The 70,044-nt window shown below is 48.5% G+C and overlaps 3 protein-coding genes across 4 annotated transcripts; all 3 read right to left on the bottom strand.

Annotated features, from left to right (window-relative positions):
- Window positions 1-17,965: 17,965 nt before the first annotated feature.
- On the bottom strand, window positions 17,966-27,927 carry Pigt (phosphatidylinositol glycan anchor biosynthesis class T). Its single transcript, XM_051143769.1, has 12 exons — window positions 27,703-27,927; window positions 27,414-27,591; window positions 25,496-25,623; window positions 25,098-25,198; window positions 24,851-24,937; window positions 24,278-24,365; window positions 24,071-24,168; window positions 23,822-23,984; window positions 22,998-23,201; window positions 19,221-19,386; window positions 19,043-19,126; window positions 17,966-18,426 (listed from the first exon to the last, which is right to left on the bottom strand). The coding sequence occupies exons 1-12, from the start codon at window positions 27,887-27,889 to the stop codon at window positions 18,174-18,176; spliced, it is 1,737 nt and encodes a 578-aa protein (XP_050999726.1). The 5' UTR covers window positions 27,890-27,927; the 3' UTR covers window positions 17,966-18,173.
- Window positions 27,928-35,335: 7,408 nt separating this feature from the next.
- Dbndd2 (dysbindin domain containing 2) lies at window positions 35,336-37,612 on the bottom strand. Its single transcript, XM_051143766.1, has 3 exons — window positions 37,472-37,612; window positions 37,156-37,293; window positions 35,336-36,092 (listed from the first exon to the last, which is right to left on the bottom strand). The coding sequence occupies exons 1-3, from the start codon at window positions 37,608-37,610 to the stop codon at window positions 35,893-35,895; spliced, it is 477 nt and encodes a 158-aa protein (XP_050999723.1). The 5' UTR covers window positions 37,611-37,612; the 3' UTR covers window positions 35,336-35,892.
- Sys1 (SYS1 golgi trafficking protein) lies at window positions 37,472-62,925 on the bottom strand. Of its 2 annotated transcripts, none has more exons than XM_051143768.1 (3): window positions 62,680-62,925; window positions 60,886-60,953; window positions 37,472-37,618 (listed from the first exon to the last, which is right to left on the bottom strand). In XM_051143768.1, exons 1-3 carry the CDS (start codon window positions 62,839-62,841, stop codon window positions 37,612-37,614), a joined length of 237 nt encoding a protein of 78 aa, XP_050999725.1. In that variant the 5' UTR covers window positions 62,842-62,925; the 3' UTR covers window positions 37,472-37,611. The 2 variants fall into 2 exon arrangements, with proteins under 2 accessions (XP_050999725.1, XP_050999724.1); XM_051143767.1 differs by lacking the exon at window positions 37,472-37,618 and adding an exon at window positions 59,382-59,755 and having other exon boundaries at window positions 62,680-62,923.
- Window positions 62,926-70,044: the final 7,119 nt, after the last annotated feature.

The following is a 70,044-nucleotide window of genomic DNA, read 5'->3' as shown; positions in this document are numbered from 1 at the left end:
CTCAGTCTGTCGAGTACATGTCTTGCATCAGACTGCCTCACCTCCCTACATAAACCCACCACTCTTGCTCAAACCATCTTTAGGTTGCTCTGTTTGGCTTTTCATCTTCTTAGATGGCTTAGGTACATCGCAGCTGAAACTTCTCTGTCTCAGGTAAGTCTCCCCAACCACCACTATTGCCACCTCCACAGAAGCCAGGTCCCCTGTGGAGTCTACGTTACACCTGCATGCCCGTTCACCAGCAGCCAGCATGTTCACTGTTAACTACATGTTCAATGTCTGCAAGAAACTCCACTGTGTGAGAGAGGAAGCTGTGTCTGGCTCGTTCACTATAGGTACTGATGACATAACATTTATGCTAATTATTCATATTAGCTTGCATTTTAGAAACTTGCTTTCTCAGCAAAAGAAAGGTAAAAAAGAACTAGGAAGCTGCCTCTGTGCTAGAAGCCTTTCCTGTTATGTGTAAACCATTGGAACCTATTCCTAGAACAGAAAAATAATAAGAAAGGAAAGAAGAAAGAAGAGAGAGACAGAAGCCGGGAGGGACAGAAGGAGGAAGAGAGGCCCAAAAATTAGCAGGTATCAGAGGAGTTCAATTTTCCGTTTGATGGGGAAGATGACAGTAACGTTCCAGTTCCTTCTGTTGCCACCAGAGGGCAGACAAGGGCTTTCTTTAGTGTTTAAAACACTCCGCCTTGAGGGTCAAATAAGGGCAGGACTAGGTGAGGCTATCCTGTAAGCAAAAGAATCTTAGGGTTCTCTCCCAAGGAAGTCTGGGATCCATATTTAGAAGAGAAAGTGTAGCATGCCTGGCGTGTGTGCAGGCATGTGTGGGCAGGGTGCCTTGGCCTACTTCCAGGAGGTGGCATAGAAAATGCGACCTTTTCATTTGTTTTGTAATAGACAACACACTGAGAAAATGCCAGGAGCCGAAACAAGCATGTAGCATGCATGCACTGATGTCTCTACATTATTGAGGGTGGCTATGACTAGCTGCTTCAAGAGCCTGTCACTCTGACTGGCCCCCCTCACCCCCCAGTGGTGGGCTGTAACCTGGAGTTATATGTTAAAATAAGCCCTCTCTCTAAGTTGCGGTTTTTGTCAGGGTATTTTATCACAGCGACAGAAAATGAAACCAGAACACAGTACGAAGGGGCAGGGCTGTCTCGGTGCCTTGGTTTCCGACTTCCGTGCTCCAGAACCACAAGAGAACAAATCCCCGTTGTTTAAGTCACTCAGTTAATAGTTACGTCGTCGTGGCAGTCCTGAGAAACAGGTACACCAGCTGTGTGACATCCCCGTGCCTCCACAGACGCATCTGTAAAATGGGACCGGCCAGGTCCCTTTGTAAAGCCTGCTGTGTGGTCAGCAGGGCTGAGGGCAAAATGAGCTTCGCATTCCTTCTTTTTCCTTTAGAATAAAGGAGAAGCCGAGTGTAGTGCCATGGACCTGTGGCCCCAGCTACAGGTGAAGTGGAAACAGAAACATCTCTTCAGCCCAGGGACTTAAGCCCAGTCTGCGTTGTTGAGACTCAGTCTCTTAAAAAAAAAAAAAAAAAAAAAAAAAAAAAAAAACAAAGAAACAAAACAAAACAAAAACAAAATGAACAAAAAACCTGGATGAAACAAGAGTCCAAGCCAGGAACAGGGAGGGGAGACAGGAAGATCTAGGGTGCTCAGTCAGTCTCTGCTTCGTGGTGAGCTCCAGGCCAGCCTGCACTAAGCACACAGCCTCAGAGAAACACCTGGACCAACCCTGCTGGGCATGGCCGGTGCTCAGGAACTCCATCTATGCCAACTCTGAGTGGGCACAGATGGAGGGCAGAGGTGAGCACTGGGGCTAACGTCCTGGATGCAAAGCCCTAACCACAGTTAGTCCTGTGCACAGGGGGTGTGTGTATGCATGCATTCACACACACACACACACACACACACACACACACACACACACACACACACACACACGTTTGGACTGTTCTTTGTGCTTAAATCTATGCTGGGGGAAATGATGTTTGTTGTTGCTGTTGTTGTTTTGAGACAGGGTCTCTCTGTGTAGCCTTGGCTGCTCTGGACTCACTTTTGTAGACCAGGCTGGCCTCGAACTCACAGTGATCCCACCTGCCTCTGCCTCCCAAGTGCTGGGATTAAAGGCATGTGCCACCACAGCCAGCTCATGATTTTTTTTTTTTTTTCTTTTTTAAAACCACCCAGGAGCTAGGAAGATGAGTCCTGGTAAAGTGCAGTCTGCACAAGCGTTAGGACTCAGGTTTGGATTTCCAGCACCCATGTAAAATCATTGTGTGGGGTGTGTGAGAGTCTGCACCAGGCAGATCCCTGGGGGTTGGCTGGCCTGCCAGTAGCTCTCTGACAACCAAAAAACACCTTTGGCGGTGGGGGAGGAGGGGCGGGGGCGGGAGGACTTATCTGGCTTTCACATCCAATCATTGAGGGACATTAGGGCAGGAACTTGAAACAGAAATCACGGAGGAACAAGCTTGCTAGCTCGCTGAAAGGCCCGTGTTCAGCTAGCTTTATTGTATAGCGCAGTGGCATCTTCCTAAGGGTAGTGCTGCCCACAGTGGACAGGGCACTCCCCCATCAACTAATAAGACAATCCCACATAGGCACACCCACAGACCATGTGATCTGGGCTGACTTCCCAAATGACTCTCGGCTAGTGACCAGGACAGTGGGGGACCATCTAAAATAATAACTGGAGGAGTGATTAATAAAGACATCCTGATTTCGGTCTCTGGTCTCCACCTGCACCTGCGTGGAGGAGGACATACATATGCAAGACACACACGGCATGTGGAATATACTGGATTAAGGTGATGTGAACCAAATGAACCCTGGAGTAATCACCTGGAAAAAGCAAAACGGAAAAAGGGGGTCTGGTCTGAAGGGCAGCTTGAGAAGGAGGCAGAGATGGGCTGGGCCTTGCAGAAGACAGCCACAGGCCAGGCCTGGCGCCCTTGGACCTCTGCATCTATGTCAGCACAGGTGTCAAGGTCTCAGTAAGAGAAAGAAGTGCGTGACTCTCACGCCCTTTGCCTGGAGCCTAGATGTCTAGGATGCCTAGGACCTAGACCATCCCAGAAATGAGCAATTGCGGCCCTCAGGGCTGATGTGTGAGAATCCAGTTCTGGATGGTAAAGATTTGGGAACACAGCAGACCCCCTGTCTGTCCCGATCAGTAAAGGAGTGTGAGATGGCTCTGACCACATCTAGAAATGGCCTCCTGCCTGGCTATCACAGTTTATAACTTCCTGGGTCACATGACCACTACCTCTTCCCAAGGCTAGAGAGGGCTTCGCTTGGATTCTGAGTGACACCATGCAGGTGTGAACTGTGTAGCCAGTGAGACCCCATCTCTCTCCCTAGACCTTTCCCTCTAGCCACTCCCAGCCTAACTCTGGATCCTGCTCCCCTTAACACCCATCTCCCCACAAAATGGACCTCCTTCTCTCTGCAACCTCCATGTGTGAATGTCTCACAGAGCCCAGGGGTGGCCTCGGTGAAAAATCCCATCATGGGATCCTGCATGGACCGTGGAGGGAGGGTTTAGGCAGAAGGCAGCTGGTGGGCCGTAGGGTCCGCTGTCCACTTTCTTCCGTGGACGATCACACTGGAAAGATGAGATTCTAAAGAACGGCGCTTTCGTGCAGGAGAGGAAACACTGCCTTCTTCACGCTGGCTGTCTCACAGACACAGGATGGAGGAACACTGAGAGAAAGCCTTGGAACTTCTCCATGGTCTTTAGTTGTACGAAGCACATATTCCTCTTGCAACTCAAAAAAACTAAATAAAGATGGCAGAAGAGATGGCTCAGGGAGTAAAGAGGCTTGCCACAAAGGCCTGACCACTTGGGTTCGACCCCTAGGACCCACAGTGACAGGAGAAAGTTGAGTCGCAGTGTTCTGCTGCACACATGCACATGTACTCACATTGTGGGTGCATATGCATGAGTGGTAAGTCTTTTTAAAGTGAATAAATATTTATTATAGAACACAACACAGCCTTAGAGAATAATACTTTTTTCTTTTTCTTTCTTTCTTTTTTGTTTTTGTTTTTCCAGACAGGATTTCTCTGTGTAGTCTTGGCTGTCCTGAACTCACTTTGTAGACCAGGCTAGCCTCCAACTCACAGAGGTCCGCCTGCCTCTGTGTCCTCGAGTGCTGGGATTACAGGCACATACTACCATGCCTGGCTTCATATTAATAATTTTATATATGTATATGTACGTATATATATATTTGGATTTTTCAAACAGAGTTTCCCTGGATTTGCTTTTTAGACCAGGCTGGCCTGGAACTCATAGCGATCCACCTGCCTCTGCCTCCCGAGTGCTAGGATTAAAGGTGTGATAATTTTTAAAGAAACATTTATTGCCATTGGGAGATAGCTGCAGTGTACTGTGAAGACATCCTATTTTTGTAATGACTAAAATCCATGTTATTTATGAGAATGTGGCTTTGGCCCTTTTATTGTAATTACCAGGCTTCGTTTTTTAAATAAGGTTGCACCAAAGAAAACTGTTCTGGGTAACCCCCTGGATATGGAATACTGAGCCCCATGCTCAGCATGCTCACTAGCTCCTCCTCACTACTTCCATCCCACACCCCAAGGGCTCAAAAAGCATCTAGAATCCACTAGACTATTTTGTCTCTGACATAGTGGCCGCCACACAGTTCTGCCATCTTGGGTGATGAAAACTGAGCCACTGGGAAGTCACTCATGAGGTACCACTATGAGTTTAGGGGAGCTACTCTTGGTTTTTGGCCTATTGGGCATTTAAAAGTTGGGGTTCCGCAAGCTACTTCAGGTTGATAGTCCCTTCACTGAATTTAGAAAGGCACCTTTGCTTAGCGTCTCGGTGACAATTAGAAGAAACAGCTCCAGATGAGCCCAAGTGAAGAAATGCACGTTCCCAAGGCGGGCAGGACTCCCACGCCATCTCTCCAACCACAGGGATGTCTGCCAAACTGGAGGCTCTGCAAACCCACTGGCTAGGGGCTCTATTGAGAGTTTGTTGTTACATGGGTAATGACCGAGACCCTCGCTGGCTCTTGGTAATTGAACTCGGTGGGGGTGGGGTGTCACTGGCCTCCCTGGAGATCATAGAAAGTGGGACTGAAATTGCTAAAGCTTTAATCACCTGGCTGGGGCTTTCAGCAGACAGCCCACATCTGAAGCTCTGTGGGGCTTGCGCTTTGAGTCATCTCATTAGCATATACAAACTAGTAAATGTGGCCAGCACCTCTGGGGAACCTTTCTGGGAACTGGTGACAGAGACAGAATATTTGTTTTGTTTTTTCTTCTCTTTTATTTTCTCTTATTGTACCACAGTGAGGCTGAAGGCAGGGGCTGCAGCCAGGAATCGGCTGCCACAGAGAATACAGACAGTCTCTGATGGAAATGGGGTCCCCAGGGGCTTTCTGGGGAGTGTTTGGTTAGATAAACTTTTTTAGAGTCCTGAAGTGTGCATCTAAGCTAAAACGTCCTAATTCTCTAGGAAAACTCCAGAGAGAAGCTGGAGTATATATACAAATACTTCTAGAATCGCAGCACAGCACCTGGGTGACGAAGGCCAGCAGGGTGGCAGGTCTAGGGTCAGCCTGGCTGCAGAGAAAGGATGTACTTAAGTTAACTGATGGATGGGTTAACTAGCAAAATGTTTAACTATGCAGACAGGGCCTGGCTCTCCCATCTCTCCCCTGGCCTCTTGAGTCCCTCCAAGAAGCACCCTCATCTTCCTGACCACGGAGGTGAGCCAAAAGTTACCTCCAGAGAGTTGCTGATGTCACCCTGCCTGGCCACTAGGGTGGACAAAAGGACAAGAACTGATGGAGAGACAGAGCAGAAGTGTGACCTCCAGATGACTCATGAGACTCTGCAGCCCTAAGCTGAGAGGAACTCATGTGAGGAGAGTGAAGAAAGAGGGGTCCTGGGGCACACCTGTTGCCTGGTCTCCTCATCGCATCCAGCTGCTGGCTGCTGGCTGCTGGCTGCTGGCTGCTGGCTGCTGGCTGCTGGCTGCTGGGGTCCAAAGGCTTGGCAGAAGCACTCCATAGGCGGGTAAATATTCTGAGATCTCTCTCCACCAAGACCTTGCAGATGTGGGTAGGGCCTAAGCTGTCTCTCCAGCAGGTGCCTCAACAGCCCCAGTTTCTTCTCCTCTAGTGTTGCCCTGAACAGCGCTTCGAGTAGCTTCGAGTAGCAGATCAGAAGAAGCAGAGGGAAGGGAGAAGGTGCCCTCCCCACACTTTGAAGAGCGGCTGCACTCTGGGGCCTGGTAAAGGAGCAGAGGAGACAAGACAAGGGCAAGGGAAGCCTCAGACACAAAGTCGTCTCTGAACCTTTACTTTTACACCTCTCCGCATCTCAGCGCAGGTCATTAGACTTCTGCAAGAATGACACAAAGGCACACATAGATGCACAGCACACACACACACCCACATACCACACACACACACACACACACACACACACACACACACACACACAAAGGACTCATTGCATAGACTCCAATGCATCTACCGTACCTACCCTTTGTGCACAGGTTAGTGACATCATTAGTGTCATCCTACCCAGCAACTCCCATCAACACTGTCCAGGTGTCTGTCCTGTATGTGTTTGTGTGGTGTGTGTGTGTGTGTGTGTGTGTGTGTGTGTGTGGGTGGGTGTGTGTGTGTGTGTCCTCTGCTTCTCTCCCAGGCTTGGGGTCCTACAGTTCTTCAAGTTATGAAGGAGGCACCTTCTCTGTAAGGTCTTCTTGTCAGCACTGATGAAGTTCCCTTCAGACCTGCTACTCAAAGAATGTCCTGTGCTGTCACTGAAAGAGAAGAAACTGGGGCTGCAGAGGCAGCTGCTGGAAAGGCGGCTGCTCAGGCCTCCGTTCCAATGTTAACCCCACATCGGCCAGATCTGAGAGATGCCAGCTCATTCTATTGGGAAGCTTCTCCTGAGGTGTTTTTACCCACACCACTGAGCCTCACAAGAATATCCAGGATGGCCTAGAACTCATAATCCTCCTGCCTCAGCATCTAAGCAGCTGGAATTACAGGTTTGTGCCTCCACAGCTAGTGCTTTCAAGCCTATTGTTTGGTTGGTTGGTTGGTTGGTTGGTTTTGTTTTAGGAGACAGGATTTCTCTGCATAGCCCTGGCTGGCCTGGAACTTACTCTGTGGAGCAGGCTGACCTTGAACTCAGATCTACCTGCCTTTGCCACTTCTGCCTGGCTTGGAGACTTCAAGTCTTGATGTGACTTAAGTGACTTGAAAGAGAAACACTTTTCCTATCCTAACTAGAATAAACTCTCACCAGGGTGCGGAGGTTAGTATTGTGAACACCATAACACAAACCTCATCACAGAGGGGTAAGAGGTAGCTTATTGCTGGGCATGGTGGCACACAACTTTAATTCCAGCACTGTAAAAGGAACTTTTATTCTCCAGGATCAATTGTTGTCTGGGAGGCTTACTGGCTCCTTCTACTAACCTAAGCCTAATCCTGGAAACTTCTAGCATACATACAATCTAACCTAAGCCTAGATTGTTTTAGACTCTGAGACTTACTGCTGAATAAGCTCACCCTTGCTAGTTCTTTCTGAGCTCTGTGCTGGTTGGTTCAACTCAGCTGTTCTGGCTCAAACTCTTTTCCCAGCTGATTTATTTAATCTGGCTTCTCTCTCTCTCTTGGCCCAGAACTGCTCTGCTTGGCCTCAAACTAACTCAGCAATCTGCTCTAATCTTCTGGCTTCTTCTCATTTTCTGGCTCATTCTGTCTTCACCTGAGTTCCCTCTCTGCAACCCATCTCTCTATTACTGTCCTGGTAAAACTGCCTCCTCTCTCTGTAAAACTGCCTCTTAAGTAGCTTCCCTTTCCTCTCTCTTCTAATGAGAGTTGGGGCTTATATCCTATTCTGTCAGATCTTCTCTGATCTGTCACCTTTTCTGTCACGCAATTATTTTCAAACATGGGTGCTTCCTTCTACAAACTAACTTTACCTTTCTTTGATGGATTAGGTCTTTTGTTCCCACTTTGGCAGGTTTTGAGGCCTCCATTCTGAGTTTTAAGGTCAGAATGGTACCTCTTACTTGGTGCCAGCTGTGCTAAGTTGGGGGGTGGGGCACGGAGTTAGTTACAATGTGGTAACAGTCTGATGGCATTTCTATAGTAACAGAAAAACAAAAAAAAAAAAAAAAAAAAAAACCAAGTCATAACTCAAAGCACTTCTCAAAGATGTTGGTAGGAACATCAGGTAAGCAGATTACACAAAACAGGGAGAGCTTTGCTATAGGCCTCAGATGCCACCTGCTGGCATTCTCTGCCTTATGATTGGTTGGCAACTAGGTAGAGATCTGTTCATACATTCCAAAGGACTTATCTAATGGCCGCAAAGTTAATGATGTCATGTGCAGAGGAATATAATAAATGGCCATTAAGGGAGCAAAAAGAAGCCCCAAGATAGTTGGATTCTGGACTTGCAACATTCCAACCCCTCCACAACACAGCAGCTCTAATTGGTTCACCGGCCATGCAGAAGGTTCCTTGGAAGGTGCAATTTTTTCCAGGAACGTTGGTTCACAGTACTAAAATGGCCACCATGTCACATGGTAGATAAGATGGCACATTCCATCTGTCACTGGGCTGCCACTGTGTAGCTCAGCTATGCAGTTCTGGGTTACACAGTAAACTGTATTTCTTCTTCTTCTTCTTCTTCTTCTTCTTCTTCTTCTTCTTCTTCTTCTTCTTCTTCTTCTTCTTCTTCTTCCTCTTCTCCCAAGGCATGGCCCTGGTTCCTTGGTTTTTTTTTTTTTCCTCACTGTTTCTCTGAAGCTACTCCTTCCTACCTCCATCCAGGGAGGGTGCTTCCAAGCCATGTGAACTCTCTCCTTCATCTCCCTCCTCTGGGCAGGTGCCAAGGCTTACAGTTTGTCTGCCTGTTGTTAGTCTCAAATGCCAATAAAAATTGTCATGGAGCTTAAAGAGAGAAAGGGAAAAGACAGCACTTTTTTTCACAGTCAAGTAGACTTGAGGTTTTGGCAAGTTGGTGTCTTTGGAGAGTTTACAAAATGTAGTTTATAAAAGCAACACACGAGCCTGGCGTGGTGGCACACACCTGTAATCCCAGCACTCTGGGAAGCAGAGGTAGGAGGGGCTCTGTGAGCTGGAAGCTAGCCTGGTTTACAAAGTGAGTCCAGGACAGCCATGGCTACACAGAGAAACCCTGTCTGGAAAAACAAAAACAAGGAAAAAACAAACAAACAAAAAGGGCAACACACTTTTCAGAACATTAAAGCAGGTATTTGAAACTACAGAACAGAAGGGGCTGGAATTGGAAACCATAAATAATTCACAGCTCCCAAGAGAAAAGCTGGATCTTATCACAGGCCAACAGAAAATCCCTCTTTTTTCTAAGGGTTAGATGGGTTAGTCAGAGGCACAGAGAGCCTGCACTTGTTTTCTGAGCGGAGCTGCCTCCTGCTCTTACCTTACTCCTCTGAGCCACTGACAACCATATACGGATGGAAAGGGTGAGAAGTCTGCCAAAGATGGGAAACCGAGGCTGCCGAGATGGCGGAGGATGTCATCTTGGTGATAGCTGACAGCTTCTAGTCGCCTTGCAAAACCTGAGACACCGCCATTCCCCAGTTAGACCAGGAGGGGGCGCCAAACCCTGTCCTGCGTTAGAAAGTGCCTAGACAGAACTGGCACCTGCAGAGCAAAGAGACTCCATCCGGCCTCCTAAGTGCTGACTGTTATTTAGTCCAACAAGTCAGCACTTCCATAAATGCTTCTTAAAGTTTTCTGGATCTTATAAAAGACTTCATTCCACTAAACAAAAGCCACAGCAAAAAATATCTTAAAGACAGACTAACCTCTATTTTCATGCCCCTCAGAGTGTGCAAAGCCTGTCATTATTTATTCATTTATTTGTTTTTCGAGACAGGGTTACTCTGTGTAGCCTTGACTGTCCTGGACTCACTTTTTTTTTTTTTTAATTCAAATCAGGGTTTCTATGTGTAGTCCTGGTTGTACTGGAACTCGCTCTGTAGACCAGGTTAGACTTGAACTCGCAAAGATCCACCTGCCTCTACCTCCTGGGTGCTGGGATTAAAGGTGTGTGCCACTATGTCCAGGTGAGGCAGGAATGGGATGGAGTGGGGCTATGGGAGGGAAGGGGAGAGAGGGTTCAGACTCTGATTGAGATCCCAACACTTATTACAACCGTCCCCTAACTCCAGCTCCAAAGATCTGGCTCCCTCTTCTGGCCTCTGTAAGCACTGCACCTGTGTGCATACTCTTAAAAAAAAAAAAAAAAAAATCTTTAACAAATTTAAAAGACTTGCTTATAGCCAGGCATCGTGGCGCACACCTTTAGTACCAGCACTGGGAGGCAGAGGCAGGTGGATCTCTGTAAGTTCAAGGCCAGCCTGGTCTACAAAGAGAGTCTAGGACAACCAGGGCTTTGTGTAACAGAGAAACCTGATCCTGAAAAACCTAAAAAAAAAAAAAAAAAAAAGACTTAATTAGCACAGAGGACTGTAAAATATGCATTCATGACTTTTATAGAAAAGAGAGGGGTATATAAGTGGTAGAGTATATCTTAGTATGTTTGGGACCCTGGATTTGATCCCTAGAATTAAAAATAGCAGTAATCTTTTGAAGGATTCTTGGCAGGAACACCTATACATAGCCTTGTCTAGTTGTGTAGCTTCCTCAGAGCACACTGGCCCCAAGAGAATCAGAATTGGTCCCATGTCAGATCAGAGCTCCGAACAGGAAGTGAGCACAGTATAGTTGTCATGGGAAAGCCCCTAAGCCAGAGGAAAGTGTCAGTTTATTGAGTGCATAAAGATAAATCCTTAGAAAAATCATAGCTCTTGTTGCCATCCAAGCTTTTGATGTCTTGGCTGAGATAAAAAGATACAAGGCTTGTGGTTTCCCAGGGCTAGAAGTTTAGACTGAATGACTCAGTGTGCCAGGGAACTCCTGTTTGGGGCGTGGGGGGAACATAGCACAGCCAAAAGCAGCCAACTGAAGAAGTGAACACTGACGAAACGCTCCAGAGAACAGTCCAGACAGCACACCACAGTAAAAAGTCACGCCCATGGGATGCCCTTCATATTGTTCAAGTTTCCTTATTTCTGTGACAAAGCACTTGGCAATAGCAACTCAGGGAAGGGTTTTTTTTTTTTTTTTTTTTTTTTTTTTTTTTTCTCACAGTTTGAAAGGTCGCAGTCTGTGAGGATGGGGAAGGCGTGGTGGGAGTGAGAAGTGGCTGATCACATCGCGGTAACAGGAAGCAGAGACATGATGCTGATGCTCAGCTCACTTTCTCCTGTTCCTTCCATCCAGGACCCCAGCTCAGTGGTGGGATAGCACCACCACCATTACAGTAGGTCAGCCTGCTTCAATTAAGCCTCTTTGAAAATGTCCTCACTGAGACGGGCATGGTGGTGCACGCCTGCCGTCCCAGCACTCTGGGAGGCAGAGGCAGGCACGTCTCTGTGAGTTCCTGTCTAGCTTGGTCAAGTCCAGGACAGCCAAGGCTACACAGAGAAACCCTGTCTTGGGAAAAAAAGAAAAAAGAAAAGAAAAGAAAGCAAGCAAGCAAGCAGATGCTCTCACTGATACTACCCCTAAGCCTAGAGGTGTGTCTCCTAGGTGACTCTTAAATCCACCAAGCTGAGACTCACGTTCTCAGAGTGCCTTCCCAGCAAACTTCAAACTGCGCCGTGTGGCTGGGAGAAGAACAACAGATCTCTGTCTCCAAAGAGGAAAATCAAAGAGAACACACTGACACCATCTGGAATAAGGAAAAGGACAAGGCAGAGCTGCCGTACCACACGTGATCTTGGTGAGTGGAAACCACAGAGCAGATCCGTGCCATCGCATGGCTGGTGCTTCGGCTCTCACACCAGTCAGTCAGGGTGGCTGGAGTCTTTAAACTAAGTGTGGCCGTTCATTCGAGACAATAAACACATTGTGTCAAAATTAGATAAATAAACCCAAGACAAAGAGCTGCTTTTTCTCCTGGGATGTTGAGACAGCTAGCTGGGAGGCTCTGGATGGGGACCAACAATACCAGAAGGAGAGGAGGTGTTCTTTCTCCCTCGCAGACCATGCTCTGTCCATCCCACCCTCTTTGCAATAGGAAAACTGGGGCCCCAAGGAGTCACTTACCACTTCAAGTCTCAGGACCGGGACTCTGGAGAAGGCAGTGCTGGCCTGTGAAACCTGTTAGTAGCCATCACAAGCCCCTCCACAGACCCCACCTCCAAGACAATAAGGGGTCCTCTCTGTTCCTTTGACAAAGCTCAAAGCCCCTAGCTCATCTAGAAAACGCAAAGCAAGATTCCTTCCAGAGGCCCGGGGTAAAATCACAGCTGCAGATGTGTGTCTTGGCCCCCTAGTCCCAGCCCAGAACTATGAGCCACCGATGTCCCAGAATTCAGCCTCAATTTGCCCTATGCCTGATGGGTGTGGCAGGATTAGGAAACTCAAATAGCCTGGTGGTGGTGGCACACTCCTTAATCTCAGCACTCAGGAAACAGAGGCGGCGGGGGGGGGGGGGGGGGGGGGGGTCAGGGAGGCTCTAAGTTTGAGGCCAGCCTGGTCTACTGAGTGAATTTCAGGACAGCCAAGGCTACATAGAGAAACCCCATCTCTAAAAACAAAACAAAACAAAAAAGATACCAAAGATTTATAAACACGCACATGCACACACACACACACACACACACATACACACACACACACACACACACAAACACACACACACATACACACACACACACACACACACACACACATACACACACACACACACACACACACACACACACACACACACACACACACACACACACACACACACACAAACAAAAACAAAAAAGATACCAAAGATTTGTAAACACACACACACACACACACACACACACACACACACCCCACTCCTGGTCCTTCCTTATTCTGCAGCTCATATCAAGCCCCCACTGTTGGGGACAGGGGCCCACGATGACAGCTTCCTGCAAAGCCTGTCCCCATTTAGTAATTTAACAATTCAATGTCCACTAAGCATGCACTTTGTCCGAGGTGGTCGTCGGCGCAGTGCCAATAATCTGAGGCCAGAGTAATGTGCCAGAGCCCCGCAGCTGTGGGGTGGGTGGATTCTCTGCCCCCTGCAGTTCCATTCCAAGTTCCTGAAGGCTCTTCCTGCCTAGCAGGAACCACGTGCTAGAAAAGTGAACAGAGGGAGTGGATGAAGGCCAGGGAGTCTCCATGAGCCTGGGTGGGACTCCATGCCCTACCCACAGCTGACACAGTGCCCTCGAGGCTCATCCATGCGTCAGCTTCCTTCCTTTTAAACGCTGGACAAGTGCCAGGGTTACATTCTTTGTCAATGAGCAGAGGGGGGCTGCCCTGGCCTGGCTGGGGATCCCTCTTATTCGCAACCACTGCTTCTGGCTCTGTACCCAGCGTGACCATTTGCTCTTACTGCAAGGGAAACAGCTACGTAAGATCAAACAGAAGCCACAAATGGGAACTCTGTGCTGCCATTTCCTCGACACTCTTGTCCTTGGGGATACTACTGGTGTCTGGGGACACCCTTCAGTGTTACACATTGCAGACACCTTGGTATCTCCTTTGGTTTGCCAAAGACCAACTGGATCCTATGAAGTCACACCAGCAGCCGGCACTGGCCTAGGCTTACAGTGGGAATGCAGGGTGAATGGAACCTTGACTGTGGCTTTAGCCCAAGCTGAAATGTTTTAAGTCACATGGACAGGGGCATCCCTGCTCACTGGTCACCCCCTCAGAGGCATTTCCTACTTGCCCTCTCACACGCATCCTGCTTTTACTCTTTTTTATTTTTTCTTTCTAACATGTATACCTGCCTCCTTTGCTGAACTTGAATGTGGAGGGTCCTTCCCTTTGTGGGTCATGGCCAGGTCCCCAGTGCCTTCAACAATGCTAGGCGCGGTATTGGCTGTGGAGAGAATGGATTAAAAAAAAAAGAAAGAAAGAAAGAAAAGAAAGCAAAGACCAGGGAGTGAGTGAACTAATTACTGCGTGACTGTAGAAGCCCAGTTGAAGATGTGACCACTGAAGGAATGAAGCGTCAGTGAAGGTTTCATGAAAGTAGAACAAAATGAGTGACATAGCAGGCAAGAGCACAGGCCTGAGCCAAGATTCTGGAAAACATGAAATCATCTAAGCAAGGTAATTCTGCCCTTCCTCCTCTCCCAGCTCATCCTGCCCCAGGCTGGGGCTCTGCTTCAAACTAGACACCTTGTGCTCTGTCCTGCTGTGGGTGGAAGGTCTTTCCAGAGCCATGGTGACGCCCTTCCAGACCTGGTTACACAGGACACTGCACTGCTCCCTGTGTACCTCTGTCCCCGAGAGCACCTAGCAGGGGCAACTGTTCTCAGTGACTTCCTCTCAAGTCAGTTCTGTCTCCATGCTTTCTTCTGACCAGGACCTCCTACCTCAGAACATCCATCCATGGGGTGAGCATTATTCTCATCTTCCTTCCTACCAAAGACAGTGGGTCACTCTCCCCTTGAAAGGGTTACAGTATGATTACATGTTACAAATCAGGTCATGTGAGCACTAATCCCTTCCCCATCCCTCAGGGACTATGACGAGTCCTTCAGCCCTTAGGTGCATCTGTAAACAAACATAATACTTCATAGGATTGTTATGAGAACAAAGTTAATGTAAAGAGCTTAGCCCAGTACCTGTTCACTCTATGCTCAACATTAAGCTAATATTGACTACTCTGGCCTGCCATCTTACCTGCTCCAAGACATACACAGTTTATTTTAATTTAATTTAATTTTATTTATTTATTTATTTATTTTGGTTTTTCGAGACAGGGTTTCTCTGTGTAGCCTTGGCCATCCTGGACTCACTTTGTCGACCAGGCTGGCCTCGAACTCACAGCGATCCGCCTGCCTCTGCCTCCCGAGTGCTAACATACACAGTTTATAACACACATTTTTCCGTATTATTTTTGTGTGTTTTGTTTTGATTTGTTTCTTTTACACTAATACTCCTTGTATTCTTAACACTCCTGGGGTCTAGCAGAGGCAGAGTTCCCTGTATTCCTATAATCCATCAAGTTTGGGCAACAAGGGAATGAAGAAAAGGCAGAAACACAGAAAAGCATGGGTCAGGTGGGCAATGTATACAGCAGCAACTCAGAACACCATCAGCCTGATTATTAGGTACATAACCAGCTGGTGGAGGGGGGGGGGGAGGGGGGGGAGTGAGCCTGGCTCAGTAGGAGGTCTCTGTAGGGCAGCAGTCTCAGGTTGCAGTCCTTTGGGAGGAGGAAGCTACAGTTGCTAGTTTTTGCATGGACTGGTCAACACTCATACTTGAACCAGAGGAAGGCCAATTGCTAACCTTCTGAGATATTGGTTCTTGACAATCAAACACATTCACTCAGGATTTTGTTCCCTCCTTACATGTTCAATCAAGGTTTCCTCCACATGCCAGGACCCAGAAGCTGAAAACTGTCTGGCCTAACTTGCTTTGCAGGGAGCTTTCGGGGTGACCTTAGGCCTCTCACATTCCTCCAACCTTCCAAATGCAAGTTCCAACAAGGTGCTGCAGCCCAGGAGGAGCTAGCTACCTGTCACAGCAAGCTAAGTGGCCAGAGACAAATTGGAGAGCAACCAGAAAAGGAACAAGCTTGGGCTTACCAGGAACACCCCTTAGAAAACTTGAAAGTGGAAGGAAAATTCAGAAAGCCTGGGAGATAGCTCAACTGGTAAAGGGCTTGCTGAGTTAGTGTGAGGACCAGAGTTCAGCCCCTAGAACACATGTAAGACACGATTGGTGGCATGCATATGCCATCCCAGTGCTGGGGAGGGGGAAACAGGCTGCCTAGCCAGACCTAGCCTATTTGGCCAACTCTAAGCCACTGAGAGACCGTCTCTAAATATAGGGTTGTGGACTGAAGAGATGGCTCAGTGATTAGGGGCACTAGCTGCTCTTCAAAAAAAAAGGCTGTCTTTCATTTCCAGAACCCACATGTTGGCTCACAACCATCTGTAACTCATCACAGGGTATATGACACCCTCCTCTGGCCTCCGTGGTTACCATATGTATGCGAAGCAGACATACATGCAAGGAAAACAACACAAACATAACTAAAATTAAGACACACAAGGCAGACAGCATGCTTGCCACTGCTGTCTAGCTTCTGTGTGCTCCCACACACACACAGTTGCCAGAGCCTGCATCTGTTTTGAAGGAGCATACTGGATGTGGAAGAGAGGCTCAAAGGTGATGCAAAGGGCTGGACAGATGGAAAGAGGGTGGATGCCACTGACAGATAGAGGGGTGCTATGGGTGGAACAGAAAATACGAGATGTTCAGCTGTGGGGATTCTAGCAGTCCAAATGGGAAGGCAGCTGGGTGGGTGAGTCCTGGAAAAGATGAACAAGGCATGCAGGTGCAGCCGGCATGTGGGGGTCATCTCCAGCTGGGACATGCAGGTGCAGCCGGCATGTGGGGGTCATCTCCAGCTGGGACATGCAGGTGCAGTCGGCATGTGGGGGTCATCTCCAGCTGGGACATGCAGGTGCAGTCGGCATGTGGGGGTCATCTCCAGCTGGGACATGCAGGTGCAGTCGGCATGTGGGGGTCATCTCCAGCTGGGACATGCAGGTGCTGTCGGCATGTGGGGGTCATCTCCAGCTAGAAAAGAATCAGGCCGACTCGATGCTCTCTGAACTTGGCCATCTCATACCACTTGGCTGTCAAGACCATTTAGCTTTCGGACACCCACTTACCTTTTTGTTTTGTTTTTTCGAGACAGGGTCTCACTATGCAGCTCTGATTGTCCTGAAACTCATTTTGTAGACCAGGCTAGCCTCAAACTCAAGAGATATACCTGCCTCTGCCTCCCTAGTGCTTGGATGCGCTGGCCAGTATGCCTGCCTTTGTTTCCTTGTGTTAAAGACAGGGTCTGTGTAGCCCAATTGAGCCTACTCACAATGTTACCTCCAGCCTGGAGTACTAAGATCACAGGTTGCGTGTGCTTCTCCTGGCCCAGCTTCACTCATGCCCTTCCCAGCCTGCTTACGTGCTAACTGGAGAGAAAGCACAAGGAAAACTGTGTAGACCAAGCTGCTTCCATGCCTGGGCTGCTGAAAGACCTCAGGCAGCAAGCACTGGCTAAGGGAAGTCAACAGGCATCACTGACATGACACAAGATAACTGCAAGGGCCTGTGGGAGGACGGGCAGAGGCACTGATGACACCCTGGCATGTCAGGGGCTTCCCACAGGGAGCAATGTCTCATTCGGTTTTGGAAGCAAGAGTGAACCGCGCAGTTAAGGGGTGTGTGGTTGGCGAACAATGCACTTTATGTCAGACTGCCGTGTCTGGAGAAAAATGTGGAGAACAAATTAACACAAGTATGCTGGAGGAAAACCGGGGTGGGGGTGGCGTCTCACTGCTTATGGACCTGTTCTACAGGAACCCATCTACAAAGCAACGTGGGAGGGGCCTGGCCTCGCAGCGGGTGGGTGGTCTAAGGAGCGGTCCTTCGTACCAAATGTTTCCATGCACCACAGAGACGCAGCCATTCTGACACTGTTCCCGCTCTGCCCTTGCTGATAGGAGTCATTTTCATGATCATAAGTTATATTTACAGAAAGACTCCACGCCAGACTCAGAGGTGAGGAATTACTGAGCAGAGGGTCAGGGATACATGAGATGAGAAGGAATCTATTTCTCGCTGGAGTGGGCAGAGCACTCACCATACAGGCTTTAGCTGGGAACTCTTCCCAGGCCTCAAAGGAGGAAGCAATGTCCTGGGAGGGCAGACACTTTATTATAACAGTACATTCGACCCACACACAGTACTACAAGGTCTTCTGCGCCCTGTCACCTAGGCCATCAGAACGTCCAGTGTACAGCAGCATTAGCCATTTCTGGGGAGAGCTGTGGCCCACACTGGGGAAGAAGGGAAATGCAATTTGGCTGGAGGCCACCACACTGGAAGCCACCTCTCTAGGCCCTGGCCAGACCCAGGGGGACTTTGCTTCAAAAACTAACTCTGGGGACAGAGAGCGTGGCAGAAAAAGCCCTGCCCTTGCTCCCTTGGAGGTGAGGAGCTGTAGATGTATTGCTGAAGAAAAGGCGGGTTAGAGAGGGGGGACACCACGGGCACGGCGGATGAGGTTAGCCAGTCGCTTGGCCAGGCCACCCGATTTGGGCTCTTCAATGTGGAAGGTTCGGGTGAGGAGATTGTAGAAGGAGCCGTAGCACACGGCCACCACCGTGCATGTAAGGCAGATCACATTGTAGGGCATGCTGAAGTCGGGCGTAGGCAGGTTTACCAGCAAGGGCTCCGTGTAGAGTCGGACAAAGTAGCTGGATCCGTCAGACACTGGGAACCTAGGGATGGGAAGGAGTGTGAGACGGGACTGGTTCTCCCTCTCCCCATCTTCCTCATCTCACACCACAGCCCGTGCTGCAAAGTCCTAGGCTCGACACATGTAAGGAAGCAACACACACACACACACACACACACACACACACACACACAGTGCACACACTCTCATGCACACACGCACGCATGATCAAAAGAAAGCCACCAGCACTGAAGGAAAGGGCCTGCCTTGTCCACTGCCTTAGCCTAGCTTCAGCCTAAATGGCCCTCCTCAGAAAAGCAAGTAGCTTACTGCATACCACCACCCCAGCTGCCACCACTGCCATCACCACCACCTCCACCGCCCCCTTCCTATTTAGCACCATCTGCCCTGTGGGCTATGAGCACAGGGGGACAGGCCAGGGTGTGTATCAGGTTCCACTGCTGTTAAGCTTGGTAGGGACATGTTCCTACTCTCACCTATTTGCCTTAGCAGAAGCACCTTAAAGCCTTCTGTACCATCTGTACAAATTTCACAGACCGCTAGCATTTTCCTGAGGGCCAGCTAAATCTCACATGACTTTGGAAGAGGCCCAGTAAGCAGCGGAGGGCATAACAGCGGAAGGATGTGGTCACACTTACAAGGTGTTGAAGAGAGGGCTCTCTTCCCAGGCCACCGGCTTGGCTGCCACCACACTGGGCACCAGGGCACTGAGGACAGATGGGCTGTGGAGAAGTAGACAGAGAGGCTGTGCTCTTTACTGGCTCCTCCCACCAAAGGGTAAGAGACAGACACGGGGCAGTCTATCGGGGTACCCACCTGACATAGAAGCCGTGGTTGGGGTCTGGGGTGTACTCTGTCCACTTGAGCAGGGCCCGCTCAAACTGGATGGAGACCTTGGTGACGGAGCTGGCTGGCAGCTGAATGAGCATCTCCAGGAGGTGGGGCTGCAGCCGGTCCTGGGCAGGTTGGTAGTGGATGTAACCTGGTTGGAGGCGGGAGGCACATGGACTCTGCTTCTTAAAACCAGACTACCTATGCCTTCTCCCCCTCTGCCTCGGGGTCAACAGGAAGTCAAGCTAAGAATGCAAGTGGGTTCTCAGAAAAGGGAAAACATGCTTCCTGTATCCTAGGACACAGAAAAGAGAGGTTGCCATGGATGCTGCAGACCATCAGTCTTTACATTGCTAAACTGGGGCATCTCGGCTGGCAAGATGGCTCGCGGGTAAAGATACATACCTGCTGCCCAGCCTGACAACCTTGCTTGTTTCACATGTGTTCCAGAACAAATACCCCTCAGATAGATAGATAGATAGAAAGAATTTAAACTGGGGCACTATCTGATGTAATACAAGAGTAAAGTCCAGAGTCATTTGGGGATTCATGCCAAAATATAGGACATAAATCTAATCAGGTTTCTAAATCTAATATCAGCTCACAAGAAACGCAGAGGCGAGGCACACATATTAAATAGCAGCACTAGGACAAAGCCAAAATGTCAAATATTTCTCATGTACATTATATAACAGACGACCCAGTTTTAGCAAATAACACTTTTTAAAAACTATGTATAAGAGATCCATAAAAAAACCTGTTACTTTGTAAGCAAAATAATTTAGGTCAAGTGGTGGTGGCACATGCCCTTAATCCCAGCAATCGGGAGGCAGAGACAAGTAGATCTTTGAAGCCAGCATGGTCTACATAGTGAATACCAAGGCAGCCAGGGCTACACAGAGAAACCCTGTCTCAAAAACCAAGATAAGCAAATAATAAATAAACAAGTGAAATTAAAACAAAAAGCTGTGACCTGCTACAGTTTAGTATTAACACTTACCAAGCATGAGGTTCTGGGTTCAATCTCCAGAACAATAACGTTCTCAGTAGGTTCTTTTCTAAATTATTGTTTTGTTTTTGTTTTATGTTTATGTGTCTGTGAACGGACATGTGCACATGAGTGTAGTAGTCAAGAGAGGCCCGAAAAGGAGTCAGATTGCCCTGGAGTTAGAGGTAGTTATAAGTCACCGGATACGAAGGCTAGGAACCAAACTTAGGTCTTCTAGAAGAGCAGTGAGTGCATTTAACCTGCTAAGCCATGTCTCCTGCCACCTCCACCACCAGCATCACAGGGAGGGGGGCTGGTTGAACTCTGTGGTAGAACACTTGCCTCACATACAAGGCCCTGGGCTCATCCCCAGTAACACTAGCTGATTGGGAGGGAAACACACACAAAATACAACATGTGATCAACAGAACTCAGTGGCGGAGAGGAAGAACACAGGATTTCTGAGACTCCTGCTTAATTTGTATGCAAATCTAAAACTACCCTAAAAAATAAAGCCCACTTTTCTCAATGATAGACTATGATATGGAAGCATTAGCCAAATAAGCCCTTTCCTCCTCAACTTGCTTTTGATCATGGTGTCTCACTGCAGCAATAGAAGCCATAATGAGGACAGAAGTTGGTACCAGGAGTGGGGTATTGCTGTGACAGACATGACACAGTATAACAGCGAAACTAAACTCCAACAGTATAAATAACTCTCTCCAATGTCTGAGACCCACTCACAGTCTTCTGGGTTCCTTGAATGGCTCCGCCCTCTGCAACACCCCGCTTGTCCTCCAGGCTCCCTTTAGAGAGGACTGCAGAAAGACTTTGGAACTCTGGGCTAGAAAAGCCAGTGAGTGTTGAGAACTCAGTGAGCTGCTCTGTAGGATAGTGGGAGACAAGAATGTGGAGGGCAGTGCAGACAACAGAGGCTTGGCTCGTGAAGTTACAGAAGGAAGCAAAGACTCTACCAGGCCATTTATGTGAAGAAATATCTGGTCATCCGAGCTGAAGAGTCAGCCGTGACAAACAAGAGACCAGAACCACTAAAGTGAAGCCTTTGCTTTGCTGGGACAACAGATGCTGCTCAGCTGGGGCAGAGAAACTAGCTGTGACTAAAAAGAGACCAGCATCACTGAGGTGAAATCTTCTGGGAAATGTTCTCTGAGAGTCAGCACAAAGAAGCTGTGTTCTAGAGGTGGCCAAGGTTGTATCGTGTGTTGGCAACTAAATTTGGCAACGTAAGAGTCACCTAGGTGGTGCTGATTCTGAAGGTGTTATGAGGGCACCCGAGGCTTCGCACTATGTGGCAGGGTTGGAGTCCCTGAGACAGCCCAGGAGAGGCTACTGGCTAAAGAGCAGCCCAGTTGCAGCAAAAGATCCCAACATTCTGGAGACGGCAGTATCTGGGATGACCAGCAAGAGCAGCAGCAGCAAAGGAGTAGAGCCCGCAGGAGCCTGGAGGACAAGCTGTGTATGCTGCAGAGAGCAGAGCCAAAGACCCAGACCCATTCAAGGAGCCCAGAGGATGGTGAATGAGACCCAGACACTGGAGAGTTGTTTACACTGTTGGAGTTTAGTTTTGCCTTGTTAACTGTCGGAGTTTGGTGTCTGTGCCTGGTTCTTCTTTCTTGAAGTGAGAAAGTATTTAACTTTGATTTTAAAGGAGCCTATAGTTGAGAGACTTTTGAACGTTTTGTTTGGATGGCTGGTTTTGTTTTTTCTTTTATAATTTATTTGTTTTTATTTTATGTGCATTGGTGTTTTGCCTTCATGTATGTCTGTGTGAGGGTGTCAGATCTTGGAGTTACAGACAGTTGTGAGCTGCCATGTGGGTGCTGGGAATTGAACTCAGGTCCTTTGGAAGAACAGTCAGTGCTCTTAACTGCTGAGCCATCTCTCCAGCCCCTGGTTTTGTTTTTTTAAAGACAGGGTTTCTGTGTAGCCCTGGCTGTCCTGGAACTCACTCTGTAGACCACACTGGTCTTTAACTCTCAAGGCCTGTGCCTCCACCACCTGGCTGAGACCTTAACTTGTAAGACTTTGTATTTTAAAGGAGACTGGCTATTTTAAAGAGACCAAATTGTTTCTTCTTTTCTTTTCGGTTTTTCAAGACAAGGTTTTTTTGTAGTCTTGGCTGTCCTAGATCTAGCTCTGTAGATGAGGCTGGCTTCGAACTTATGAGATCTGCCTGCCTTTGCCTTCCAAGTGCTGGGATTAAAGGCATGTGCCACCTCCATGAGGCTAAGAGATGGAATTTTTAGGCATTTGGTTTGTAAAGACTGTAAAGACTATACACTTTAAAATCTGAGATGTTGATATTAATGTGTGACTTGGGGGAAAGAAGAAGGAAGGAGAGTTTATGCCTTAACAGTGACACGTCTGCACAGGTCAGCCTCTACTCTCCAAGAAAGTGAAGAAACTACACCCCCACCTCTGTGCCGCCTCAGCTTCCACCACCTGTTTCTCCTTGCCTGACCCATTCTCTCCTAGAGTCCAGGACATGCCCATGGGCTCAGGGAGGAGAGAGCGAGAATGAATGAAGCTGCTGGCCTCAGAACGCCTAAGGATCATCGGCAGTTGTGTTGTAACTGCTTTTGCTTTGTAAGTTACTTTTGAGTCTCACAGTGTAGCCTCCTTAAACCCTCTCTTCCCACCTGCGCAGGCCTTCAGGCTTACTTTGGGAAGTACTGAGAAGTGAATCTGGAGGACCAAAAGGACGAATGAGCTGAGGTGAGCGGGGAGGGCCCGGGCTAGGACTTAGCTCTCACTTGGTTTATTCTCCTTGCCCTTGGAGGTGATGGTGAGCGTGTGCACATACAGTCTCAGGTACCAGGGCACGGTGTCCAGCAGCAGCACCGGGAAGGCCCGGTAAGGATGGGAGTTGTACAGCAATGTACTCAGCTCTCCTTTCTGCAGCCCGTAGCCACTCACATACCGCTGCGCATGCAGGAAGGGCACAGGTAGGGCTTCCACTAGGAGAAGAAAGAGTCAACACTGAACTGCTCCTAAAGGAGAGTCGCTTCCCACTCAGATCCCTAGGCTGTGCTCAGAGTCCCAGGTCAGGAAGAGGGTGTGAGAAAGCTCTGCCATCAGCACCCGGAAGCCTCGGCTCTGGAATCCTCCCCCTCCCCCAGCTCACAAGGGTGAGACGATGACTAACTATTGCCATGGGCTCATGTGTCCCCTTCCTGCCCATCCCAGTGCTCTCAGGGTTTCCGCCCTTTCCCTTGGTGACACTGATAATGAACTAAGCTTTTTTTTTTTACAACATGAGTGGTAAATAAGACGGTATCACTTAGCACTCTATGTCTGCAGTATGGCGTAAATTCAAAACTATTTGGCCAACTGAATGCATGAATAAACTCTGTATTTTACATTAATTATTCTATTCCATGCATTAGGTACTAGTGTCCCTGTTTTGTAATAGACACTAAGGCTTAGTGCAGTTAGGAACTTGCTCAGTCAGTAAGCTTGGAAGCCCTGGATTTAGAACCAGGAGCACATTAGCGCAGAGAACTGGGTGTGAACCCCTGTGAATTGAAGAAAAGACATAAAACTGAGAGTCTGCGGCATGCGCCCCTCATCAACTCACCACTATCGGGTCTCTTCCATTTGAGCTGGAGGTTGAGGTTGCGGGAGTTATTGATCATGGCCGTGTCAAACAAGTCATAGACGGCATAGGTCTTCCTGGTGCCCAAAATGACATCCTGGTATGTGGAAGTCGGGGGTGGGCTCACCTCCAGTGTTTCGTTGTCCTGGCAACACAAGGGCAGAACTCAGAAGCACAAAGGGGGCAGGCTGATGTGGGGGGGGTGCGTGTGTGTGGCCGACACCTTGGTACCTGGCTGTAGCCTGTGATGTCCACATAAACTAGGCTCTGCGATGCCAGTGGGCAGGCTTCTGTGAGAGTTCGGGAGAACATGCGGAAGAGGGACCAGTCTGAGAAGAAAGAGCAGGGCTGAACAAGGGCTGGGATGGCTGGTGGCTCCATGTAGATAGAGCAAAAATTGTAACAGGTAGCTAGAGACGAGGTACCAAGGCAACTTACCCTTCTTCCCCTGTCCTGTGATGAAGGCATCAAATACAACCGTAAGGGTCTGCCTCAGCTCCCAAGAGATGCTGGTGCATTGAGCATTCTGTCATAAGGGTGATGGTGGCAGTCAGGGACCTTACTCTCGTCCAACATGCAGCCCGTGTCACTTCTACTTCACCTCCGTGTGGAGCACGTGACCCTGAGCCAGATGCCTGTCTGCCGCTTCAGAGCACCAGTTTGATGAACCACGACAACCAACCCAAAGTAGAATCTATTATTCTCATGCGACAGGTGGACGAAGGAAGTTCAAGGAAATGAAGTGATTTCCTCAAGGTCATGCCAGCTGGCAAACGACTGGACCAGCAGCTGCACTCACACAGGCTGCCGGTCCTGACTCTGTGCTCCACAAGGAAGACTTACTGAGTGCTCCCCAGGCAACCACTCAATTACCCTGGGCCACAGCCAATGCCCCACATAATGGATACCACTCTTGCCACTCACCACGCACTCAGGCAGAGTCAGCCAGATTTGCCTGCACTGCCTCTCAGAGCCTCTGGATAACACCTACCTGCACTCCCCAGGACTTACTCTGCAGACGGGACGGATGTGCACGGCCTGGGAGTGGTAGCTGGTGTGGAACAAGCGATCTGCCTTCAGCAGCACCGAGAGGCCTGCCTGGGGAAGACAGGAAGAGATACAGGGCTGGTTAGTATCCTGCATGGAGCACCTGCCATGGGGGCACAGAGTCTCTTAACTATATCCTGGCTGTCAGGCTGTGAAGGAAACATCTGCCAATTCCCTTCCCCTTGTGGGGCTCCCTCCCACCCACACTCACCTTGGAACTACAGGGCAAGAGCTTCTTCCATGGGGTGAGGTTCTCAGTGCAGACAACCTCCCGAGGTAGCACAGCATAGCGCAGGAAGTAGTGATCAGTGTCTGAGGGAGGCAGAGGTCTGCTGAGGGTATAGCTGGGTCCTGCCCCTCAGTAGCCACACTTTAAAGATGCAGGTGACCCCACCCACTCCCTGGACCTCTCTGACACCACTGCCAAGTGGTCCCACCTCCAGGTCAGGGAGTAGGCAATGCAAAGACAGCAGTCTTACGAAGCTACCTGGGACCTGCACACCCACGGCCTTTAGGAGCTCGCCCAGTTGTGAAAGAGGAACTCAAGGAGAAGGACGCAGATGTCAAGGTAGAAGGTTCAAGGAAGAAAGGCCGCAAGGGCTATCTCACCATTGGCCAGCCCCAGAGGTTTGAAGGAGGCAGTGGGAGTGACAGTATTGGTGGAGTCGATGAAGTTGAGGGATGCGCAGAAGATCCCTGAGAGGACATTGCTGAGCTCCTTCCAAGATTTATCCACACTAGACAGAGAGACAAGCCTGCTCACCGCCCTGTGGTCATACCTTTGTAACTCTAAATCTTGTACGACTCCTTCATACGGCCACAGCTATACGAGGCTGCATCTAAACCTTGGCTCACACTCGGTGATGCCCTTGCCTCATCTGACTTCCTGAGCTCCTCCTCTGGGCATCTCAGCAGCCCTGCAGGTTCACGTAACCAAGTGTTTCATCTTGCTTGGGAACACTCTGCTCGTGCGTTCCTGCTGCCTTCATAGCCTGCTCTAGTCTTATCCCCTCCTCCAAGGAGCCCTTTTCCCTCTTGTCAAGCACAGCTTGTTTGTACTGTTGTGTTTCTGAGCGTTCAAGACCCCTCTTATGTCCCTCTTAGGGGACAGCTAGGTGGTGGCAGTATATTGCCCTAAAAACCATGGTACGCTTGGTATATGTAATACTGACCCATATAGCATTCTTTAAGTTTTAAAATTATTTGTTGATACTTAAATGTCAGTTCTCATGCAAAAGTCTGATCTCTGTTGAAACTGACAGTCTGAACACATTAGGTCTCCATGGTCATATGGTAACTATCCATAGGACCTGAGTCCTATCTACTTGAGATTGTCACACGGGCTCTTGGATCACCGCAAACCCTACCACTCCCTGTCACTGCTCTAAACCTGGTGATGTTTGCATTACTGATCCTTACAGAGTGGTTAAGAGGCAAGAGGCAAATGAAACACCCTTCAACACCGTTCCTGTGCCTCCTCACTGCTTTTACTCCTCCAGTCACCGGTATTTTGTGGCCCACGATAAAATTAATTTGCAACCTCTGTATGGAAAAAAATCTACTCTAGGATGACGACAGCAGGGGGGTTTTCTGTAGTACATAAGTGACAACTAGAAACTTGATTCTGCTGTAAAGTGAAACATCATCCTGTAGCCCAATGCTTTCCCGAAAATGTTCTGTTAGGCATGGACATCATCATCATCATCATTATTTGGTCTTTCGAGACAGGGTTTCTCTGTGTAGCCTTGGCTGTCCTAGACTCACTTTGTAAACTAGGCTGGCCTCGAACTCACAGCGATCCGCCTGTCTCTGCCTCCTGAGTGCTGGGATTAGAGGCGTGCGCCACCATGCCCAGCTCCTAAGGATATTATTTTTTTAAATACAAATGAATGTCTTAAAAAAGAAAACCCATCTACTTTGCCAATTATCTGTGGCCTAACATCCTAATAGGCACCAATCGGCTGCCATTTGCCTCTGCAGGGAAATGCAGGTAGTCCTTGCAAGTATTTGGGATAGGATTTCACTCAGCAGAGTAAAGGATGTCACCCAGTGGCAATGTAATTTCTTCATGTTGTATGTGCATGCCCACTGATGCATACAGATGTGGAGGCCAGAGGCCAACAACACGTGTCTTCATTCCTTCATTCCCCAACCCCCTTTTTGAGGGTGGGGTAGGGTCTCTCCTTGAACTTGGAGCTCCCGGATTCAGCTTAGACTGGCTTGTCCAGCTAGCCTGTTTCTCCTGTCTCCACTTCCTCAGTTCTGGGATGACTAGCCTGCATCACCGACCCGGCTATTTAAGTGGGTTCTGGAAATTAAACTCGGGTCCCCACGTTTGGGTAGCAAGCTTTTTACAGACTGAGGCATCTCCCAAGCCCAATAATATCATTTCTTACTTCCCAAATCAGTTTTAGCTCGGTGGGATCACCACCTATTGGAGCAGCTGATCCCAAACGACATGATGACAACACCTTACCCTGCCACACTCCCTCTATGGCCTGTAACAGGTTTCAAGGTGGGAACTCACTCTGTGACAGTGTCTTGGAACCAAACCCAGAGCTCTGCACCAGATGGAGCCTGCAGGAAGGGTGGCCCCCAATATCGGGTCCTCCAAAAGCCTTGCGTCAACGACAGGTGTAGCTCCCTCAGAGAATACTTGGAGATCAACTGTCCCAGGGCTTTGGGGAAGAGCCTGTAGTGAGACACTGAAGAAACCAGGGCAGGTGAGTGGCGACCCAGACCCGCCCCCAGAGATGGTTCCATTTACGAACTCAGCTGCCACAGAATTTTTTTCCCCCTTCAGGTCCTGAACTCACCACCTTCCCGCTGCAGATCCGAATCCCAAAGCGTACGGAACTGGAATGTGGCGGCCACGTCGCCGGAAGGCAGAGGAGTGATAACGAGCTCCTCTCGCAGACTGTCGTGTGGGCGCTCTGCGTGGCCCCAGGAGTCCTGTCCCACTAACAACAGCACCAACACAGCGAGCGGCACGGCCGCCGCCATGCCTGCGGCCGCTTCCGCCTCCCAGCAGCACCCGCGCCCACCAAAGGCAGTCATCCAATAGGAGGAGCATGTGAAGAAGAACTTCCGGCGCCGTCCCGGAAACCACAGTGCGGTTACCAGAGAGACAACGCCAGCGGTTCACAAATCCTGGAGATTGCAGCCAACATATGGAGGGGGAGAGGGAACTGGCTTGAGGGCCCCGGCACCTCAAGGTGTCTCCACCCACTGGGGAGTGTGCAACGTGCAGCGTGGCCATTTCGTGGTTGAAGGAAAGTACTGGGGGAAAAAGAAAATCCCAGAACTGAGTGCTGGGATTACAGGCGTGTGAGTTAGATGTGTCTAGTGTCTCTACTTGCTTCTAAACCTAGCCGGCAACTCTGGAAGCAATGCAGTCCTGAAGGCAGCCCCCTTCCCTGTGGTCTTTATTATAAATAACTTTAAAGTATATGGCAAAATTGAAAGAATAAGCAGCTGTTAAACATGTTTCTTCAACCATGTAAATTAATTCCACCATTAACATGTTGCTGTGAGTACACAGCAGTAAGTCACTCGTTTATCTTAGCTTTGATTGCCACCACAGAGTAAATTTCACACGTGGGTATGCTCTATTCTCAGAATTCAGTTCTGTTCAAATTACTCTTGTAAAATTGGCCAGGTTTTCAATAACATACCATTGTAACGTGAAGTCTTACACAGATATAGAATGTTCCTAAAACCTGGGACTAGGGATGTAATTCACTCAGTGGCAGAGTGCCTAGCATGCATCAAACCTTGGGTTCATACCCAGCATAGCAGTGTGTGTTGGGAGGGAACTCCCAAACACGTAACAACCTAATGTCCCAGAAAATGACCTAATGGCTCTTCCTGGTCACTGCCTAACTCCAGGACACATTCTAGGGACAACCAATGTTCTTGTAATAGATTAATCGTTCTAGGACTAAATGCAAATTAGACTTGTAATGTTCTTCTGTTCTTTCCCCGAAAGGAATGATTTTGAAACCACACTGTGGTTTGGAGCCTGAAACCATAGCTTCATGGGAGCTGGCTCTACATCCTCTCATCTGTAGGGGCACAGTGTGGTGTGGCCTCATGTTACCATGTGTACATGACGACATATTGCTGTGCAGTGCTAACATCGTATGGATTAGCCAGTTTCTCTGTTCTGTTGGTGGGCATTAGCGTTCTTGGCAGCTTTGCTTACAGTGGACAAGGATGACCACAGTTGCTTTGTACACTTAGGTTTAGCATGTCCCTTGGGAGAATATATTGAAGCAAGATGGCAGGCTCAAACAGAACATGTACGAAACCTGCAGACCGGACTGGGTGTGGTGGTGTGCACCTTTAATCCCAGCACTCGGGAAGCAGAGGCAGGCGAATTGCTGTGAGTTCGATGCCAGCCTGGTCCACAAAGCGAGTCTAGGCCAGGCAAGGCTACATAGAGAAACCCCATCTCAAAAAAAAAGAAAAAAGAAAAAAGAAAAGAAAGAAAAAGAAACCTGTAGACCTTTTCCCAAAATCTGTCATTTTATTTGTCTATTTAAAATATGACTTTAGAGCAAGGCATGGTAGCACATGCCTTTAATCCCAGTACTCAGGAGGCAGAGGCTGGTGGGTTTCTGTGAGTTTAAAGCCAGCCTGGTTTACATAGTGAGTTCCAGGATAGCCATTGCTGTAGTGAGACCCTGTCTTCAAACAAAGGAAAACTCAAACAAGGACAAATCAAGAAGCTGGTTGCTCTACATCCTAGTTGGTATTTGGTGTTTTAGGTTTAGGACTCAGCTCACTGTGTGGTCTCAGCGTAGGACTAATCTGCATCTTGCTCACTAATGGTTTTGAGCATCTGGTCTTGTTCTTGTTATCTATTCATGTATCTTCTCTCATGGAAGCTCTGCTAAGCATCTTTTGTACACTTTTTAAAAATTTGATTATTTGAGCTGTAGGTGTTCCAAAATTAAACTGGTTTGATTTTTCCACTTGGCCTCCAAGAAACACATTCATAAAGGATTTTGTGAACAGACTCTCAGTGAATCTCACAACTGCATTTCTAGGAAGAGCCCAAAGTTTGGTGTTAGGATGGCCTACCAAGATAGACTCCAACAAGAAATGAATTGTTCAACTAACGGCTTTAGTGGCTGCAGGGATGACCCAGTGGTTAAGTAAATTACTGCTCTTCCAGGTACCTGAGTTTGGTTCCCAGCACCCACACAAGATGGCTCACAGTCACCTGTAACTCCAGCTCTAGGAGATCCAATGCCTCCAGCTTCCCAGGGCACTTGCACCTATATGCACAAACCCACATACACATAATTTAAAAACTAAAATTATTGAAGCATTGAGTTTATTCTTCCACAGCAGATGTTTCTGACTCCATTAGGCTTGCAGCAGTAAGGGGAGATTAGATGTAAGGTAAGGGTCCAGATCCCAACACTGGCCTTAAGCCTACACAGAGTATGAGCAACCTGGGCGCCGCATTTCCTCAGGAGATGCTTCAGTGGCTGGAAGCACTTGCAGAAGGCCTGGGTACTGCTCTCTGCTTGCTCCACGACTGCATACTGCTCCTGCTCTAGAATATTCTGATGCCCTTAGAGCTCCATGGACAGACACACACACACACACACACACACACACACACACACACACACACACACACACACACGGAATTTAAAAAAAAAAAAAAAAAAAAAACCTATGCCAGGCGTCGTGACGCACACTTTAATCCCAGCACTCAGAAGGCGGAAGCAGGCAGATCAATGTGAGTTCAAGGCCAGCCTGCTCTACAAAGTGAGTCCAGGATAGCCAAGGCTAACACAGAGAGATCTTGTTTTGAAAAACCAAACCAAACTAACCAACAAACAAACAAAAAACCAACCTACTTTCAGGGTCATTGTTAAATAAATTATGTACATGTTGGAGATTAATAGCCACATCTCATCAAACAACTCTATCAGTTGAAAAGGACGATCTTAATTTAAAAGATTAAAAAAAAAAACAAAACAAAAATCCTCAAGTATGGAAACAGGTAATTTAAGCTTACAGTGAGTGACAGAGCCAGGGATAATGGCTACATTACCAACCTCAAATTATTATTATTAATTATTTATTATTATTATTATTATTACTATTATTATTATTATACCAAGGAACCTGCCATTGTAATTATTTCAGCTTATGCTGTTTCCTCCTGAAATGTTTCCATCATCCAAGGCCCATCCCCCTCCTGTGAAGCCTCGCCCTTCTCCTGCAGCAGCCTGTCGTCTTCCACACAGCTGTACTGTGGCCTCACTTTGTTCTCCTTCCGTTATCTGTGGCATACCTGTTCCTGAAAGAGCTCTTGATCCGCTTGGTGTTTTGTTGTCTGTGCAAATACCAGCACATGTAGGTATACTCAGCCATACCTGAATGAGCAGACAGACATGATGCCACAGTCCTGCAGTCCTTGTAGGACTCTGCACGCTCCTGGGGACCGCTGCAGGGTAAGGTCTTAGACACTCTGCTGGCCTGTAATCCCGTGTCTTCCCCCAAAGCCCCAGGTTCTGCAGAGGTGAATTTAGTCTTCTTTCCTCTTCAAAATCTATCAGGATGTCTACACAGTAAGCCTTGCCATACAAAGAAGCCACACTGTGGCTTGGAAGACTGAAAGCTGGGCTCCTTAATTTGGAGTTGGCTCTAAGTCAGCATGCTGTCTCCAAGGATACTGTGTGGCCTGAGGAAACAGTCAGCTGTAGATGATGCCTCTGAAGGCTAGCCAGCCTCCTGTGGTTTGGCAGAAGGAGAGGTCATTGTCCCAACCAGGAAGTGGTCTTGTGGTCCCACTGACCCAAGTCTTTTCCAGACAGAGCTGGGGCTCACACTAGCTCAACTGGAGATTTCCCAGGGACTCACAAACAATTCTGTTTCTCAAGAGTCCTGTAGCTTACCCCTCCCCAAAAGGCTCCTGCCCCAAAGCCACAATCTTAGCATTGTGTGCCTAGAGAAGGAAAAGACTCATTGGAATGTTGATGGTAACCACGCAAGCACAGCTTATCACCCCCCCCCCCCCCGCAGCAAAGAGGGGTGGTCCCAAGCAGCCCTGTCACCCCACTTGGGTGGGCTCAGAGGCCACGCAGGAGAAGGATGGGCTCATCAAGAGGAGGCAGAGCTTTGTTTGCCAGGCTCAGGGAAGGTAGGCACACGACAAGAACTGCTTTCTGTTATGGGAGCAGCTTAGAGAAATTCTGGGGGTTAACATGAGGCTGGGTTCCTGGCCCAACTTCAGAGATGATCTCAGCATGGACCCAGACGCTTCTGAGTGAAAGGAGTTTTGCTACAAACTCATAGAGACAGAAGAAAGTTGAAGGACACACTAGCTTCCTTGGAGAACCCACATATTTCTCAGTATCCTTAGAGACAGTAACTTACAATGGCTTCCTGGTGGAAGGAACACAACAGTAAGCCAAGTGTCACTTGGCCTGAAGAGCTTTGGGGTGTAGGGTGAGGTCATTCAGCCTGCAGGTAGTGTTTTGATACATGAAGGGAGGGTTTCTCTGTGTAGCCATGGTTAATGACTTTTTTTTCTTTTGTGTGTGTGTGGTTTTGTTTTTTGGAGACAGGGTTTCTGTGTAGCCTTACCTGTCCTGGACTCGCTTTGTAGACCCGGCTGACCTTAAACTCAGTGATCCACCTGAGTACTGGGATTAAAGGCATGCACCACCACACCCAGCTTCGTTAATGACTTTTTTTAATGTGAGAAATGAGCAGGAGATCCTTAAGGCTGGGTCCTAAAATTTCTTTTACTCAACATTCTCTGGGCAAGTTCATTCTCACCATGGCTCCACTTCCCACCCATGCATTTACTAAAGCATGTTTGCATGTTTAATTTCCAGTCTAAGCCTTTTTCTTTTTTGTTTTTTTGTTTTGTTTTGTTTTTCAAGACAGGGTTTCTCTGTGTAACAGCACTGGCTGTCCTGGACTCACTTTGTAGACCAGGCTGGCCTCGAACTCAAGAGATCCGCTTGCCTCTGCCTCCCAAGTGCTGGGATTAAAGGTGTGCATGGTGGCTTCCAGCCTAAGCCTTTTACTCAAATTCCACTCTCATGGATCCAGGTCCCTGCTTATCATGTTGTCTTGGATGTATCAAAAACACTCAAAACTCAGTACAGCTAAAACAAATTTATTACAATCTTCAGCCAAAACCCTGCAAACCATCTTAAAGCATGAGGTAGAAACAATGCTGCACCTTTCTCCCCTTCCTTCCTAACTCACCCAGCAAACAGGTTTCCAAGTGTGCCTCTGAGGTCTTCCACATCTCCCTCCTTTCCTTACCCCATCACTTCTACTCTGGCTCTCATCTATTTAGGTGGATACAATCATCTGGCTCCTGTGCATCTGCCGCCTGGTAATCAGTATGCCACAAGGGGCCGTCCAGCCTTCCTTGCTCCCTTGAGCTTCTTCCTACTTGTTATTCAGATCTCAGCTCCAATGTCACTTCCTCAAGGGAGACTCCCTGGTGACCTCTCGGAATAGACTGGCTGCTTTGTGGCACTAGGGCTCCACTACACCGAACTCTGTGACAGAATCAACTTTTTCTGTTAACAGTGTATTTGTATTTTACATTTGTTAAACACCAGTATGTAATATTTGTGAAACAAATATGTCAATTTGCTTATATCCTGCCCCACCCCAAGTAGAGTGCTCGCTACTGCCTACTGGACTTTCATACATTACTGTATTATTTATCTGTCTAGAGCCTACCTTCTCTAGAATATTCTCTCAACTGTAGTCAGAATTACCTTTTAAACAAGCAAATCCAACTGATGAACCAGCCTGCTTCCATCTTAGGCTTGAAAGACATCTAAATACAAACTAGGTTCATTCCTGTTTATGGCTAAACCTATTTCTCAAGGATTAGGCTATGCCCCACCTTAACAACAAATGGTTCTGTACTGCTTGCCCCAAGCAGCAACCACATCTTTGTTTCAAAGATGTTATGACCATCTTGCCAACCCTACCTTTGCTTCCAGAGGCTGTAGTGGTGCCTTGTCATGGCCACCTTTGTTATTTACTATCTCTATACCCCTATTTTGTCCACCAGATCCCTCTACCCATGAACTATAAAAACCTTATCTTCCCCATGTGCAATGCTGATCTCTTGAATCCTGCCTTTAGGGATAGACAGCCTGGGTACGTGAATAAAAGAAGCTTGCTTTAATTAACTAGGCCATGATGATCTGGGTCGGTAGCATTTTTGGGATCAACACAACCACTTGTAATCCATTAGTCTCAAAAAAGAAAAAACAAAAAAAGCCCCAGCTCTTTACAAGGCCTCTGACCATGTAAGCTGCTAATGACGGCTCTCCTTTTGCTCCTTAGGAACAAAGCCTGACCACTCAGGATGGTAGAGAGCCCTGTTCAGAGGGACAGCCGGTGCTTATCAGAGAGGCTAGGTGGTGCTGGAATATGGTGCACTGGCAATTCAGTGATTTGAAAGGGTTATTGTCTTTCCAAAGGCTAGAATTTCCTCTTCTAGAAAACGCTGTGTCAGGGTGTCTATAAAATGTCTAAAAGGAAACATTTTCTGTTACAAAATTCTAGGCAATGAAGCAGAATTGCACACCACTTCTTTCAGCTTCCAGGTAAGAACAGACCCCAGGCTGCACCCTCTTTGCCCATTCCCAATTTCTTCTCTTGTTTTCTGCCATTTCAAAGCCATGCTGGCTGATGTTTTGTCAGCCATCTTAAACACGAGGTATGGGCAAGAACTGACTTCGAGTGCCTTGGGTGGCTAAGAAAAACAATCCAGAAAGCAGCTGGGTGGAGCGTCCCCACAGCCCTGTATTCTGGGCTTCTTTAGTATGAAGAAATGAATTTGTATCTTAAGTCATGATCTTTTACTGGCTGTCAAACTGAAACCTAATACAGGCTTCAAAGCATTTCACAATCTGACCTTTGTCAGGTTTACCTCTCCCTGTGCATTTTCAAATCCAACAATTTAGCCAAACCGAATGCCTTTTAGCTTCTTTAGGCTAGTCTCTTAGTGCTTTCTTCTCCTCCTCCTCCTTCTTATTTCAAATTTATTTTTAAGTTTTGAGACAGAGTCTCATGAAACCTAAGCTGGCCTCAAATAATGCTATACAGCCAAAGCTATCCTACCTCCTCTTCTCAAGTGCTGAGATTACAGGCACAAGCGTGTAATGCAGCTGAGTTTTTCCATCTAGTGTTTACAAGTTGCAACTTCTTCCTCAATAGGATGCCCTCCCTTGTTTGGCTACTCTTAGGGGTCCTTCAGATCTCCACCTAAGAAATCTTTCTTCAATTTTGTTTTCTGATCTGAGAGGAGGCCTTGACCATGCTACTTACTGTACTGTGCATTATATTTACCTGATTTTCTCCACCACAGACAGTGAACTCTGTGAAAACAGGAAAGCACTTCATCTTCCTCAGAACTCTATACCAGATGCCTTGCAGAACTATTTCTTGACTAAGCGGAGTAAGTGAGTGATGGAGACGTGGCACTGGTTAGTTAAGGACAGTGGGTTTGGTATCTTTGTGTGAAGAATGAGGTGAAATGAGTGGCATACTGTTATTTATTATTTATACCATATCCTGTTCCAAAAAAAGGACTCAAAAAGGCAGGATCGCTGGAGGACAACCTCACAGAGTGCCAATTGGAACTCCTCAAAACTCCCGCTCAGAGACACTGGCTTAGGAGACCCTAGTGGAAGACTACAGATCACTTGGGGGCAGGAGGGGTACTAGAAAAGCAGTGGCATCTTATCCTACCTCACCTTCCAGCTTCTCACTAGCAAGTCCTACCTCAGAAGAAAATCACTGGAGGGAGGGTTGCAGCAGGAGAAAGTTAGCAGTAAAGCAGGGGAAGCTAGCTCTCAGGGACACCAGCCACCATCCTTTCCTCCCTTGGGTGCTGATGTGAGTGAAGTGTCAGGTCTTCTCGGGAGTGCCCTGCTGGGCGTAGGATCTCCTTCCACGGAGAGTAAGAGATTGGTCAGTCTATAAGGGGCCTAGTGCTAGCTGCAGGGTCCGGGCTCCGCCCCTCCATCATCCCCATCCTCCTCATCAGACTGTGCCAAGGGCGTGTCTGCTCCCCCATCGCTTGGATTTGGACTTCGCAGGTTGGAGGAGTCAGAAGACAAGGAGGAGGTCCGGGATGTGGTCCTGTCTGGCGTGGGTACCGGCAGGCTCAGCTCCTCTGGATGGTTGTCCACTCCTACCCAGAGAAAAGAGCTGGTCAGGGCCATACACCGGGCTTTAGAGAACTTAGAGCTCTATCTGGCAAGAGAAATGAAGTACAGAGAAGGGTGGGAACTGACCAGTATCACTTCCCCAGTTAGTGAGGAGCCAGAGCGAGGGCCTCCAGCCCCTCCCACATCTCTACACTAGCTTATGTCCTGAAGTCAATCTAAGAGTTCAGGCTCTGCCTCCCTCTTCCTAAAGAGCTTTACGCAAATCATTTTCCTTACCAAGGAATCCATTCTTCCTGTGAAAGGAGTGCCTACACTTCTAAGTTTTGGGGGTAAAATCCTAAGAATGTGTATCAAACATTTGAGAGGCCATCAGGAAATAAGAGCAGTTTTTTTTCTTTCCAGGCTCGGTCTTGCTCTGTAATTGGCTTCAAACTCATGACTGTCCTGCCTGTTTCCTGAGGACTATGATTAGAAGGAGATACAACTCTCAGTAGCAGCTTTAAGAAAGAGTATGTGTCTTATACATTAAGCATACAGGGTTTGGAGCTAGGCCGAGGCTTTGAGTACCAGCTTTTTCACTTTTTCCCTTGTGTGACTGAACTTCTCTGAGCCCGATTTTCTTTCCTTTTTTTCAGTGTTTGAATCAAACTCAAGACTTGTACATGGCAGACAAGCATATTGTGTAAACTGTGCTTCTGAACTCAGTCCGAGTCCCTAACTTCCTTCTTTATGAAATGACAAATCGACAAGAGGAATATGTGAAGTCCTCTAGCACAGTATTAAGAATGTAGTAGACTGTCCAGTAAAATTTAATATTATGACAAAAAGTACTTAGATCGTCTAACATGGTCATTATGTTTTTGCATTCCTTTAATTACAGTAATTATGTTAATTTCACAAACAAACTTAAAAGCTAAAGTAGCTAGCCATTGCTAGAACCCCAACTCTCCGGAGAGTCAGAACAGCCAGCTATTTCTTGACAGAGACACACACTTCCAACTTCTACTTAGGATTCTTTCCCAGTTCAGACCTGCAACCTCATTTCTGGCCTAATGGTACTCAGGTCCCCAAAGCAGAGAGGCATACCAGACACGTGGGGAGTTGGCGGAGAATCCTCACAAGGCAAGAACACATCTGCTCCATCCTGATCCGCAAGGTCAATGAATTCGACCTGCTCCAGTGTGTCCACATTCACCTCCATGGACGAGATGCTACCTATGGGGGCTGGAGACAAGGGAGGGGCGGGCCAACCGGGCAAATGCTGAGATGGTCAGCAGACTTACTTGTAAAACCCAAATTTCAGAATTTCCTGGGCCACGAACACAGGAAGGGAGATGGCCCCCAAGATTCGAGAGCCACAAGTACATCTACCCCAGCTCTATTCCCCACACTTGACACTTACGTCTTTGTGACTCCAGATGCAGATGTGAAAGGGGGAAAACAAACTCTGTCTCTGGCTGTAAAATGTCCTCGAAGAATTTCTGCCGCTCCCTGAGCCGCAGCTGCTGGCGCTCCAGGGCCGCCCGGGGATTTGGATCCATGTCAGCCACTGGAGGGTAAAGCAGTATACCAAGTACAGTTGAGGGGATGAGAAAGAAGGTAGTGGGGGCCTCGGCTGAAGGAGCCCGGCAGCAGCCACATCCCAGCAACACGGCCTTTGCCTCCAGTCTGGACAGCTCTGGCCTCTCTCCCTTCTGGGAAACAAAACATCCCACAAATTTCAAGATTCACACAGGCAGAGCCGGCCCTGCTCCCACAATGGGGACGTCAGTTCCAGGCACTGCAAGAGCCTGCCATTGATGAAGGCTGCCAATGGCTGCCTGAGAGACTAAGAGGGGCTGGCCATTTTATGGGCCCACCTCCCTCAGAAGGCTAGGGAAGAAGAAGATAAAATGGTAAGGTTCAGCGTGATGCAGCTCTGGTTCTTCCCACCCCTTCAAGACCCAAAGGAAAAAACTATATAACAACTTTCCTCCCTTATGCCTTACCCCCTTTTCCAGACACATACCATCATGGTGACCCTCCACCTCCAAACCTTTTCTCTAAAGGAAGAGACCTAACTTCCCGATTAGCCTCTGCAGCTAGGAAAATCCTATTTCTGGCCCCAGGACTCCCACCTGAAGACATTATCCTACCTAGCTGAAACACTGTGACAAGATGTGGTGAAGGAGAGATGTCTGGACACTGACCACCTCCTCTCACACATCTGTCTGGCTCATCTGCCCTGCTAGTAGGTACCAGCTAGAAGGGTGGGGCCTGGGTACAGTTTACACCAGGCCTCTGGATGCCCAATGCTGAGTTTTGCAGAACACTGGTGCTCTGCTGCCAGCCCTGTGCGTTCATTCCCATTCCCGGTATACTGTTCTGAACCCATCACAGGAGCAGGGGACGCTGTAGAGTGAGGACCAAATTGTCACCCTCCATAAACCTCATCCGGACACTGTATCCCAGCTCTTGGCCAGGCCCTCAGGCACCGGGGTAGCTCAAGAGGGATCTCAAACTAATGAGCCAGGAAGAGCCAAGGAAGTGCTGGGAGCTGATGTGGCTGCCGGCTGGCCAGGGAGAAGGGAGCCGCTGACGCGGACTCCAGAGAAAGGCTCTTAGAGCTGCCGCCCAGGTCACAACGCTAAAAATACCCAGGGCCCCAGGGGCGGTCGGTGGAGCTGCGGGGAGGGGAGGCGAGCTAGCGAGGGAGCTGCCGCTGACCCGGGGCCACCCGGACACCTCTCTCCTCTTCCCTCCCCCTGACGCTGTGGTCTTACCAGGTTGAAGGGATTGCCCACCAGGGGCCAAGAAGCCCAGACCTGGAGCTTGGTAGTTGTTTACGCGACCATAGGTGCTGGGAAGAGTGGAGATTTGGAGACAGGAGGCTAACACCCAGGCAGGAGCCAGGGAAATGGAGAACGCCCTCTGCCCCGGCCCCACCCGTGCCGGAGGAGGCAAGAGGCAAAGAATTCCCTAAAAGGGGACCGACGCGTGGGCGAAATTGGGGCGGGTAGAGAAGGGCGCCCCGCGTTCCCGTGCAACGGGGTCCTGGTCCGCCGCACCTGAACCCAACCCGCACCACCCCCCTACCTGCAGCTCCCGCGCCCCGCTGGCTCGCTGGGTGCGCTCCCGACAGGCAGCGGCGGGGGCGTGGGAGCGAGCAGCGCCGGCCGGGTGGGGCTCTGCCTGCGGGGCTCCCTGGGGACCGGCGGCCTTGGGAGCTGGGAACGAGGAAGAGGCGGGAGGCGGAAGTGGGGGCGGGGCGGGCACTCGGGGCTGGCGGCTGGGGGCAGCCCCTCAGAACGCTGGGACCCGGACTTATGGGGCGGGCGAAAAGTTCCCGCACGCATCCCTCCTGGATCCCGAGGCCGCGGGCGCCCGCCCGGCGCGCACCCCGTAGCACTTGCGGCACCCCTGCCCGGCGCACAGCGGCTGCGGGCTCACGCGCCGGCTTCGGCCCACGCACACTTGATGCGCTCCGACTCAAGAGCAGCGCCCACGCAGCGCCCACGGGCACGCGCCCGCTGCCCGCCTCTCCGCACCTCGAACATCCTGGCCACGCTTATGCACGCACTTCACCCGAAGGTGCGGGAAGGGGGAGGGAGCAAGGGTCGGCTGTCGCTCAGTGTGACAGGTGCATTGCGCACGACGACCCCTAGATCTTGGATTCCCTCAGCTGGGCACAGGACTAAACCGAGCCGCAGCTCTACGGGCCAGCGCACTGAGGCTGGAGGGGATGAGCCTGCGCCGCACCCTACACGCCGGCAGGGAGCCAACACCTCGAGGTGCTTAACAAAGATGCCAGGCGTCCGGCATGGCGTGAGTGGGCGGACCAGACGGAAACTGCCCCCTTTTCAGCACCTCCTGGCTCAACCAGTTGTAGCAATGTTCAGCATAGCAGTACCCTGGATCAAGACTCCGTTTCTTTTTCCGCGTGTGTGTGTGTGTGTGTGTGTGTGTGTGTGTGTGTGTTTGTGTTCCATTAGAAATCAGTGTTGGGGTCAAGGTACCAGGAAGCCATTCTTAGCATCTCCCTCTCCTTGGAGGCCCACATTAAAATACACCTCCATTTGTTCTCTAAGTATCTTTCCAATCCACCATTCCTATGTTTCCACCACTCTGGCTCAGGCTCCCACTGTAGCAGCCTCCATCACGTTTTCTGTGCCCTCTCTTGCCTACCTATATTCTCCACACAGCAGTTAGCTTGGTCAGTTCAGCGCACAAGTCTTATGCTTTAATCTCCTTTGTTAGAATAAACTCTAGGCTCTGGCATGTCTTTCTTCCTTTCTTTTTTAGACAAGGGTTCTGTGTGTAGTCCTGCTGTCCTGGAACTTGCTCTGTAGACCAGGGTAGCTTCAAATTCAGAGGACCCAGAGATCCTCCTGCCTTTGCCTCCCTGGTGTGCCGCCATGCTCAGCTTCTAAGTGGTCTTGAAAAGCAGGGAAGATGCAGAGCGTGTTGGTGCACGCCTTTAATCCCCGCTTGGGAAGCAGAGGCAGGTGGATTGCTGTGAGTTCGAGGCCAGCCTGGTCTACAAAGCTTGTCTAGGACAGCCAGGGATACATAGAGAAACCCTGTCTCAAAAAATCAAATAATAATAATAATAATAATAATAAATAATAATAATAATAATAATTAATAATAATAATAAAATAAAAAGAAAAGCAGGCATGGTGGTCTGTAATCCCAGCACTTGGGAGGCAGAGGCAGGCAGGATCACTGTGAGCTCGAGGCCAGCCTGGTCTACAGAGCTAGTCTAGGACAGCCAGGGATACACAATGAAACTTTGTCTTGGAAAAAAAGAAAAAAGAAAAGCAGGAAAGAGGGAGGGCGTGGGCAAAGGGATGGGCATGCAGCACTTGGGTTTCCCCTACAGAGGGATAGTACTGCACAGCAATAGCTAAGGCACTGACTCTTCTGTGTGATGGATTTGGAACAACCCTGTGAGGGAAGTGCAGCAGGCAGCTTTCTCACTGGTTCAGGGGAGTGGAAGGAGTCGGTCGAGGCAATGAGTGAAGGGACCTGACTGTAGGATCTGTAGCTTCTAGTGAGCTAGGCAAACAACTTCTCTGATCCTTGGCCCTGACTATTTATTAACTAGGAATAATTAAACCTCCCTCTTATAGTTCATACAAAATGCTTCGTATAGGACTTTGGCCACCCTAGCTCTCTTGGTTGGGATGAGTTCTTAGAAAGGGAACGAATTGTACTCTACCATGAACTTGAGACACTACAGGAAGGGAGCCCCAATTGTTAGCACTTGTATGAGAGTTACCAGCACCTCCAGGCTAAATGCTCTTATGTCCACTTTACAGACACAGAAACAGGAGCCAGGTGTGGTGGCGCACGCCTTTAATCCCAGCACTCAGGAGGCAGAGGCAGGTGGATCTCTGTGAGTTGGAGGCCAGCCTGGTCTACAAAGTGAGTCCAGGACAGCCAAGGCTACAACAGAGAAACCCTGTCTCGAAAAACAAAAACAAAATAAAAGAAAGAGAAAGAAAGAAAAACCAGGTACAGAAACAGAGCTACAGAGAGGAGGAGGAACTGTGAGGTCCAACAGCCAGTCAGTGACAGGGCTGGAACTGGAACCTGGGCAGGTGGCCTCCTGAGACAGCCCTTACCACAGCTCCTAGCAGGGGCTTTTATCCTGTTGTAATTTTTGTTTTTTTCAAGAACTTTTAGTAAGTTTGAGTCTTATTTCTCATTAATGGACAGAGTAGATACTTGGTCTCATTTTCTACCACAGAGAAGTGAGGCCAAGTCTAGAGCGCAGTGGCTGAAGCTCAGCTCCCAAGGTCACCATCTCACAGTCTCATCCCATCTCCCACCCCTGTCCCATTTTCAAACTCATCTCTGGAAAAAGGACTCCATAGACTTTAAAAACAAGACCAGTCAAGTACAGTAGTGCAAAGGGGGGGGGGGGGGGATGTGTAGAACAGGAGTTCAACCTGTAACTGACTGTGAATAATCAACTGATGCATAGGTTATTTTCAGTCAAAAATGATGAAGGACCAGGATTGTCTGTCTCGTCTTACTGCCAGATACTTGCCTAAACTGCCTAGGTGAGGGGAGCACCCAAGCTGACATCAATTCAGTGAACTACAATGGAACTGCATCATCCAAAAGAATGACCCAGGATGGCAAGGGATGGAATGGCCAAGAGAGTTGAAAAGAACAGTGAAAAGTAGATGGCTTGATATTTCTGGCTTCCAGCTGGAATGTGGACAGCTGGGAAGGGCACTGCCACACTAATAGCAATTTCTAAACTTGTTGGACAGCCTTCAGAGCTTTTGTCAACCTGCAGAGAATCGAGGTTGTAATGCAGCTAATTAATGTGTATTCCACAGGACAGGAGCCTCCAAGAAGACACAGAATGTATGCAGGCACTGGTTTTCTTCTGAGGGGGAATATGAACTCTCTATGCAGGAACATAAGAAGAAGGAGAAGACTAGCTAGCTAGAATATTTACTGAACTGTTAAAGGCCCACTGTGGGAATCCAGATGGTAGAACAGTGAGGGGAGACAACTAGTCCTGCCTGTACCTAAGGCTTCTTACCAGACAACAATTTCTAGACATAAATAACACTATATGAAGTGCCTACCATTCTATATACTGTGTCCATAGATTGATCAAAAACACAATTCACACACAAAAACTCTTTGTCAAATGTCAAAGTCAGAGATTGGGTGGTGATGGTGCCTGCAGCACTCAGGAGGCAGAGGCAGGCAGATGTCTGAGTTCCAGGCCTGTCTGATCTACAGAGCAAGTTCCAGAACAGCCAGGGCTATACAGAAACCCTGTCTTGAAAAACTAAAAAAACCAAACCAAACAAATGAGCCAGTCAGGACCTTTTGTCAAGAGTCAAAGTGATCAGGAGGGCCAGCTCTAAGATGCTGCTGCAGCTGTCAACGGAGTTGAAGAGAGCCATGAGACATGAAATGCTCTCGTGGAGACGACATAAAATGAGCAGAATTTTACAGAGAGCAGGAAACTGTCAGCCCTCACATGGACACTAGAGACCTGAAGAACACCTTTGACAGCTCATCAATGACTGCAGCACAGCCGTGGAGACACCAGTGCATTTGAAGACAGTTCACCCAGCAGGTAGAGGGCCTAAGGCTCTGTAAAAGCTGGGGTTGCTAGCCTGTGTCTATAATCTCAACCCTTGGAGGTAGAGGCAGAAGGATCAGAAAGAAGGAGAAAGGCTGTAGGAAGGAAGAAAGAAAGAGAAGGAAGGAAGAAAGACAGTTGCATGTCTAGAGTAAAAACTGTAGGCTGGGTGCGTTGGTGCACACCTTTAATCCCAGCACCTGGAAGCAGAGGTAGGATCTCTGAATTGGAGGCTACCCTGGTCTACAGTTAGTTCCAGGACAGCCAGGGCTACACAGAGAAACCTTGTCTTTAAAAATGAAAATCAAACACTACAGTTAGTTCCAGGACAGCCAGGGCTACACAGAGAAACCTTGTCTTTAAAAATGAAAATCAAACAAACAAAAATATTTAGGGCTAAGGCTGGAGAGATGGCTCAGAGGTTAAGAGCAGTAACTGTTCCTCCAGAGGTTCTGAGTTCAATTCCTTGCAACCACATTGTGGTTGACAGCCATCTATAATGTGATCTGATGCCCTCTTCTGGCCTGCAGGTGTACATACAGGCAGAGCACTGTATACATAATAAATTAAATAAATAAATAAATAAATAAATAAATAAATAAATAAATAAATAAATCTTTAAGGCTCTATATAACAAGCTAATGGAGTCAATGGTTTTTGTTTTGTTTCAAGATAGGGTTTCTCTGTGTAGTGCTGTCCTGGACTCACTTTATAGATGAGGCTGGCCTCAAACTCACAGAAATCTGCCTGCCTCTGCCTCTGTGCTGGGACTAAAGGCGTGCACCACCATGACCTGCTACAATGTTAAATTGTTAAAAGGTTGGAATAGATGACTGGATTGCTTCACTATTGCTCTGTGTGTGTGTGTGTGTGTGTGTGTGTGTGTGTGTGTGTGTGTGTGGTGTGTGAGGGGGGGCGGGGAGGGAAGGGGGGAAAAGAAAGAAACATCTGTGCAGCTGTGCTTGCTGGTGTGCACGAGTGTCCAGAGGTCACCCTCAGGTATCTTCCTCTACTACTTACTCACCTTAGTTTTTGATAAAGGCCTCTCTCTGGATCTGGATCTCATACACTGGCTAGCCTGAATATCCAGTGAGCCCCAGGAATCCACTCGTAGCAGCCCCTTCCCTGCAGCCAGCAGCAGGGTTAGACAGCACAGCTGCCTTTCCCATGCGCTGTGGACCCCAGCTCAGGGCCTCCTACTTGCACAGCAGGCTCTCCATAGACTGAGGCATCTAGCCCGCCCCTCACTATCACTGTGTTGCTATTTGATCCTATAACATCAGATTGTCTATCTTTTTTTTAAAAAAGATTTATTTATTATTTATATAGTATTCTGCCTGCATGTATGCCTAGATGCCAGAAGAAGGTACCAAATCACATTATAGATGGTTGTGAGCTACCATGTGGTTGCTGGGAATTGAACTCAGGACCTTTGGAAGAACAGCCAGTGCTCTTAACCTCTGAGTCATCTCTCCAGCCTTATATATCTTAAGCATACGGTAAATTTTCAAAAATTGCCTGTTGAACATTTTAAAAATAAATTATCACTAATAAGTAATGTACCCCCTTCCTTGGGCCTCTTGACTGAGCCTGTCTTGACGAGTATGTCAGGATTCTAAAGGCTTTGACTCTCTTTCAGGATTTAATTCAGAGTCACTAAGAACTACAGAATTGTTCCTATGCTGTTTCTTTGTTTGTTTTTGAGACAGGGTTTCTCTGAGTAGCCCTAGCTGTCTGGAAACTTGCTTTGTAGACCAGGCTGGCCTCGAACTCTGCCCCTGCCTCCCAAGCACGGAGACTGAAGGCGTGTGCCACCATGCCAGCTTCCTGTGCTTCTTTATGTGTTTTATATGTTTTAGGTTTTCATAAGACTCATTGTCAGTTAAGTTTTATAAGGAAGATCTGGATTAAATTTATTGAAAAGATTATCTCTAACTGAAAGTGTTCTGCAGTGCCTTTATAATAAATACTGTATAGCATCACAGTAATCACTTAAAATTGGACAGCGAAGCCAGCAGTGGTGGCACACGCCTGTAATCCCAGCACTCAGGAGGCAGAGGCAGGTGGATCGCTGTGAGTTCGAGGCCAGCTTGGTCTACAAAATGAGTACAGGACAGCCAGGGCTACACAGAGAGACCCTGTCTCAAAAAACAAAGCAAAACAAAATTGGACAGTTTGCCAAAGTCATGTCACATTTGTCTTTCCTCATATACTTCAAAATTAGATTGCTGATTTCTATACAGCATTCCATTAGGACTTTGACCCTGCTCTGTTTCTTTTGTGAGAGTGTTCTGAAATACAGTCCTAGCTGTCCTAGGACTTGTGGCAATCCTCCTGCCTCTGCTCCCCCACCTCTGCACTCCCCCTTAGGTTTTGGAATTATAGGTGTGTGCCATCATACCCCGATGTGGGCTCTGCCCTTGAGCTCTGTTCTGAATCAATTTGCAACTCAAGTTTTTCAACCTGTACCTGCCAATAAATTTTAGAGTTCAGGGGTCTTTTTCACTGTTAAAAAAAAAAATCTCTTTAAATTTACTTACTTACTTACTGACATCTTGCCACAGTATACATGAGGGTCAGAGGACAAATTACAGGAGTTGTTTTTCTCTTTCTACCATTGGGCTCCAGGAATCAAACTTAGGTTATCAAACTTTGTAGCAAGCGTCTCTATCCCAAAGCCATCTTGCCAGCTCTAAATTCATTTTTTAAAATTTGATATGATTATAGGTTCAAAAAAGGTTGAAATTTCTTACAATTCTTCCTTGGTCTAAGAAAGCTTCTCTCACCTCCCAGAACTGCCAGATGCGTTAGACCTTTCAGAGCAAACGTCCTGATTGCACGTGAGCATTATGCTGCTCAGGGCAATGGGAAATAGTTCCCTACAATTCACAACTCCTGCGCCCAAGTCGCGGAGCATGTCGAGGAAGAGGAGCTGGGAAGACTGTAAGAGCCAGAGCACCGGGACCTCTGCTGTGAGACTGTGTCTCCCAGAAATGATAGGAAGCCTTACCCATGATGCTTCAGCACAACTCCAGTAGGCATGCTCACATGGAAAGGGCACAATCTCAGGAGGCCCCACTCATACTCAAAGAACTGAGCAATGCTGACATGGGAGAAGTGGTCTTCCCTAGGGATGAGCCTCCTGAACTGTTTATCCAATACCAACTGGCCAGCCTTGAACTCACACTGGCAAGTTGTATGTTCTTTTATATATATACACACACACACACATACACACATACACACACACACACACACACACACACACACACACACATACACAGTATGTAACAAGAATTTTAAAAAGAGGCCAAGAGTTTGAAAGGGAGCAAAGTGGGAGAGGGCACAGGAGGGCAGAAAAGATGTAATTATATTTTAACTTCAAAAAACTTGAAAAGGGGGCTGGAGAGATGCCTCAGCAGTTAAGGGCACTGACTGCTCCTCCAGAGGTCCGGACTTAAATTCCTAGCAACCGCATGGTGGATCACAGCCATCTATAACGAGATCAAGTGCCCTCTTCTGGTCTGCAGGTGTACATGCAGGCAAAACACTGAATACATAATAATAAATCTTTAAAAATTTGAAAAGACAAACCACACCACTACTGTGGTGCATGGATCCCGGGGTAGTATCAGATACCATGACTAAGGCAATGCTTATAAAAGAAAACAGTTAATTGGCGTTACAATTACTTGCTTACAGTTTCAGAGAGTTAGTCCGTTATCATCTTGGTGGAAAGCAGTCAGGCATGGCACTGGAGCAGTAGCTGAGCACTTTACAACCTGATCCACAGGCAGCAACAGTCACTAGGCCTGGTGTGACCTCAAAGCCCATCTGCAGTTACATACCTCCTCTACGTCTCCTGATCTTTTCCAAACACCTCATCAACTGAGGACTAAGCAAGGAAAAATACAAGCCTATGGGTGCTGTTTTCAGTCAGCCCAGAGTGGCCACTGGTGGGGGGTCCAGGCCCTAGTAGTTGCCTTTGTACCCATGAGCACACAGGCAGCACTGTTGGACTCAGTGTGTTACAGTAGCAGAGAGGATGTTTAGATTGGGAGGGAGATGTGTTAGGGACAGAACACAGGGGGAGTCAGAGGGAGGGGATGGGAGTAGCTATGCCCAAGATACACTGTGTATGTGATGAAACCTTCAAGGAACAAAAATAATTAAGATGGTAAATTGTATGTTTTTACACTATTTTAAAAGAGTTTCCCTGTATTTATTATTCAAGGCTTACCACCTGTGTCTCTCCCCCATGAAAGCATTTTTCCAATGTAAACTGGAAACAAGATGGAATATGGAAAACTGCTCGTGAACCACTGCTATGGAACAATCTGGTCCCCTGGGGGATGAACTGTCCCTGTGGCTCTAACTTCAGAAGGTGGGGAAGCAGAAAGGAGTCGACAACAGTGGAATGATGTTTGAGATCAGTCTGCACAATATAGTGAGTTCCAGGCCAGGCTGGGTTATGTAGCAAGACCCTAAGTTAAAAAGCAAAACAACACAAAAATTGGAAAGGGTGTCTTAGTTACAGCCATGTAGGACAACGGTTTAGCACTATGTTACAGGACTAAGCAGACGAACAGCAATTGTAGTCTCTGGCATTTATCCAAAGGAGCGGAAAGCACGTGTCTGCAGAAACCCCTGAGCACAGATGCTTACAGCAGCTTTGTTCATAACTACCCAAACCTGAAGTCACAAAAGATGTTCTTTAGTAGATGAGGGATAAATAAACCGTGATGCTGCTGGGTGTGGTGGCGCATGCCTTCAATCCCAGCACTCGAGAGGCAGAGGCAGGCGGATCACTGTGAGTTCAAGGCCAGCCTGGTCTACAAATCAAGTCCAGGACAGCCAAGGGACTCTGTCTCAAAAAACCAAAATAAATGAATAAATAAAGTGTGATGCTTACAGAAAACAGTATCATTTAACAGTCAAGGCTACAAAGAGAAACCCTGTCTCAAAAAAAAAAAAAAACAAAAACAAAAAAAACCAAAAACTATGTTTAAATGTTATTATTAAAAAACAAAACCAATCTAAAATGGGTACTTTTTGTTTTGTTTTTGATACAGGGTTTCTCTGTGTAGCCTTGGCTGTCCTGGACTCGCTTTGTAGACCAGGCTGGCCTCGAACTCACACTAATCTGCCTGCCTCTACCTTCTGAGTGCTGGGATTAAAGGCGTGCACCACCACACCTGGCTCAGCTTAATTGTGAAATAAACCTAAAGTATAAAATCTTACAAACACATTAAAAGATGTATGAACTAGCAGAGAATGACGAAGGCTGTTAGCCTGGGCGCAGGACAGAATCTAGCTACCGCGTGTCTAGATTGAGCCCTCCTGCTTCCCTCAGAGCTGACTCCAAGGCTCTCAGCCTGGCTCCTAAGCACGTAGCCCTAAGTCCTGCTCACGCTCCCAGGTCCAGCCTGGCACACTTGGCTTAGAACTGCATTGCACACCCATACCTTGTAAATCTCCTCTTGTGAGAAGGCCATGCCCACCTTGTACCCTGGCCAATCCCTAATCCCCTCAGATTGGCCAGGCAATGGGGCCCTCATTTACCCTTGTCACAGATAATGCTATATATTTGGTTTCTTGGTTTTGTTTTGTTTTGCTTGTTCCTAGCTTGATTATGACCTATGATCCTACCAGACACAGTTCTAGGTCCTGGGCGACTTATCAATGACTAAAACAGACATCCCTGCCCTTGAGGATCCTATGTTCTAGAGCTATCTTTCCCCTTGGCCTATGGGCTTGAAAGGGGGCAGGAAAGGGGCATGCTGTGCCTTCAGTATTGCTGTCCTTGGTGCCTAGCCTACAGCAGGTCCCGGCCCCTGGAGCTGGCAATTATAAGAGGTTCTGAGATAGCACCAGATAGATTTCCAAAGTGGCTGTACTAGTTTGCATTCCCACCAGCAATGAAGGAGTGTTCCTCTTTCTCCACATCCTTGCCAGCATGTGGTGTCGCTTGAATTTTTTCTTAGCCATTCTGATGGGTTAAGATGGAATCTCAGAGTTGTTTTGATTTGCATTTCCCTAATGACTAAGGAGGTTGAGCATTTCTTTAAGTGTTTCTCAGCCATTTGATATTCCTCTGTTGAGAATTCTCTGTTTAGTTCTGAGCCCCATTTTTCAATGGGGTTATTTGGTTTGGTGGTGTTTAATTTCTTGGGTTCTTTATATAGTTTAGATATTAGACCTTTGTCAGATGAAGGGTTGGTGAAGATCTTTTCCCAGTCTGTAGGCTGTCGCTTTGTTCTGTTGACAGTGTCTCCTGCCTTACAGAAGTTTCTCAGCCTCATGAGGTCCCATTTAGAAAACTGGGAATAAGGCTTCCTCAAGACCCAGCTATTCCACTCCTTGGAATATACCCAGAAGAAGCTCCAGCACACAACAGGGACATATGCTCAACCATGTTCATAGCAGCCTTATTCATAATAGCCAGAACCTGGAAATAGCTTAAGTGTCCCTCAGTAGAAGACTGGATAAAGAAACTGTGGTACATTTACACTATGGAATACTATTCAGCTATTAAAAACAAGGAATTTCCAAAAGTTGTGGACAAATGGATTGAACTAGAAATGATCATAATGAGTGAGTTAACCCAGAAGCAGAAAGACTCACTAGCCCAAGGAGCATGTCCTATGAAAAGTCTTCACTTATCAGGAAAGTGGGACAGAGGGGAGGACATCCTACTGGGACTTTAGGTGAGAAGCATGGGAGAATGGGGGAAGAGAAGGATCCAGAGAGTCCTAGAAACCTACAAGAAGAACATTATGATGGGGGGATCTGGGCCCAGGGGTCCTGCTCAAGCTATGGCACCAGCCAAGGACAATACATGCAGTAAACATTGAACCCCTACCCAGATCTAGCCAATGGACAGGACATTCTCCACAGCTGAGTGGAGAGTGGGGACTAACCTTCACACGAACTCTGGTGCCCCATATTTGACCATGTCCTCTTGATGGGGAGGCCTGGTGGCACACAGAGGAAGGATAGCAGGCTACCTAGAAGAGACTTGATACCCTATGAGCATATACAGGGGGAGGAAGTCCCCTTCAGGCACAGTCATAGGGGAGGGGAATAAGGGGAAAATGGGATGGAGGGAAGAATGGGAGGATACAAGGGATGGGATAACTGTTGAGATGTAATATGAATGAATTAATAAAAAGAAAAAAGAAAAGAAAAAAAGAGGTTCTGATGGAGCTCGCCAAGGCCTCAGAGATCGTCATTACAGTACACACCACGTAAGCACCACAGCGGCACTAGCAGGCACAGGCTACCTGGGCAGGCAGAGGTCCCAGAACAGGGTCCACAGAAGAGCACGCACAGAGGGACTGACCTCGGCATCTTCCTTCCCAATTACCCTTTGATGTCCGCACACACCTTCATATAATGGACACAGGATATTTAAGAGAGTCTAGTAAGGAGTGGGTCCTAAACTTGATTGGGTATCAGACTGGCCAGGGAGTGGGACAGTGTGCTCCTTGATCGTTCTGATGTAGCCAGCTCCACAGCAGGATTTCAGACAGACCATCACCCTTTAGGGTGTTCCTCGGTCTGCCCATCACCCACCGTAACTCCCTCTTCAATCTCATGCTCTGCTACCACAGCCTCCATTTCCTTCAGAGCTCTTATTTTCTGATAACGATTTCCCAAGCCAGACTTCTGCCTTAAAGGGAAAAGTTATGTTTGTGTGTGTCTCTGCACCTGCATGCACAGGTTGTGGAACCAGAGGTTGCTGAAACCCACTGGAACTGAAGCTACAAGTGGCTGTGAGCTGCTCGACATAGGAGCTGGGGACTGTCAGGTCCTCCAGAAGGAATGTGCGTTTAACCACTGGGCCATCTCTCCAGCCCAGTTCTTATTTCGTCTTGGAGATAGGGTCTCTCTGTGGAGTTAGGCTGGTCTTGCACTGATCCTCTTGCCCCAGGCTCCCAAGTGCTGGGTTCCAGGCTTGCACAGTCACACTTTTAATACAGTGAATCTCTTCCTTTACCCTTCTTATCCCCTTCCGCCTGTTGAGGCGCGCACTTAGCTCCACCCACTGTAAGTGACACCCCGCTAAGTCTGACTCAGAGGCCCGGGAAAGTCTACCCTGCCACTTGAAGAAACTGCAGGGTCGTCTAATGTGCAGCCATCATCAAAGGTTAAATGACTAAACTTATAATTACATGAATGATACCGAGCACACGCAAAGGTAAAGATGTGCACACGTGTTACTTTTTCACCTTGAAAGCCATCATCTGTATGTTTCCCTAACAGTCTTTACCCTGCAGACCTGCAGAGCAGCAGATATGATGCATAAAGACATCATAGCTTCAAAGGCATCAAAGGCTCTTGAGTATTTTTTCTCTGCTCTGAGTCCAGTGACATCAACTGGTGAGCTGAAATTAACTGCAGTAGGAGCATGTCACAGGGGAGGTAAGCATGACAAACTGGGGTTGAATGTATTATTTTATTGATTCCTCCTCCCCCCCACCCCTGGTTGGCATGGGCCAAATTCAGCTCATCAGCTGTATTTATAAATAGTCTTCTTGCAATAAAACCATGCCCACTCACTTACATACTGTCTGTGGCTGCTCTATACAGAACCAAGGTAGGCAGTTACAGCTATAGCTGAAAAAAAGTCCCACAGTAGCAGGCAGCCCTTTACAGAAGAAAATGACTGGCCCTAAGAAGGTAACGGGCCGGGCGTGGTGGCACACGCCTTTAATCCCAGCACTCAGGAGGCAGAGGCAGGCAGATTGCTCGCTGTGAGTTCCAGGCCAGCCTGGTCTACAGAGCAAGTCCAGGACAGCCAAGGCTGCATAGAGAAACCCTATCTGGAAAAAAGAAAAGAAAGTAATGGAAGCTGGGCTGGGTGGCACACACCTTTAACGTCAGCACTTGGAGGCAGAGACCCCGCTCTGTGAGGGGTCCATCTTCTCACCTCACAGGGAGGGTGTGATCATGTACTGCTGCCTGGCTTCTACTGTGGGTTTCTCCACAGATGGGAGTGGCCTTTTGACCCTCCACCCTTTCACCCCTGGAGACATAGCCCTGCTGTTGTCACACATTTCAGTGATGTCACAGCTCCCCTGCCTAGCATCTGCAGCACCGTCATAAGTTGCTCAGCCCAAGTGCTGGCTGAAGTGAGAGGGGCAGGGTGTGGGTAGCACTGGCTCTTGTTCCTACAGCCCCAGCATGAGTCCATCTACAAGGAAGAGGCCCAAGAATAGAGTGGTTTCTAAGGTCAGATTTTATACTGCAGCCCAGGCCAAGACCCTTAGAAGGGCCCTTTCCCAGAGAACCCAGCCACGTCAGATGCTCTTCCCAGCCTTGCGGGAAAGGGAGAGACGAAGGGTAAAGGAGGCTGGCAGAGTGAAAATGGTCCCAGTTCTGTTCCAAAACGAGAGTGACAAGACTCCCAGTCTAGGATTGGTCAACCTACACTTGGCCAATGGGAGAAGCACAACACAGGAATGCGAGGAGATTCCTCTCGCTCCAGCTCTCCCCCCCCCCCACCCCTCTCTCTCAGATGCAAGATGAGAAACTGCAGGACAAGATAAATCAGCCCGTCAGCAAACTAATTGAGCGGAGCCGACTTAAAACGGTGAGACGTTCCATTTTAGCCCCTGCTTTAGGGGAGCCTAACTCCATGCCCCCTGAAGTGTTACCCCCCTCCCCTCAGTTGCTGGACCTAGTGACCCACGGGAGCCAGCAGACTCAGCCCTGAGCTGAGGCAAGCCACAGGCAGGGCATGAAAGGCTATCCTGGGAGATCAGACCCATCTAACTTCCTGGTTTCTTGACCCTGGCAGGTATTAAAAAACTTGTCCCTCTTGAAGCTACTCAAGAGCTCAAACAGTCGGATCCAAGAACTGCATAGCCTGGCCAGACGGTGCTGGAATTCAATTTTCAGAGTTCCAAAGATCCTGCAAATCTCTTTTGGGTGAGCTCCGCCCATACCCCCTCCTCACACACACACAAAACGGACCCAACAGTTGTCTTTCCTAGAAACAGGCATTGTGGTGAGGGACTGGGAACAGTGCCTACTTCACACAGGGCTCTGGGCAACAGGTACTTCTGCAAGCTATCTTACTGGTAGGGACTGAAGCGCACGAGACGAAGTGATTTAGCTTGGCCAACTGAGCTGATAATGGGCAGAGCACTGGGTGAGGTCATTTCCGCCTGAGATGGAAGCTGTGGCTGTGACAGTGATCACAGTCATCCAGGTGAGGGCCTTCCTATTAGCTTGGTACTCAGTGGGGGGGGGGGGGGGCAGCGCATGCAGAGACTCAGAGAGCACCCTCTGAATCTGATGATACATGTATCTTGCCTGAAATCTGATTACTCGTGGGTCATTCTAGAATTTGGGGGGCATTTTTGTAAGCACTCTGCTCAGCGCGTTGCACATGTACTCCACTTAGTTCCTTCTTCACAACAGTCCTAAGCACATAACACCACCCCAGTTTTATGACGGACACCCCAGGCTCTGGGAGGTTAAATGTCTTGTTTTGTTTTTGTTTGTTTTTCAAGACAGGGCTTCTCTTGTAGTCCTGGCTGTCCTGGACTGGCTTTGTAGACCAGGCTGGCCTCGAACTCAGAGATCCACCTGCCTCTGCCTCCCAAGTGCTGGGATTAAAGGTGTGCGCCACCACACCCAGGTCGTGGTTAAATGTCTTACGCCACCCAGATCCGAGTCTAGCATGTCTGTCTCCAAAGAAAGCTCAACAAGCACCAATGGCCATCACTGTCATCAGCTCGGATGAGCTACCATAGGGCTTTGCCCAGCTCAATCTAAGACACATGCATACACCTGGTGTGGCCTCCCAGATATAGGCAACCAAGAAGCCCAGAACCGGAAGGATCACGGTCACGAGCCACTCCTGTTTTTAAAGCATGCCCTAACCCTCAGCATGAGGGGCATCTTGCCCTCAGCCTGCATTCTACCCAGGACACGTGAGGGCACTAGAGATGTTTCTTTTCAGTCTAGCTCTAGCCCTAACAGGCTCCCTGAACTGGCTACATAGCAGCTGCCTCGGGCATGTGTTAGAAGGACTTAGATTTGCTCTGCTAACAGCTGTTTCCTTTCCCTGTCAGGGACAACAGTGTCTGCGAGACAGTGAAACACAAGCCTGAAGAGCTCCCAGGGCTGACAGACCTCAAGAAGAAAGCGGAGTCCATAGGGGACCCCAAGGAAAAAACGTCCAGGGAGTGGAAGCTCGTGAAAGGGCCTAAGGGTCCACCTGCTGCAACGCCAAAGAGAAAAAAGCAGCCAAAACGTAAAGTCTTCAAGAAGGCAAAGAGTCATGGCTTGTACACCAGAGCCAAGAAGAGAAAACAACGTGTTAAGAAGCCCCGAGTGGTCCTCCTGAAGACCTACCACCACAGAACTTCTATGGGGGACACGAAGCCACTGAACATGACCGACCAGGTGGTCTGGTTTGAGGGGCTCCCCACACGCATCCACCGCCCGGGGCCCCGGATCATGTGCAGAGCCTCCACCCTGCGCCCCGTCAGGCGCTTCTGCACCCGCCTCTGCTCTGCATCACTCTGAGCTGCCTCTGCACCACCCATACAAGGCAGATTTTGCCAGGTAAGATGCTGCCGCTCAGCCAGGCCCACACCTGAGACCTAGACTCGGGGCTTTGGGTCTTCATGGCTGTGGCTGGCAATATTGGAAGGCTCCAGACTGAGAGGGGGACGGATCGAGATGTGACTCTAAACTCTAGGGAAGGTGCGATGGAAATGTCGGATCCGGTATGTGTCACCTCATTGTCAGGAGGCTTTAGGAGAGTGGGACCCACTGTGTGTCACAGTCTGTTTATGCCTAGGGAGAAGTAGCCCCACTGTGTGTCACAGTCTGTTTATACCTAGGGAGAAGTAGCCCCACTGGGCTTTGCTGCATCGCTTCCCTTTAGACCAAATCAATTCTATTTGATTTATTCACATTTTAAATAAGCTTATGCTAAAAAGGAAGTTCTTAAAGCAAAGACAAGAAACTTTCCCCTTCATTAGTTGAGGTCCCCATGAAAGGAAGAGGGCGACTGAATCCTAAAGTCCATCGGAGAGGGTTTCCCTTTGGGGAAACCAGATAGCTCCAACATGCTAGGAAATCTCCCAGGCCCTGTGTCCACTCGCTGAAAAACAGCGCCCTCTAGGGGTGGTTTTCACTACTAACATGGAGATCTCTGCTCCCAGGTTGTGTAACCCTGGATGGGAACTTCAAGTGTAAGAAGAGTGGTAGAGATCCTGCAATCAACTTAATGGGAGGCATAGGCAGGAAAGTCTACAAATAAAATCTCCCATATGGCACCACTGGCTCTGCCTGTCTTAGGCTGGCAACCACATAAACATGGAGGAAAGGAATCCTGGGGGAGGGGCAGGGGGAGGGTAAGGTTGGGAGCGGATGTCATGAGTTTCTGCTACCTTGGTCCCCCTAGGTTCCTAAGGTCATATTCTAAAACCAGAGCAGAAAATTCAACCTCCCCTAACTCCCCAACAAGCTGGCTCCTTTGGACAGTGCACACTTCCTCTATGAAGTCAGAGACCACTTGTCTTCTGGGAGCAGATGGCTCACAATGGTCCTGAGATCCAAGGAGAGATGGAGACTTGTACACCTATACAGCAAGTGACTCATGGGCTTGCTCAGAGAGGAGCCGTGGGGGCAAAATCTACCCTAGGTCTCCTGGCTGCTCTCTTTCCATGCTCCCAAGTGAGAGCCCGCCTTGGCCAGTGGAATCATCGCAGAACCCAGCTTACCACTGGTTATCAGCGCATGTGGTGTCAATAATCGGACCTCCTAGGTCACAGATCATGGGAAACACCGAGACAAGTGGGGAGTTGGCACAGTGTCCTACATACAGCCCAGGCCTAATAGCACGCTCACTCTGGAGCCTGAGCCTGGCTGACTGTCTACTGGGATCACCATCTGTCAGTAGAGCCGTAGGGCCTTGGACACAGTTGAGGTGGGTCAAGGGACCTTATCCAGGTTTTCTTAGGATAAAGACTGTGGTCCTTCTTATATTCCTCTGATGCTAGCTGCAATGGGTGTGCCCTCAAGTGAGGCATCTAGCCTTTGAGCCACTGAAAGGAAGAGTGACAGAGCCCTTCTATAGAGGCAGGCACTGAGGAAAAGCTCTCATTTGGGAAGGGGTGTGATGGGAGGACAGTTTCATCTCCCCCTCACACTGTGCCTGGGACTGCCATCTATACAAGAGGGGCAGCCTCAGATCATGGCCCAGCCAGAGCCAAAGGACACCAGGAGTGTCCCACTACACTGCTGCCTCTTATGGGTGGAACCCAGGGGCATCTGAGCACTCTGTGGCCCTTCTACATTATCAGCACCGCTGCCATTTCCCAGCAACCCCCTCTTCCAGCAGTTTTCCTGCTCAGTGGATGCCATTTTTGGTCCCATCAACCTTGGTAAGTAACCAAGGTTATCTCTCTTTCTAACCTGCTGATCAACCTGTGACCTCAGATCAGCATCTCGCAGTGGGTGGCCGGGGCAGCCTGTTCAGAAAAGGACTCAAGTACAGGCCCCAGTGGAGAAAGGCATGGTCAAGGTTGGCAGCTTGCACACTGCGCCCTATGTGCAGAGGCTATGGGTGGAATGCACAAGCGCCTCCCAAAAGAACCTCTTGCTGCCTTAACCCTAAGCCCTCGACATTCATCATGGCCACCAGCTTACATCCACTGCCCACTTAACTATACGTAACCACTTAAGTCTGAGGTCTTTCTGGGTTGGTGAGATCATTGTTTGAGGAAAAAGTATCCCAGTAATGGCTTCCAAACAGTAACTGGAGGTAGGTGTGTGTGTGTGTGTGTGTGTGTGTGTGTGTGTGTGTGTGTATGTGTGTATGTGTGTGTGTGAGAGAGCTAATGGAACTCGAGCATCACTGAACAATGTAAGTCACAAGGCCTCCTCCTCTTCTTTCCTTTTTCCTTTCTTTTTTGCAGGGTGTTATTTTGAGATAGGGTTTCACTGTTAATAGCCCTTGCTGGTGGTGAAATTGCTCTGTAGACCGGGCTGGCCTGGAACTCAAGATTTGCCTGCCTCTGCCTCCCGAGTGCTGGGATTATAGGTATGTGCCACGACAGCTCACTATTTCAGTTGCTCGTGCTAGTTTTCTAAGTGACACTAGCTGGGAGTGGTGGGACACCGTTAACCCTGGCATTTGAGAACGAGAGATAGATGGCTCTCCATGAGTCCACAGCCACCCTGGTCGGAATAGCAATTGTCAAGGCTACATAGGGAGACCTTGTCCCACCAACACCTATTTAGGCGGCTTGAAGTGAGTGAGGCTTACGTGAAGAAGTCAGTTTGTGGGGTGCTGAAGGATTTTAGCCTTTCCCTAAACTTCCTTCACACTCCTGCGCCACAATCACATCCCAGGCTTGGTTCCGCTGCTGCTCCCTGCCTTGGGACAAGGTATCTCACTGAACTAGGCAAGCTGGCCTGCAAGCTATGGAGATATGCCCGTCTCCGTGCCCTCTGGGGAAGGTTATGAAATTTTTAGTCAACTGTCACTCAGCTCTGTCATTATAATACTGAGGTAAAAGGAAACACATACACATGCGCATGCGTACACACCGACACACAGAATCACCTTGATTCCTTTGATGGTTTTGCAATTTCCAAAAACGGAATTAGCAGTGAAAGGACACAGGTTTCGCATCAAAGAAACTATGCAGGAAAAGCTGGCACAAGCACTAAAAGAAAAATACTACGGTATGTTCTTGCCTGGAGCAACAGATACCACTGCTTAAAAGAGACAGCAACCACACTGAATTTCCTAAACCCTCCATTGCAGTCACATGCCTGAAGAGTTTGTGTCTAAGACACCATCAATCCAGTAGGCCAAGGCCCGGCAGCCAGGACCCTGGGTTACCAAGAGGCCTTCCTCTAGCCTAGCCTTCACCCGGGCATTTTCACTCTCAGACTGTCATTCTGCCAGCTCCGACTCCCTACTCTACAAGGCGGACAGCCAAGAGGCAGGAAGCAAAACTCATTCTTAGCTGTGATACTCAGCTTTCTTGGACAAGCTCCAGAAGTAAAGGAGCACTGTCTGCTTCACAGGTGCGTGCCACAGTACATGTTCAGGGATAGCCAGTGGCTTACCCAGGCATCAGAGGGGCGATTACAAGCACAGAGCAGGATGTAGTGTTTTGCTCATTTTTTGAGGCAGGGGTTCACTATAACCCCGAGTTTGTCATGTTGCCCAAATTAGCCTTAAACTCATGATCCTCCTGCCTCAGCCTTCCAAGTATTAGGGCAAGCAGGTGCTATCACACTTACTCTGGCATTTAGTATTTTACCTGACTAGAGAAATAACTTTGGGGCCCGGGAAAGGAGGGGTACTAATTATTTATAGCTCTTGTGCATAGCTGATATCTCTTGGTCCCAACAATGACATCACAAGTATAGGCAGCCACAATGACAAGTATAGGCACAAGTGTGTGTGTACCTAGGAAAGGCAGCTGCCAGCCCCTCACAGAGGAAACCACTTGAGAGAGAACTCCAGCTTTCGCAGCAATGTCCTGTCTCCTCCAGCACCATCGGCATACCCTCCCCACCACAGGATTCAAATAAGAAAGGAAACAGAAACTCTTGTCACAACCGAGGTCCAGTGGGAGCTGGATGCCTGGTCATTCTTAGGGAGCAGACAGTGGCTTTTATTATGAAGCTAGGGCTTCGAGGGATGCTGGATCTTCTCTGGGTCCTGGCCTGTTATGTTGTGGGCCAGCAGCAGTAGTCAGGTATGGGTTCTTAGACACACAACCATACAGATGTGTGTTGGACGGGGCACAGGCTATGCATTTTTCTTGTGCTTGATGCCTCCTCCATCTGTCCTCTCTCTGTCAGCGGCCTAGTACTTTGTACCTACATCTCTTTCTGTGGCTATGGACCCAAATATCAAATGTTTCTCCACACAGAATCACTGCAGTTTGGCAACATGGCAAAGGTACCTGCTGCCCCAGGGGTTAAGACAAACGACCAGAAGAGTGGTTTGCTCCAATCAGATATCCTTGATTTTTTTCTTTTTCTTTTTCTTTTTTTTTTTTAAATAACAGGCTGGTGACAGTATGATGGCTCAAGAGTGACATGGTTCCAAATCTGTTAATTCAAAATCAATGAGGTCCTTCAGATATTGGCCTCCAGATATCAAGGCTTCAGCAGGCAGAGGCTATTCTTGCAGCTGTGATCATGACCTGTCCTTGTGACAGGACCTCACTACCTCTCCACCAACACACTTCACACTTCCAGGGTTCCTTTCAGACTCGGGCTGGACCCCATCTGGAGGTCTGAGCAGCCCAAGGTGACAGAGGGCCCAAGTGCCAGCAGAGTGTCCGAAGGGCCAGACTCTAGACATTAGACTTAGGGGCCGAGCTGAGGGGGATCTCCTTGAGCTCCGTCCGCATGCACAGGTACTCCCCGGTGACCGCCATGAGTGCGATACACACCGCCTGGACCAGCCACCAGGTCAGCGCCGAGGGGAAACGGGAGCTGTAGAGCCAGCAGCCCAGGAGGTGAAAGAAATGGACAGTGACAGTGAAATCCAGACACTGCTTCCCTCGCCGGATGAAGTACAGCAAGCCCAGGGCACTGTGGGGAAAGGACAGCAGCGAGATGTCACTGGGTTGTCCTGGACTTAATTAGGTTCTTGGGGAAGGGGGACAGTTAGGATGACACACGGTGGTCAGAAGGGAGCAAGATAAGTGAGAAGCAAGGGTTATTTCAGATGCCTAGAGAAACCCAACATCAAGAGTGGATCTGACAGTCCTAGGGTGGCAGGAGGTAAGTTTGATGGCAAACAGCCACCCAGGAATGGTAAAGACTGGTGCATACCGGAAAGTACCCATGGTCTATGAAGATGAAAACAAAAGCTACTTGTATCTAGGCCAATCTTATCCAAATGAGATCAACCCATTTCCCCACTATTCAAGAGAAGCCAGAAATCTGCACTTTCCCACCATCAGTGTAAAGTCATAATATAACGTACAAGGCATTGTTTGAAGTACTTCCTATGAATTTACACATCACTTTACAACTATGAGGTAAGTGATTGTATTAGCCCACTTTACTGATGAGCAAACTGGAGATAAACTGTCCAAAGTCACTACACTGGTGTTAAGGTGGTGGAAGATTCAAAGCCAAGTGAGTCTGCTTTTAAGTCTAAGACCTTGGTGCCTATGCTAAACTGATCCTCAAAAGATGGGCAATAGGGAGGCAGAGACAAGCGGATCACTGTGAGTTCAAGGCCAGCCTGGTCTACAAAGCCAGTCTAGTAGGACAGCCACGGCTACACAGAGAGACCCTGTCTCAAAAAAACAAAAAGACAAAACAAAACAAAACAGATGGGCAACAGTAGCAAGTGACCTTGGGTGTTAACTAGTCCAACCCTAGTATATCCACAAGGAGCCTGGGCCCAGGGAGGAGAAGAGTCAGTCAGTGGCACAGAACAAGAATGTCAGCCAATTCTCCTGGCTCTTGGGCTAGTTCTTCCCTCACCTCGTACCACATTAGACCATGCCATCAGGCAGCAGCACACACGGGGTGAGAGATGAGCTTTGCATCTAACTCCATGGGGACTCGTAACAGGGCCAGTCCACAGAATGAGGCTCTGCCACCCGTCTCATCACGCCCAGGAAGCGCCAGCCTGCCTCATGCTTAAATTCAGAAAGTTAGTTGCAATTAGACCCCAAGAGATGAATGGCAGAGCTGGTGTTACTCACCAGGTGAGGGCGTTGAGGACGAAGGACATCATGGAAAGCAGGCCAGGAGGGGTGGAAAAGCCCAGGATCTGAGGGGGAATCACAGAGGGAGACATGCTAAAGAAGTGACTTTGGAGAGCTCCAGGATCCTAGCGAACAGCCTGCAGCACAAGCATCCCTCCCGGGGTAAGGAGACAACAATGACCCCCTCACACACATTCACTATGTTATACCTCATCTGAACTTCCTGGTATATGGGGAGGTACTACTCTCCTTTTACAAAAGATGAAAACATTTAGAGAAGTTGCCCAAGGCAATGCAGTAACTAAACAGCAAGAATGAAGACTAGAAAGGATGTTCAGCAAGCTATGGCTCCACAAACCAGGCATCTGCTTTTGTAAATAAAGTTTTATTGAAACACCGCTTACAACTATTTTCTGATATATTTGTGATTGATTTTGCACTGTAAGGGCAGAGCTGAATTAACCATGACCAAAAAACCTTTACTACCTCACCCTTTCAAAATAGTATTTGCTGAACCTCAAGGTGGAATTCAGGCCACGCTGCAACAAAGTCTGAGTCCCACAGCCCTTACAAGAAGAATGGAGCTTCTTACAAGGTGCCGCTACTCAGAACCTGGTATGTTCGCAATGTTTATCACTGACAAGAGTACTAAACATCTGTACCACACTTTAGCCTGCAAAGGCCTGTGACACCCGTGACCTCACAATACTACAACTGTCTCTTTCCACACAGTCACCCAAAGGCTAATGCAAAGAAGAACAAGGACTCCATCCCAGGTCTGCTGGAGCAGGAACTTTGCTCATTACCATCTGTCAGAGCGACTTTTCCTCTGGCAACCTCTTAGGCTTCCGCCATACCTTATTTTCTTATTCCTAGGCCCCTCTGGGCCTTTCAACATTTTCCTGTGCATTGAAATAACAGGATTATTCTGCTCACTTTCCAGAGAAGGAAAGGGCTTGGAAAGGTAGAGCAACTTGTCAAGTTTCCTCAGCTAGACTGGACCCTAAGCACAGACAGGCTCTTTGGACTACAATTTACCAACTAACGGCAATAGCAGGATATTGAAAACAGGAGAGGAAACATCTGCCCCAAGTCGCACAGCAAACAGTGGAATTTAAATAGAGGCCTGACCAAATCTTTTATTTATTTATTTATTTATTTATTTTTGGTTTTTCGAGACAGGGTACCTCTGTGTAGCCTTGACTGTCCTGAACTGGCTTTGTAGACCAAGCTGGCCTAGAACTCACAAAGATCCACCTCCTTGGCCTCCCAAGCGCTGGGCCAAAACTTAAATCCCATCGCATCACCATGGATGCGCTTTTATCTTCTACTCCTCCCACTGTGGCCCCTTGAGAATCTAAGCTGAGAGACATTAAGTCACTTTCCTAGAGGGTCTCAGGATAGAGACTTAATCACGTTTGCCTAGGACACAAGCCTGTTGGTTGTAGTATCTTCCATGTGTGTTCAGCCTCGGATGACATGCTGCAGACAAGGCAGTGAGTGCAGCCAACATAAAACTGTCAAGTTACTCAAAGCCCCATAAGATTTTTTTTTTTTAACTTGAATGTGCAGTTCCTGAGTGTGAACTTTGTAGATGAGTATGTCGTTTTCCAATATCAGAGGGACTGGACACGCCTGACAGTGACCTCATCTGCCTCGCTGTCTTCAGTCATTCCACTTGGCATATGGGGGCGGGGGTTAGCGTGCACTGAAATCCCTTTCTTTTTTAGCCGGATGTAGGGCTCCGCGGTGCTGGACCACAAAGTCCTAACTCCACCCCACCAAGCCTACCTCGGCGTTGAACATCTGGTCCAGGGAAGGGCTGCTGCGCACCATCGCGTCCACCAGCGCCAGCCACAGGCCCAGCGAGCCATAGTAGACCGTCTGCATGAGCACGATCTGCGACAGGATCAGCAAAGGGTCCCACACGTAGCTGCGGAACTGGCCCGCCATGCCAGCCCGCGGGGCTCGGCAGCCGCCCGCGCCTGTCAGCGATGCCACGCCATCGGCCCGCGGCCGCGGGGCTACCTGCGGGGATACACACGGAGCTTCAGCCCGCCGGCCGTCGCCTTGGCAACGCCGCGGGAGGGAGGAGGGCCTGGGACCCAGGAGCGAGCCCATTGGGGGGGGGGGCGGGATGGGCGGACCCACTCACGGCGACAGGGGGAACCCTGCCCGTTCCGGCTGCCGGGCTCCTTCCAGGGTTCACTCACCCGTGACCCGCTGAAGAATCGAAGCGTCCGAGCTCGGCCGGGCTTCAGCGGGGGACTCCCGAAACTGTGCCGACAGATAGGACCATGGAGCGGAGGGCTCGCCGGGCTAGAGAGGCCGAATAGTGCGGCCCGCGGCTGCGTGGGAAGGAAGCGTTTCCGGGGACGGCGGCCGAAGGGTCCGTGCCGAGATCGCGCAGGCGCAATGGATCACCCCCCCCCCCCAAACACACACACGCCATCCAAAGGGGCCCCTGCCAGCAGCTAGAAAATAAACTGCACATGCGCAGGAGGAAGACTGAAGGCAAACGGAAGAGAGGCACAAAGTAGTGGATCTTGTGCGCCCCCTAGAGGGAGATTTTTAAACCAGCCGGTCCATTCCTAGGAGGGAAAAGGGTGAAAAGTCTTAGGAAAGAATAAAATAAAAACATTCACTATTCTGGGAGGATGGCAAGATGGCTCAGCGGGTTAAAGGCTTGCAGCCAAGCCTGACGACCTCCGTTCAATATGTGGAACTCACTCCTTGAATGAAGAGAACTGACTCCCTCCCACAAGCTGTCATCTGATTATCACACTCACATAAATACAATAGTAACAAATTAAATTTAACCAAAAGAACAGGTTGGTTTTTTGTTTGTTTGTGTTTTGAGACAGAGTCTCACTACGTAGCCCTAGCTGGTGTGGAACTTGCTATATTCCAGGCCCACATGGAACTCACAGAGACCCGCCAGCTTTTCTTTCTGGTGGGGGGGGGGGTTACATATACTTTGACCATTTTCATCTTAGCTTCTCAGTGTTTTCTTTCCTTAGTTAACTAGAACTTTTAGGCTTCTTATACATATTTTCTTTGGACCATTACTCCTATTATACAGATGTTTAAACTAAAGGCTGGGGAAGAGGGGCAACATACTGTCTTAAAGTCATAAAGGATCTCCTTGAGTTTGAGGACAGCCTGGTCTACAGCACGAGTTCCAGGACAGCCACAGCTGCATAGAAAAACCCTGTCTTGAAAAACAACAACAGGGGCTGGACAAATGGCTCAGAGGCTAAGAGCACTGACTACTTACTCTTCCAGAGGTCCTTGAGTTCAATTCCCAGCAACCACATGGTGGCTCACAACCATCTATAATGTGATCTGATGTTCTCTTCTGGCCTGCAGGAGTACATGCAGGCAGAGCACTGTATACATAATAACAAGTAAATAAATCTAAACAAACAAACAAACAAGCCGGGCGTGGTGGCGCACGCCTTTAATCCCAGCACTCGGGAGGCAGAGGCAGGCGAATCGCTGTGAGTTCGAGGCCAGTCTGGTCTACAAAGTGAGTCCAGGATGGCCAAGGCTACACAGAGAGACCCTGTCTCGAAAAACCAAAAAAAAAAAAAAAAAAAAAAAAAAAAAAAACAAACAAACAAACAAACAAACAAAAAGAACAAAATAAAAAACCTAAAATAATTTGTTAATTAAATAAAGTTAGTAACAGCACTTTTTAAATTTGGGGGCTTGGAAGGTTTTTTTTTTTGTTTTTTCTTTTGTTGTTTGAGACAAGGTTTCTTTCTCTGTGTAACCACCTTGGCTGTCCTGGAACTGGCTTTGTAAACCAGAATGGCCTGGAACTCACAGAAATCCACCTGCCTCTGCCCCGAGTGCTGGGATTAAAGATGTGTGCCCTACAGTTGGCAAAACAGGCATTCTATTCAGGTGTTTCCAGGAAGTGCAGTGTTGGATTTGTATCCATTTTGGCAGAGACATTGCCCTATACTCAGACATGGACACATTAGATGGCACAGGAGTGGGTGTTGAGGTGACCATCCAATAGAAAGAAAACACACAACTGGGGTCACACTATGACCTCACCTGCCTCCACATTCTTTTTTTTTTTTTTTTAACCTCCGCCTTCTTTGAGACTGAGTAGTGGACAGTCAGTAAATATTTGTTGAATGAATCAAAAACAGAGAACGGGCAAAGGCAAACTCATGACTCATTCAATTTCTGTTCCCAAAGACCCGAGTTCCCCAACTCCACAGAAGAGCACAGGGATGGGAAGTAAGTGGTTCCAGGAAAAGAGTGTGGGCTCTCAGGCTGGCTCTGCCACTTGCTAACCGTGTGACCACAGAGCAACACCCTTCTTTAAACGTCAGCTTCCCTATTCATGAGAAGAGGAGTTGGACTATATTTTCCCATTTAAATGGTTTACAAAAGCCCCATATATCTGCTAGTCGGAGTTTCTGAAGAGTGGGTGAGTGATAGCCACGTGATCATTTTGAATTTATAGAACTCCAGACAAAAGTAAAGCAACGAGGCTTTGACCAGGGTATGTGACTTCTCTTATCTTTTGGAAACTGTAAATAATTCACTTGGACTCTGGCCTGAGGACTGCTGAGGTGCCTCTCAGACCAACCAACTGTTAGGCATGCCAATTCAGCTCAGCGCAAGTGTCCTGCGTCCTCTAGCCCATTGACTAGCAAGATCCAGTGTCTGTGAGACTGTCAAGCACACACTTGAGCTACGTAAGTCTTAAATCCCAAGGCAGTGGAAAAGAAACTGAGGAGGGCCAAGTGGTGGGGGCCAACACCTTTAAGCCCAGCACTCGGGAGGCAGAGGCAGACAGGAGTTTGAGGCCAGCCTGATCTACAGAGCAAGTTCCAGGATAGCCACAGCTACATGGGGAAACCCTCTCTTGAAAAACAAAATGAAGCCAGGCATGATGGCGCATGTCTTTAATCCCAGCACTCAAGAAGCTGAGGCCAACAGGTCCCCTGCGAGTTTGAGGGCAGCCTTAGTCTACAAAGCAAAGCAAGTCAGGACTACAAAACAGAGAGAGAGAGAGAGAGAGAGAGAGAGAGAGAGAGAGAGAGAGAGAGAGAGAGAGAGAAGGAAGAAGAAGAAGAAGAGGAGGAGGAGGAGGAGGAGGAGGAGAGAAGAGAGAGAAGGGAGGAAGGGAGGGAGGGAGGGAAGAAGGGAGGGAGGATAGATTCAAAGAATATCTGACTGCAAGCACCAAATTCCTTTCCCAATGACAGGAGAAAGAATGGCAGAAAGAAAGGGTAGCACTGTGGGAAAAGGAAAAAGAACAGTAAATTCCTCCATTCAGCCTCGGAATGAGGGACCAGGGAAAGGAAAGAGCAGAGCATGGAGAGGTTTGTCTTAGCTCCCCCAGGCAGGCTTGTCCTGCCATCTTTGATCCACCACCTTCATGTCACAGCTGACTTCGGTTCACCCTATCTCATCCCTGGCATCCTGAATTAGGACGCACAGGTAGCGTTAGGACTGTGTAGATAGAGAGCATATGATGTCATTCCTGCAGTGGAGAGCTTGCCTCTGGAAAGCCCCACTGGCTGGCCACAGCCTTTCCTGCCCTGCTGTTTGCTTTTCCTTTTGAAGGTTCGGTTTTTGGGTTCCTACCTTGCTGAGTCTGGGAAATGGCCAGGATCCTGTTTCTTAACCAGACTCCCACAAGGAAACTAAGAGCTAAGGGAACCATGACAGCTCTCTTAGCCTATTTTTGAAATTTGATCAAAGGATCCTGGAAATGTCGTTGGCTTGCTGTATGACCTCGGGCAAGTCCTTTGGTGGGCCCAACTTCCAAATGCAATGCCGGGTGGCATCTGAGCCTCCTGAGAAACAGGGTGGATTGGCTCCCTCTACAAAGGCTGAGTGTAGAGCTCAGTCTCTTGGGACTAATGAAATGGCTCTCAGCAGATTAAGGCACTTGCTGCCAAGCCTAAAGGCCTGAGTTCACTTCCTGGGAATCACATGGTGAGGCAAGGGACCTGACTCTTATGAGTTGTTCCCGGACTTCCACGTGAGCACACGCGTGCGTGCGTGCGTGTGTGTGTGTGTGTGTCCAGTGCTAGAGATCAAAACCCAGGGCCTCACACACATTATACAAACCCTGTGCTTTAACCATACTTCTGGTCAAAAGCCGTACATTTAAGGCTAATCCCAAGCTAGACATAGTGACACGTGCATGCAATCCTTACATTCTGGAATCCAGAGGCTGAGATAGTATCATGAGATCCAGAAAGCTTGGCTATGCAGAGATACCTTGTCTCAATAACAACAACAAAAACAACTGTAAAAAGAGTGACTCAGAGCCACATATCTGACGACCACACAAGATGATCTGTAGTTGACCCCGAACCGACTCCTCCATCCCACAGAAAGTCTCTCTCTGACCTTGATGTGTCTGTGGCTCTCACTGAGCTTTGGGGTTTTTTTTTCCATTTGTAATATGAGGGAGTTGGACTAGAATAGCTGGTCCCCATGGGCCCTTCCCACACTGCCAAGTCTGTGGTTACAAACTTATGAATGAAATTCAAACTTTGGGTCAGAAACAGAGGTGACAAACCGCCACAAGGCTGGGACAAACTGTCCTCTGAGTGTCTGGTCATTTGGTCACTTACATCATGCCCCCACGAGGGCCTAACTATGAGCACGTAGGTACAACTAGTACTAAGGTCACCTTCTGATCCACACAGGGAAGTCACTCAGGTCCCAGAGGATTGTTTAGAGTTAAAATTTGGCTCTACTGCTGCCTTGTTGGGTAAGCTTGGGGAACTTAATTTCACACAAACACCTGCCTCTTCCCCGCCCCTCTCTGTCCTCGTCTTATTGGGTATTTCTTCCATAACATAGGGATCATAGTAGCATCCCTATCATGGGCTGAACTGAGGATCAAATGTGTGCTTAGCCTGATAAGCAGTCGGTGTTGTGTAAATGTTGGCAGCATTAATTATTGCTGTTACTTCTTCCTTTGGAATGTGGGAGTGGAAATACCTAAGCTCCTAGAATTGAGACAAGGCCCTTACTATAGTAAGTATCAGATAGAAGGAACCTGGTGTCTAGGGACATAATAGGAGCTCAAATAAAGTCGCTTCCTTCTTTTAGTACTGGTGACTGGACCTAGGCTCTTGCCCATGCCTGGCGAAATGTCTACCATTGAGTTGTCTCCTTGGCCCTATTTTCCTCTTTTTTTTTTTTTTTCTTTTTTTTTGAGACAGGGTTTCTCTGTGTAGCCCTGACTATCCTAGACTTGCTTTGTTTGTAGACCAGGCTGGCCTCGAATTCACAGCGATCCTCTTGCCTCTGCCTCCCAAGTGCTGGGATTAAAGGCATACGCCACCACCGCCCGGCTTCACTTTTTATTTTAAGGCTGAGTCTTGCCAAGTTGCCCAGGCTGGCTCTTCACTCTTTCTGTACTCCTGACAGCCCGTGAACTTGTGATTCTCCTGTGTGGCTCAGATGATAGGGTCGTGCCACCAGGGCCAGCGGCTTCTCTCTCTCCAGTCTCAACACACACACACACACACACACACACACACTTCTGCTCCCCTCCTCCCTGCTGAGGTTGCTCCACAGCTCTGCTCACGTTTCCTTTTGGGGAATAGTTCATGGAAGTTCTCCGAAGACACATCCTGGGGCAGATTATGCAACACTGGGCTCACGCTTTTTGGAAACTCCGTGTGGGAGGCTGGCATTGCTTCCTACTCCTCACACTACCGTCTATCCTGGACTCAGGCCACCGAGTTCCTTTCTTAGAATGGAAATGAGAGAGAGAGAGAGAGAGAGAGAGAGAGAGAGAGAGAGAGAGAGAGAGAGAGAGAGAGAGAGAGCGGGCTCATTGGCGGCTTGTTTTCTTCTCCAAACGGAGAACACTTTGTTACCCTGACTGCACTAAGGGCTATGTGAGTGTACACGTGTCTGAGAAGGAACGTTTGCTAGGCGCCTACTGTATTCCAGAAGCCTCTGTTATCTCATTTGGTTCTTATTTGATTTCTAAAACAAGCCTGTGAGTAGTAAGTACTATTAGTATTCACACTTAGCAGATAAGGAGCCTGAGGCTGAAAGGAGGGCACTATTTACCCAAAGACACACCTCCAGAAAGAAGCCCAGCCGGAACTCCAACCCAAGTCAGTCCGACGCTATACAGCACCTCTTCCCCACAAAGTGCACTGGACGTAACATCATCTACCTCCCCTCAGCAAGGTGAACATACGTATGGCTCCCATGTCCCAGATGACCGGGACCCAGAGAGGGAAGATCACTCACAGCCAGCTGGTGTATGGTGGGTCTCCTCAGGAAGAATAGTCAAAATAAGGAACCAGAGGCTGGCATGGTGGCGCAGGCCTTTAATCCTAGTACTCGGGAGGCAGAGGCAGGCAGATTGCTGTGAGTTCGAGGCCAGCCTGGTCTACAAAGAGAGTCCAGGACAGCCAGGGATACACAGAGAAACCCTGTCTCAAAACAAACAAACAAACAAAAACTAAAACAAACAAACAAAAAAGAAAATGTGTAGGGTGTGTCTGCTGGCTCTGCCCTGTACAGCAGAGGAGCAGCAGGGAGGCTCTGTGTTCTAAGCCTGATCACTGATGGTTTTCTGCAAATGTCTATGATGATGGATAATGCCAGGCATGCTAGAGGGTTGCTCAGCCTCTGATTGGATGTATTGTTTCTCTTAAACATAGGATTCCACTCCTGGCATTGCCTAAGTTACCAATGTCTAAAGACACCTTGGAAAGGGGGGAAAAAAAAGAGGCAAATATTCTCAAACATTTGTCTCCCTCCTTCATGACATGATTTATTTGATATTTGTTGTTATTGTTGTTTTGTTGCTTTGTTTTTGAGTCAAGGTCTCGCTGCTATAGCCCAGGCTAGCCTGGAACTCCTTATGTAGTCCAGGTTGACCTCAAACTCGTCACTATCCTGATCAGCCACTCCGGTGCAGGTATTACAGGCATGTGCTATCTTGCCTGGCTCTTAGCTTGGCTGATTCCTGACCCTCTGATAGACCTCATTTCCTGTCTCCGCCTAGAAAAGACTTTCTGCTTTTAACTTTAAGAACTCAAATTTACTCGGGAGGCAGAGGCAGGCAGATCGCTGTGAGTTCGAGGCCAGCCTGGTCTACAAAGTGAGTCCAGGATGGCCAAGGCTACACAGAGAAACCTT

Source organism: Acomys russatus, chromosome 4 (assembly GCF_903995435.1).
Source record: "Acomys russatus chromosome 4, mAcoRus1.1, whole genome shotgun sequence".
NCBI lineage: Eukaryota > Metazoa > Chordata > Mammalia > Rodentia > Muridae > Acomys > Acomys russatus.
This window is presented reverse-complemented; position numbering and strand designations above follow the sequence as displayed.

What these genes read in the sequence shown, in the direction of transcription:
- Pigt (XM_051143769.1), bottom strand. Translation starts at nt 27,889, where the DNA reads ATGGCGGCGGCCGTGCCGCTCGCTGTGTTGGTGCTGTTGTTAGTGGGA. An exon ending in CACAGGACAGGGGAAGAAGG is followed by an intron (nt 24,169 to 24,277) that starts GTAAGTTGCCTT and finishes CTTTCTTCTCAG; the next exon opens with ACTGGTCCCTCTTCCGCATG. An exon ending in AACCACGGCTTCTATGTCAG is followed by an intron (nt 19,127 to 19,220) that starts GTGGGTACCCCG and finishes ACTTCTCCACAG; the next exon opens with CCCATCTGTCCTCAGTGCCC.
- Dbndd2 (XM_051143766.1), bottom strand. Translation starts at nt 37,610, where the DNA reads ATGGATCCAAATCCCCGGGCGGCCCTGGAGCGCCAGCAGCTGCGGCTC. An exon ending in GCATCTGGAGTCACAAAGAC is followed by an intron (nt 37,294 to 37,471) that starts GTAAGTGTCAAG and finishes CCTTGTCTCCAG; the next exon opens with CCCCCATAGGTAGCATCTCG. An exon ending in GCCAACTCCCCACGTGTCTG is followed by an intron (nt 36,093 to 37,155) that starts GTATGCCTCTCT and finishes TTCTCTGGGTAG; the next exon opens with GAGTGGACAACCATCCAGAG.
- Sys1 (XM_051143767.1), bottom strand. Translation starts at nt 62,841, where the DNA reads ATGGCGGGCCAGTTCCGCAGCTACGTGTGGGACCCTTTGCTGATCCTG. An exon ending in ACCAGATGTTCAACGCCGAG is followed by an intron (nt 60,954 to 62,679) that starts GTAGGCTTGGTG and finishes ATTCCCCCTCAG; the next exon opens with ATCCTGGGCTTTTCCACCCC. An exon ending in GTCCTCAACGCCCTCACCTG is followed by an intron (nt 59,756 to 60,885) that starts GTGAGTAACACC and finishes CTTTCCCCACAG; the next exon opens with TGCCCTGGGCTTGCTGTACT.